At 41.1% G+C, this 72,089-nt stretch overlaps 1 protein-coding gene and 1 long non-coding RNA gene across 3 annotated transcripts; one reads left to right on the top strand and one right to left on the bottom strand.

The window, feature by feature from the left end:
• Positions 1–23,274: 23,274 nt before the first annotated feature.
• pdgfd (platelet derived growth factor d) lies at positions 23,275–71,320 on the bottom strand. 2 transcript variants are annotated; one of them, XM_058079869.1, is made up of 7 exons: positions 70,735–71,320; positions 40,667–40,856; positions 39,160–39,337; positions 32,527–32,580; positions 30,900–31,110; positions 27,012–27,229; positions 23,275–24,094 (listed from the first exon to the last, which is right to left on the bottom strand). In XM_058079869.1, the coding sequence occupies exons 1-7, from the start codon at positions 70,850–70,852 to the stop codon at positions 23,960–23,962; spliced, it is 1,104 nt and encodes a 367-aa protein (XP_057935852.1). In that variant the 5' UTR covers positions 70,853–71,320; the 3' UTR covers positions 23,275–23,959. The 2 variants fall into 2 exon arrangements, with proteins under 2 accessions (XP_057935852.1, XP_057935853.1); XM_058079870.1 differs by lacking the exon at positions 70,735–71,320 and adding an exon at positions 52,856–53,132.
• On the top strand, positions 30,689–41,550 carry LOC131134502 (uncharacterized). Its single transcript, XR_009131407.1, has 5 exons — positions 30,689–31,122; positions 35,553–35,679; positions 35,834–35,885; positions 36,770–36,945; positions 40,636–41,550. It is a non-coding gene; the product is annotated as an uncharacterized LOC131134502 (long non-coding RNA).
• Positions 71,321–72,089: the final 769 nt, after the last annotated feature.

The following is a 72,089-nucleotide window of genomic DNA, read 5'->3' as shown; positions in this document are numbered from 1 at the left end:
GTTCTAATCCTGCAAAACGCCATGGCCAACTCTAGCATGGCATGGATTGCGATATTGTTTTCGGTGTTTTTTGTGTGTAAAGGGAGTTCATTGATTGGATTGAAATGCCAATCAAATTGTGGCACCTGAAAGTCAAAGCACACAGATGCGTTTGATTGCGTGTAGGTGTGTCTCTGCACTGCGGTGACACTTTCCTATCTGGGCTCACTGTTGAGCAGTAAACAATACACCTCAGGGCTCGCTTTGCTGCTTTCACTGGTGCTGAAACAGACTATCCTGGCATGAAACGCTTCACTGTTTTTTAAAGTAAAGGCTGATGCTCTCTCACTGACACACACACACACACACATCGAGTAGCGCTAAGTTTGTCCCTATAACCTTTGTGTGATTAGCTCTGAGCTGAGGTTGAGTGGAGTCATTGGTGTGATGGATGACCACAGAGCTACACTGCGGGGTGTGTTTTCTTGTCTGATTGTGTGTACACATGTATGAATGGATAACACAGTCATAAGCAGCACATTATGATAAAAGACTGAATTATATACAGTATTTTTTTTCATTTTTTTTTTCATTCATCTGTTTACAGTTGTGCAGATGAGTGTGACAAGATGTGTGCAGGCTTGTGCAATGGAGAAGGAGTGGGTATTGTGTGTGCACTGCAGCGTGGAATGAATGGGAATGTTACCGAAAGAAAAAAAGCGGGGATAGAATTGGATTTTGTGTGGTGGTGCATGACCCTTTGGGTCACAGAGCAAGTGTGATGGAGGCGGAGAGACAGGGAGGAAGACTATGTCAAACCTGTGTGAGTACAGAATGGTACAGAAGTGGAAAAATAGGGATGACACAGACAAGTGAGGATGGGAGGAGAGATCAGACGGATGGAGAAGGATAGGGCCACTCATGTAATGAGAGCATCTCGTGATCTATCTGTCTCAAAACTATCAATATGTACCCCATCTCTTAAAAAAGTAATTGCACTTTGTAATGTACAGTGATTTTTTTGTGCATCATTGCCTCAAACAGGAACAGCGTCTTCAGCCGCAGATTTGCATCACTTGTAGGCAGTGATGGCACCATCTGTGTGTGTGTGTGTGTGTGTGTGTGTATGTGCGGGTGTCTGAGATAGCGAAGCAGCAGTCACCCAATGCAGCCTGATGATTTAACTACACAGGTAATAAATGACACCAGTTACTTTGTTTTACTCTTTCTTAGGTTATGTGTTATTTCTGTGCAACCACCCACCTTTTTATGTTCCCTCCCTTCTTCCATGCATGACTTTGTTTGCTCATTACTCTGCAACTGTTTGGATGTTTACTTTTATTATATAATACTGCAATAGTTCCTCTCTATAGCCTTTCTTCCCGGTCATACAATTTTCTTATTATAAAACAGAATCAGTGTATTTTCTTGTAGTGCTGGACTCATCGAAGAGGAAAATCGTGTATATCAGTTGCCGCACCCGTCTAGAAACCTGAACCGCTGTGTGCACATACAATGCAGTCTCACGTCGACTAATCCATCACTTTTGGTAAGTACGTCTATACTCATCATTAAACTGTACCTCTGACAATTACTTCATGAGTTACTATCAATGTATACCATCATTAAGTCTGTTGAATATTGAACAAATGTATGGTAATTGATGCAAAATGGATGAGGGCTAGTTTTTAACCAGTGAAAACTAGCCGTTCCTGTCCGGATGCAGCTATTTACTAATTCGGCACAGTGTCATTCCGGGACTTTAAAATGGATTAGGAGCCAAAGGACAGAAAAGACAAGTGATATGGCCGTGTTTTGTAGCATTAGTGAGGAAACATTTTACACCAACTCCAGTATGGGTGCATTACAACAACCAAGTCTCCAATTGATGAATGCATGAATTTATTTTTCTTTTTTGCCGATAAAAAGGGCTTTGCCATTGATAATTGTAATAGTAATGGTTTTATTTCATTTGAACATGCATCAGATTACAATTGAGTGCATCCCATAATCAGTTCACAGTTCCACATGTCCAAAAGGAGTAGGAAGAAGCAAAGCTTATTAAATCCTACCCCTCCATCTGGTACTTTTACAATCAGTAACTGTTACATTTGTTCACTTCCTGCTTTCATAACATAGTTTAAGTTAAAAAAAAAAATAATTTTATTTTTGTCATTCCAATTGAGTGCATCCCATAATCAGTTCATCGTTCCACATGTCGAAAAGGAGTAGGAAGAAGCAAAGCTTATTAAATCCTACCCCTCCATCTGGTACTATTACAATCAGTAACTGTTACATTTGTTCACTTCCTGCTTTCCATAATACCGTTTAAGGGTTTTTTTTGTTTGTTTTTTTTAATGCCTGGAACCTGAGGTGGAAAAAACCCGCTCTTACTCCAGAACTAATTTCTTTATCCAACTTAAAGTTTGAAATGTCCACCAAAGCTCCAGCCCGTGAATTGAATGACCATTTTTCTATCTTAAGCCATTTCCAAAGGTTTTTCAGAGAATTTGGCACAATTAGGTACATCTCACCAAAGTGATCCAAGTCAATATCATGGATGTTCTATAGGACAACTCTACTTGACTTCATTCAAAAGTCAATCACAAAGCACGACACGGCGGTGCTGTATTTCCGACAACTAGGAAGTCAGCCAGTTTTACAGAATATCTTCTGCCTCGGTTTTGAAGTTAGATCCAGAACCGGGTGGTGACCTCTCGTAGGTAACCTGTCATGGCAGCTCTTGCGCTCTTCCCCTGCTGGTGATAATGTGTGATTGTGACCTTCCACTACGCCATTCCCCCAATTACCACCCAGGATTCCTAAAGAGGTCATGTTAGGTTATGAGAGGAAGAGGAGAGCGTAAAATACTGTACTAGTCTGACTACTGTCATTCATTCAGAACAATGTACTCAGGGTATATTTCTGAACATTTTGGGGTTTGATACCCTCAAAATGGTATGGTATTAAAGCAAAGGTTCCGGCCATTGCCCTGAGAGCGTAAAGAGCATAAACCAACAGGACAATATAATGGGCTTCACTAGTGGCAGCAGGGCTAGCTACTAACTTTCCATCGACCTGCTGTCCTGCTGGATTCATTGAAGGGAGTGACCACTGACCTCCGCCCATCGAGTAAATCTAGCGGAATAAATTCACACAAAGAATTTGTTCATGCACAGCACGCTCAGTTTCTGTAGTCTTTTGATTTAACTTACATTTCACGCCAAGAGCCAGGCCGTTTTTCAATTATGGTGGTCTTTCGGGAAAAAATACAGTTTGGTTTAATGTTGTCTTGTTGATTTATGTACATTTTCTGGTGAGTGTACAATATGGTACACATCATATTATGAATATACTGTGTCGTATTTTAATAGGATATAAAAGCACCCAACACAGACATTCCGAGCATCTTTTCCATCACTCCTATTCAGGATCACAGGTATGCTGGAGCCTATCCCAGCTCACTTTGGGCGAGAGGCGGTGTACACTGTGGACTCAATCAGTTTATAGTTTATAGTAATTTATTTATAATCATTGCCGTGTGGATATTGCCCTCTCACTCTATTACGTTTTTTCAAAAATAAATTAACAAACAATTGCTGTTTTGTGGTTGACTATATATAGTCTATTATTATACCAAAAATATTGAAAGTCATATGTAGTATTCTGGGCTGCACGGTGGTCATGTGGTTAGCGCATAGACCTCACAACTAGGAGACCCGGGTTCAATTCCACCCTCGTCCATCTCTCTGTGGCGTTTGCATGTTCTCCCCGTGCATGCGTGGGAGACACTTTTAAGACACTTTTCTTAGAATAATGAAGTACATTCATTAATTTTCTACCGCTTGTCCTCACGAGGGTCGCGGGGGTGCTGGAGCCTATCCCAGCTGTCTTCGGGCGAGAGGCGGGGTACACCCTGGACTGGTGGCCAGCCAATCACAGGGCACATATAGACAAACAACCATTCACACTCACATTCATACCTATGGACAATTTGGAGTCACCAATTAACCTAGCATGTCTTTGGAATGTGGGAGGAAACCGGAGTACCCGGAGAAAACCCATGCATGCACGGGGAGAACATGCAAACTCCACACAGAGATGGCCGAGGGTGGAATTCAACCCTGGTCTCCAAAGCTGATTATTCATTATTATTTAGGTGTACCTAATGCTGTGACCAGTCAATGTACAATCATACGTGTGTGTCTGTGTCTGCTCTCCGAAGGGACCCGATCCCTCCAGTAGATTCCGAGTGGCTGACAGATGATCACAAGGTCAGTGGCCACTTTGTACTGAGATCCTCTCTAGAGGCTCATGATACTTGAGGGGGTGTTCGTTTCACTTCTTTGGGCTTTTGTGGTACTTGCTAACAGTAAGGGGTCCTCTCTCATCGGTGCCTTTGTGTTCAGTGCACATTTCCCTTTTCCTCTTCTTGTGATCTTTCTCGCTCCTTCTGTTTCTGTTCTCCATCACTTTGTGAAGCAGCTTCTCTGTCTCTGCTTCAGTGTTTGATGTCTAACAGGTAAAAAAAAAGAGTGATTATGATGTGTTTTACAGTCACATATTAATTTGCTGTGACATGGAAAATGACCAACTCCCAATTCATGCAATTATAGCTAAAACCATTCCTTTCCACGTGCTTTGTCCGACTGACAGGAAAAGTCAGATTCCCAAATAGTTCTCAGAGCACATTCATTGCAATCCTTCAGGGATAACAACATTTACTGTCTCGTGCAGCAGATTGAAATCATTTGCTCTGTGATTCCTGCACTTTTGTCAGAATCCTTCCAAGAGTTGACATGAGCAGGTTTGATCGTTGTCACTACCGCTGCAATTGCTCTCGTTTCCACTCGGCACAGATGCTCAACAGATGGACCCATACACTGCAGAGATCACTCAGAATTAATGTCGCACACAACTAACACAGAAGGATGTATCAACTACACTTTGCTCTGTTTAACGACTAGAAATTGGCTCATTTGTTTGTTTTTTAATGAAACAAGTGTTCCATTCCATGTGTTTTTTTTTTTATTAATAATGTGTTTCAATCATAATTTTGTTATCTGTTGAGCCAAGAACGGAGCACACTGTTTGTATTTTCAACAGAGAGGTGAGTACAAATTCTTATATACAACTGCTTTATTGATATTCATTCATTCATTTTCTACCGCTTATCCTCACGAGGGTCGCAGGGGTGCTGGAGCCTATCCCAGCTGTCTTCGGGCCACCCTGCAATGGTCTGGTCGCCAGCCAATCACAGGGCACATATAGACAAACAACCATTCACACTCACATTCATACCTATGGACAATTTGGAGTCGCCAATTAACCTAGCATGTTTTTAGAATGTGGGAGGAAACCGGAGTACCCGGAGAAAACCCACGCATGCACGGGGAGAACATACAAACTCCACACAGAGATGGCCGAGGTTGGAATTGAACCCAAGTCTCCTAGCTGTGAGGTCTGCGCGCTAACCACTCGACCACCGTGCAGCCTAGGGAAGGGCAAAGAAGCCAAAAAAAAAACAACTTACCACTTCCACACAGAATGAGAGGAGAACCTTTTTTCCATTTGATCTCAGCCATGGCACGTCGGCTCTGCTGGCTCAGTAGCCAATCTCCACGCAGTGTGAAATGTAATCTAACATCATGTCTTAGAATATTATATTGTTACAATAAGCCACCTATGTTAGTTTGTTTCTTCTATGTTTCTGTGAGGTCAGCCCGCTTTATTGATATTTGCATTGATAAATGAAAAAAAAGACTGCAGTATTATATTTCAAATCAGTGATTGATACCGCTAAACAGACGCCTGCCATAGAAAGACGTGCAGTATACCTCAAGACTTAAAGAATGAAACCAAATCTCTCTTGTCTATTTGTTTCCAATCGTGCCCTCCTTGCCCTTGCAGGTCTTTGATGCTTAGGATTCCATCTAAATTCTATTTGAAGTACTTTTCTCATACAGGATCGATGTCCCAACCCTGGCCCACACACACACCATCTGACAGCAGCTTTCTGGATTGATTTTACATGAAGACTGAATCAATCAGACTCCAACTTGTGGTCACAAATGATGTCTTTCCACTGACATATGTCATGCTGTTGCACTGGGGAGGCTAAAGGCTTTTTTCATTTACTTTGATGCCATCTATAACATGCTTTCTTAACTCCCTTCCTGTTACAGCACATGCACTTGAGTTATGTTTAGGAAATAGTTAGTACCCATCATTAGTGCCCTATAGATATGAAACAATACCCTTTAAATTTGTATTAACCAATTTAGTAGATACTGTATAATCTGAGGATGTTGGATTTGGAGTTGAGATTAAGCGGTGCTTTCTGCCCACACCAACCACCCCAAATTATTGTGCTTGTCTGTGATCGGTTTTCCACTTCAACAAAGTCATACCTGCAGAGGATGAAAACATTACACATGTAAATGGAACTACAGTTAGAGCAAAAAACATACAGTAAATATTCATGCATTCATTCATTTTCTACCGCTTATCCTCACGAGGGTCGCGGGGGTGCTGGAGCCTATCCCAGCTGCCTTCAGGCAAGAGGCAGGGTACACCCTGGACTGGTGGCCAGCCAATCACAGGCCACATATAGACAAACAACCATTCACACTCACATTCATACCTATGGACAATTTGGAGTCGCCAATTAACCTAGCATGTTTTTGGAATGTGGGAGGAAACCGGAGTACCCGGAGAAAACCCACACATGCACAGAAAGAACATGCAAACTCCACACAGAGCTGCCCAAGTGGGGAATCGAACATGGGTCTCCTAGCTGTGTGGCCAGGGAGCTAACCACTCCCCACCGTGCAGACGGAAAATAAGACATATTAGATATAAATACTCACATGTTAGTACTTCCCACGGTGGCTATTGTCTTATCATTTATCACATTCATTTTTACCGCTTATCCTCACGAGGGTCGCAGGGGGTGCTGGAGCCTATCCCAACTGTACACCCTGGATTGGTCGGCAGCCAATCCCGGAGAAAACCCACGCATGCACGGGGAGAACATGCAAACTTCACACAGAGATGGCCGAGGGTGGAATTGAACCCGGGTCTCTTAGCTGTGAGGTCTGCGCACTAACCACTCATCCGCCGTGCAGCCCCTATTGTCTTACACAATATTACACAATATAGTAGCCATATTAAGAGTATATAAGCCATTAAAGACATAAATAAAACTGTTGGTGTCACAGTAAAAATTGTTCCCCAGCAGACCTTAATGGCAGGCGGACAGATATGTAGAGGACAGGAAGTTCAGAATTGTCAGAATATAGTACTACATTAACAATTGCTTAATAGGACCTCCGCCCATTAAGTATAAGTACTATAACTTGGTTAAATATGCACGTTTGTACTAATACTAGGCCGATTTCAACAACAAAACAGCCCTCATTTATTCAATAAAAACCCACGATGGAGTTAGGATGAAATGTTCCAACCACGATGTAGTGAGGGATGACTGTAAAGACAGAAAGTATCAATGACATTGACGTATGTTGCAGATGGGAAAGGTGACAGCGTCTAACTGGACAAGCCCCTCATTGAATTTCCCTCAGAAATCCGTCCAATGAATTGACAGAAATGAATCCACTGAAGTCGGCTCTCATGCGAAGGTTTGTCCTTGAACAAACCCACACAAATACTGACTGCAAAATGCATGCGGCTACACACTCGCCGCTTAATTCAGCCTCGTGTGTGAGGGCAGCCGGCATGTTTTCATGTTTATGGTTCCTGTGAAGCTGCAAATCACTGCAGTTATGGCCGGCTGGATTTATGAGCATAGTCTCTCATCCAGCAGCCCTTAGACAAACTATGGATCACCCTCTCACTGGCACACACATACTGTATGCAATATGCAGAATGTACTGAAGATGATGCACGTGCTCAGATGGTGTAAAGCTTCTTTGTTGGGCTTGGTAGCTCATTCATTGTGTCAGGTTAAATACCGCAATGGCCCTAACTGATACATTTGATCACTTACAGATACACTCGAGGACTAGACTTCAAACTGGAGTTCCCACCAAGGATTCTACAATTCTGTAAGTGGGATTTATTTTGCGATTATTTAAATTGACTTAACCTCCTATCAACCATGCACAAACTAAAATTCCCTCCTCGCCTGTCATGTCTGGTACAATGGAACCTCGATTAGCATCCACCCCAGTTGGTGTGTTTTTCATTAACGTAAAAAAAAATTACGCCGGTTTTACGTCAGCTTGCTTACATTTTAGTCTTCTTGTCCTGTTATTAATATACCACATGTGTCCAACTGTGTTGTCACCAAACATCCTTCCTTGTTAGCATCCTATTAGCTAGCTAACAAAATGGCAACCAGACAGCGGTTAACTGTCAAATGTTAAAAAAAATGGAAAACAAACAGGTTTTCTACTAAAATATTCAATTTATTCATATTTAACCAATTAAGCTCAATCAATGAGGGATAATTAAATGGATTTACGTTATTTCTTCTGTATAAAATGTATTTAGTTAGAGTCGGACCTTCTGGAATGAGTTAATAATGCAATGATGTTGCCTTTTATATCTGCTCCATGTTTGGGCAGAGAGAACATCTGAAGATTTGTTTTATGTTTTAGTTACAAGGTTTTTCTTTTTTTTCTGTGTACCTCTTTGACTGAAATGAAAATGAAAGGAAAGGTATACAAAACTGTGGTGAGATCAGCCATGTTGTTTGATCAAGAGACGGTGCCGCTGAGGAAAAGACAGGAAACAGAACTGGAGGTAGAAGAGATGAGGATGCTGAGGTTCTCATTGGGAGTGACCAGGATGGATAGGATCAGGAAGTAGTACATCGGAGGGACATTACATGTTAGAGGTCTTGGAGATAAAGTCAGAGAGGCCTGACTGAGATAGTGAATATGTTGGTAGAAGGATGCTGCGTTTAGAGCTGGCGTAGAGGAAGACCAAAGAGGAGGTTTATGGATGTAGTGAAGGAGGACATGAGGGTAGTTGGTGTGAGAGAGACAGATGCAGAAGACAGGGCCTGGATGGAGGAGATTGATTGGAGATTGATTTGCTTTTCCCTGAAGGGAAAAGCCGAAAGTGAAAGAAGAGGACCTTTTTGGCATCGGCGTTGTGTTGACCTTCGGGGCTTCCTCTTAAGGTCAAGATCACTCCACTTTAAGGGCAACCCGATTAAAAAAAAAAGCACAATAAAAATAGCGTTTGCCTTTTTTTTGGTGAGATTTACAGTAGATCGACCTGCTGTGACCTTGATCTTGTGCTATGGTGTGGTTAGGTGTATGTTATTGACAACAAATACAGGCGCCTTTTATTGATGATTGATTGATTTTATTAATGAGACGAGATCCAGAGGCCCGTTGGTGTCTCGTTTATCACACTGCTTGTTTTTAACAATATATTCTCATATAAGCCAAATTCGACCCAACTCTGGGTTTTTGAGGAGGCTTCAATGATTGACTGCTTATGATTGATTGACGATGCTCCCACACCTACTGACTTTTAACCCCTTGGTGATTCCACCCATGCCTCATCTTGACGATGAGAAAGCCGCATTGGTTGCAGCATGATGTATGGAAACAGTGCCAAGTATGCTGCAAACACTCAGAAATGGCTCTCACTTAGATAGCCTCTAAACTATTTAAAAAGCCACAAACGAAGCCAAATGATTTTATTACGAGCATTCCACTTGTGTGTGTGTGTACATGCAAAAATACGTGTGCTTGGGTGTGAGAAAAACTACCAGCTTTGGCTTTCGGCTGTATCGTCAGTGTTGCATCAGCACAGCATCTAAGTGATGGAGAGCCGCTACTTGAGGAAGAAAAAAATGCAATAACTTCCATGTGCACTGAAATAGAAATTCATCAACATCATTTCAAAAGACGTAAATGCATCCTCATTGAAAGCTCGAAGCTTCTGTTGGATCTTTTCCAGCTGTCTTATGGGAAACACCATCATGAAGAGCCGATGTTCTCTGGTATCTCATACAACACATTACCCCAAATGTATTTTTCATCACAAATGCAATATGAATTTCTGCCCTTTGCTATTTTGATATTTGCTCTGCTTGCTAACATCCAGCTGGGGGTGTGGCCATTTACTACAGGGCTACATAGACAAGTAAAATGTCAAACAAATAGTATCACCTCGTACTTCGGTACATGACAAAAAAAAAAAAAAATTAACTTAAACTATATTATGAAAGCAGGAAGTGAACAAATGTAACAGTTACTGATTGTAAAAGTACCAGATGGATGGGTAGGATTTAATAAGATTTGCTTCTTCCTACTCCTTTTGGACATGTAGAACTGTGAACTGATTATGGGATGCACTCAATTGTAATCTGATGCATGTTCAAATGAAATAAAACCATTACCATTACCTTTACCAAAAGTAAAGTCCTTAGCCTTGGTGAACTCCACAATAGTGGATACGGGTAACCATGGGGGTCTTTTTCAGACAAAATTACAGATCAGATAAATCCTCTGGGGCGGCACGGTGGAGGAGTGGTTAGCACGCAGGCCTCACAGCTAGGAAACCCGAGTTCAATTCCACCCTCGGCCATCTCTGTGTGGAGTTTGCATGTTCTCCCCGTGCATGCGTTTCCTCCCACATTCCAAAAACATGCTAGGTTAATTGGCGACTCCAAATTGTCCATAGGTATGAATGTGAGTGTGAATGGTTGTTTGTCTATATGTGCCCTGTGATTGGCTGGCCACCAGTCTAGGGTGTACCCCGCCTTTCGCCCAAAGACAGCTGGGATAGGCTCCAGCACACAAAGCGGTAGAAAATGAATGAATGAATAAATCCTCTGCTCCTACATAACAACTTACACCGAGTTCCCTGTCTAGTGAGCATGAGCGGCAGGAAGGAAGGATGTCCATGTGCTTGGGGGAAGGAAGACAAGAGGTGGGAGGCCGGAAAAAGGGTGACAGCACACTGACCGAGAAAAGGTGACATATTCAAAAGAGGAGAAACAGGCGTGGTGTCACACTGTATTGCTTCTAAAGGCAGTGACTAGAGAGAAAGTGCATTTAACACTCGGCCCACACAAGCCAGACTCTTACCATGTGTGCCATTTCCTTCCTGCTACAATTTAGAGACGCTTTAGGATGATGCAAAAACCAAAACCAATCATCTCCCCGTGAACACACAATCATTATATATCACATATATTCCATATATAGATATATATTTGTTTTTATTTCTACATACCTAATTAATCACTAAGTAAATTCAAGCAACCTGTAGCATATGGGACTGTAATTGTGTGTCTCATTCACTGGTAGTGTGGGATTAATACAAAATTATTCATTCATTCATTCATTCAGGAAAAAAAACATAACTGGAGTAAAAGGAAAACTGACACAGGGCACTTAAATGCAAATAAGGTGAAGGTGGCTAAAAAGCACTTAAGCGTTTAGTGTTTATGACCTAAATTGCCGAGACACCATTCAGTGTGTTAAAGGCGAGTGAAAAAACATAATTTAAAAATCCAGGCTACTTAAATACATAACCAAAATAAGTAGTATTGTAGTATTTAATACGACGAAAACAAAGTGGTTAGATTTTTGGTCTTTGCAGGTTATATTCCTTTTAAACATGATGTTGTAGGACTTGATTATGCCGTTTGTTTAATATGCGAGCCGTTTTGATTGTGACGCATACAACTCACTGCTGCCGCCTGCAGGGCGGAAGAAGTACTTTGTGAACAAATACTCAATAGTTTGCATTATCTGGATTATGTTTGGCGGGCCAAATGAAAAGCTTTGGCGGCTCGGATGTAGCTCGTCGGCGGCTTATGAGGATATAGACTCTCTGAAAATAATGCAGGTGAGTCCAAGAAGGGTTTAGAGGATTATGGATTACTTGTGGCTACTGTCAAGTTCATTGTGACCTGTCCTCAGAGGAAGACGTCCTTCCCACAGTAAAGTGCTGTCAACACAAAACCGAGAGGCTATGAAAGTACGTATTTTGGTGTTTATGGCAGCAATGTCCAGCTGACCGTATCAATATCCTGACTGTGCATTGATGACAAGCTGCCATGGCACACATTGTAAAGCCCCTGGATTTTGGGTGGACAATGGACATTGTCACTTATCTTCCCAGGGGGTGCTTGCTTGTCCTGGAGAGGAGAGCGGCTACACAAACCGAGCTTGTTTCACCACATCTACTGGCAGACTGGAACAAATAAACATTTCCAAGTGAATTCAGGTATTTATCTTTTTTTCTTTGAGTGATGACAGAATGTCTCAAGAGTCAGAGAGCAGGTAAGCTTTGCTTCTTCCTACTCCTTTTGGACATGTGGAACTGTGAACTGATTATGGGATGCACTCAATTGTAATCTGATGCATGTTCAAATGAAATAAAACCATTACCATTACCTTTACCAAAAGTAAAGTCCTTAGCACTGAGCCTTGATGAACTCCACAATAGTGGATACGGGTGACCATGGGGGTCATTGAACGTGAAGTGATGAAGACTGTTCAGATGAGAGAGACTACACTGACCTGGATGAATAAAAATATTCCTTGACAACTGATGTGTTCAAGTCCTGCAGAAAAAACATGAACTATTGTTGTCATTTTGCAGAGATTTTGAGACAAAATTACAGATCAGATAAATCCTCTGGGGCGGCACGGCGGTTGAGTGGTTAGTGCGGACAGACCTCACAGCTAGGAGACCAGGGTTCAATTCCACCCTTGGCCATCTCTGTCATGCGTTGTGTGAATGGTTGTTTGTCTATATGTGCCCTGTGATTGGCTGGCCACCAGTCCAGGGTGTACCCCGCCTTTCGCTCTATGACAGCCGCGACCCTCGTGAGGAAAAGTGGTAGAAAATCCTCATAACAACTTACACCGAGTACAGTGTGACACCACTTTCACCGGTATTGGATCTGTTGGGTCACTGCCCCGTTGGTCACAAGGCAAGCAGACTGGAACAAATAAACATTTCCAAGTGAATTCAGTTATTTATCTTTTTTTCTTTGAGTGATGACAGTATGTCTCAAGAGTCAGAGAGCAGGTTTCCTCTCCCACAGAAGACCACACACATACTTATTATAAAAAAGACGCACCCTGAGGTCAGATTTTCCAGTAACAGTTATGATTACAAACATGTTTTTCCAGACTAATCTGAGAAAGATTACTTAATGGGAGGTTATCAAAGTTTTTTTTTTTTGTAGCTCTTAGACACACATTTCTCTCCTTAACACATCTGGGAAGACAATTTGAGAACTTGGCCATCCTCTCCGAAGGGATTTTGTCTGACTGGAAACAGTAACTAACACAGTCGTTATAACAATGAAGTGCTAATTCAAAATGACTGTGCAGTAATTATTTGGAGTCTCCTCCCTTGTTTATCACTTCATGGACACTGAAATGGATTTTACCGGCAGTTGATGAGACTATGATGGAGTTCTTTTTGTCTTGTAACCTTCAAACACGCACACACTCAATATGGATGGTTGGATGGGATAAAGGAAACACAAACACATTTCCAGGTGGCCTAGTGGTTTGCATGTTGGCTACACAGTTGGGAGAACTGGAATATATGGGTTCGGATGTTTGTTTGGGGACCTCTGTGTGGAGTTTGCATGTCCTCCCCGTGCATGCGTGGGTTTTCTCCGGGTACTCCGGTTTCCTCCCACATTCCAAAAACATGCTAGGTTAATTGGCGACTCCAAATTGTCCATAGGTATGAATGTGAGTGTGAATGGTTGTTTGTCTATATGTGCCCTGTGATTGGCTGGCCACCAGTCCAGGGTGTACCCCGCCCGAAGACAGCTGGGATAGGCTCCAGCACCCCCTGCGCCCCTCGTGAGGATAAGCGGTAGAAAATGAATGAATGAATGAATGAATGGAGACTCTAAACTGTCCATGCGTATGGAATGTGTGTGTGAAGGGTGGTTTGTTTGTAGGTCTCGGGTCTAGGGCAGGGGTGGGCAAATATTTTGACTCGTGGGCCGCATTGAGTTAACAAAATTGTCCGGGGGGCCAGAACATATATTTAACACACACACACACACACTAGTATTTTATGCTTAGAATTTTCCTTGAATTATTTGTCTAATTTTATCTGTAAAAGTGTTATACTATGTTCTCATGTCCCTTTTTTCAGGAGCACTTTAAACATCACACCACATCAAATTTTCTTTCTTTTCTTTCATTTTCTACCGCTTATCCTCACGAGGGTCGCGAGGGGTGCTGGAGCTTCGGGCGAGAGGCGGGGTACACCCTGGACTGGTGGCCAGCCAATCACAGGGCACATATAGACAAACAACCATTCACACTCACATTCATACCTATGGACAATTTGGAGTCGCTAATTAACCTAGCAAGTTTTTGGAATGTGGGAGGAAACCGGAAAAAAACCCACGCATGCAAAGATAGAACATGCAAACTCCACACAGAGATGGCCGAGGGTGGGATTGAACCCGGGTCTCCTAGCTGTGAGGTCTACACGCTAACCACTCGACCGCCGTGCAACAAAGCCAGCAACAAACTAATTAACCCTTAATCTTTGACTACATTGTATCGAAGCAACATGGTCATACAGCACAGAACAATAATTGTCTCGTTTCTTCATGTTCAGGATCATGAAGTGCTGCGGTTCAAGTGATGATGCATTCAAGCACACCGGTAACTCTTAGTGATTAACACAGGCTTTTAGACATTATTTTAGACATATTAACCTAACATGTTTTTTTTTTGAATGTGGGGGGAAACCGGAGTACCCGGAGAAAACCCACGCATGCACGGGGAGAACATGCAAACTCTACACAGAGATGGCCGAGGGTGGGATTGAACTCGAGTCTCCTAGCTAACCACTCGACCACCGTGCAGCCCCCCACATCAAACTATGTCATTTAATTTTACAGTTTTGGCAGGCCGGATTCAAATGCTCGGTGGGCCGCATGTGGCCCCCAGGCCGTAGTTTGCCCACCCCTGGTCTAGGGTGTACCCTGCCCTCGCCCAAAGTCAGCTGGGATAGGCCTCAGCATAGGGGATAGTGAGGAAGTGTTAGGGGCAGAGAAGGGATCAAGTTCATAGCCTACAGATGGTTCTGTAGTGCTGGATGGGCCAGCGGGAATAGTAGTGCTGTAGTTGTGAAAAGTGACTGAAGAACCTTGGGACTGAATATAGACGAGTGGAAGAACCTGGGAATGGACAGGGAGGGAGAAAAGAGGGCGATACATCCCGGTAATAACTATGGGAATTATGGAGTGGTGTGCTGCCCCCACACTCCACAGGGCACTGAGGTCTCGCTACAGAGGAGTTTCTTAGGTTTCCATACATACATTTTCTATACTGCTTATCCTCATGAGGGTCGCAAGCATGCTGGAGCCTATCCCAGTGGGGTACACCCTGGACTGGTTGCCAGCCAATCACAGGGCACATGTAAACAAACAACCATTCACACTCACATTCATACCTATGGACAATAATCTTCTCAGTTATCTCAAAAGTGTGTGTGTTGTGCATCCTAATCATTGAGGGAATTGAATAATCTGTTGAATAAAATCTTTGATTCATAACAGGCACAAACGGAGCAAATCCCTTCCATCAAATTCCAGTGACTAGTGTGCCTGAGGACTCTTCCTGTAACTTTACCTGTTCTTGTCTCCATTCCGTGTGATCACTTTGCCCTGATCACCTCCAATATGTCTTCCCCAAAAAAGCAATTGACCAAACTCGACTTTTTAGGAACTTGTCGGTAAAAAATCCTACTTTTATTTCTGTCCAATCTTTTGGAAGTCATATGCCAAACTTTCATCAGCTTGACGGAGTGTTTCACACAATTGCAGCATCCGTTTCAGCTCGTCTGCGCCGATTCGCCAAATATTATAGTTGTTTCTCTGAGGAGCACAGTGTGGAAAAACTCTTTTTTACTGAGCGCACGGAAAGATAATTCCACTTCCACTCAAAATGTCTCTCCACTTGATGCTAATCATTTATTTAATGGAACAGTTTGAATTTGAGAATGTCAGTTTTATTGGACTCTTTTAAATGCACACTTCAAAACCCACAATTGTGCTTTTGCTCCCCTATGACGATTTCACACATATGGTGGTTTTCCATAATTCAAGAGGAATATCTAATATTCATACCTAAATGAAAGCTGTTCTATAATGTAGTGTGAAAGATGAGGTGGCATGGGTGGGCCTGGAGGTGAAGCGGTGAGGATGGAGGAAGGATGGAGCGTGTATGTGTGGGAATGCTTTTGAAAATGGACATCGCAAGAAAATAAATCTTCCTCTTCAAGGAATGCATGTTCTTCCTCTGTGAATCTTGAAGAGGATGAAGCTTTAAAAAAATGCTTCTTTTGTTAATCTTTGTTGTTCTTCTGCATGTCATCTTAATGGTTGTGTAATAGAGAGAAGAGCTTCTGTTATGCGTCATTCTCTCACTATGCTTGCCTGTGCAGATCATCTTATCTCAATTTCCTTGCGTTAAAACTTCATGCATTTAACTTTGTAAAAAAAAAAAAAAAGTATAGCCATGGTTGAATTTCATATTCTGCAAACTTGAGGGTGATTGAATTTGGAAGTTGTACTGTATATCCATCTTCTGGTACGTTTGGTACCTGGTGCATCAGTAGGATTGGGGATGAATGCCATTGTTACTAAAGCAACAAACTATTCATTCATTCATTTTCTACCGCTTATACTCATGACGGTCGCGGGGGTGCTGGAACCTATCCCAGTTGTCAGGCGAGAGGCGGGGTACACTCTGGACTGGTCGCCAGCCAATCACAGGGCACATATAGACAAACAACCATTCACACTCACATTCATACCTATGGACAATTTGGAGTTGCCAATTAACCTAGCATGTTTTTGGAATGTGGGAGGAAACCGGAGAAAATCCACGCATGCAAGGGAAGAACATGCAAACTCCACACAGAGATGGCCCAGGGTGAGATTGAACCCGGGTCTCCTAGCTGTGAGGTCTACACGCTAACCACTCGACCGCCGTGCAACAAAGCCAGCAACAAAGCCAGCAACAAACTAATTAACCCTTAATCTTTGACTACATTGTATCCAAGCAACATGGTCATACAGCACGGAACAATAATTGTTTCTTCATGTTCCAACAGGATCATGAAGTGCTGCGGTTCAAGTGATGATGCATTCAAGCACACCGGTAACTCTTAGTGATTGACATAAGCTTTTAGACATTAGTGGACCGAAAAATGCTGATGTTAATGCACGGCTGCTAGCTGGCCCTGTTAGTAGAAATCTGATTGGTTTAGCCCCTTTGTTAATAGTTTTTAAGTGACTCCTGAGTCAGAAGGCCCTGGGCAGATTACATTGACATGGCAACACGTAACAGCAGAAATCTGATTGGACAAAAAAAAAAAAATCCAACATACACAACTGGAAGCAGTGCAGCCGAGATACACGCTACAAAATGAACATAATTGACTGTCAATAGGACGAGTCGTTAGCGCACAGGCCACACAGCTAAGAGACCCAAGTTCGATTCCACCCTCAGAAGTCCACATTCCACACAGAATGGGGCATACATTTTTCAGAATTGGAAGTCTGATTTAACATTTTTTATTTTTGCAAACAGGTGCACGATGTCAGAGTGGTTAGCACTCATGCCTCGCAGCTAGGAAACCCAAGTTCAATTCCACACTTGGCCATCTTTGGGTTTTCTCCAGGTACTCCGGTTTCCTCCCACATTCCAAAAACATGCTAGGTTAATTGGCCACTCCAAATTGTCCATAGGTATGAATGTGAGTGTGAATGGTTGTTTGTCTATATGTGCCCTGTGATTGGCTGGCCACCAGTCCAAGGTGTACACAGTCATATAGGAAGAATACCTGGGAAATATTGCCATATAGTTAGCACCTCCAAGCAGTTCCCCGCCAAAGATGGTGATAAAAGTCTGATTGCTGCCATGAATCGGATCTACTCGTAGATCACATCTAAAATCTTTAAATGGCGGTTATTTATGTGCACAAGACAAATGGTCAAAATCATAAAAGCGATTTTTACAATGCTTTTGGGGGGCATTTTACATTGCTGAATGGTTTTCGGGGGCCTGTGGTTGCTGCGGCAACACTTCCTGTTCTTTATGACATGATGGAGTCATCCTGTAGAAGACGGCATCATCTGTTTTGAACTTAACTGAACCAGTCATTTTCACATCACGGTGAACAAGAGTGGCTGGAATTCGGATGACAGTTAAATAAAGTAGATCCCTTCCACACTTATTCATTTTAAAGGCTTGCTTTTCTTTCATGCATACTTCTCTTTACTTTTGTGTATTGTCAACCCCATTCTATGATTTAACACTTCTTCATTCTTATATCACTCCATTCTTGATGTGGGTATTACACCTTCACTTCTTATTTCCATCATTTTTCTTCCTGTCATTTATTCTTCTTGCGTGATGCTTTTATATCATGCTGAATCTCACTGTTGTTACCGTGGGAACCAGGAAAGGAACGCCTAGAAGAATGAAATACTGTACTTTCATTCCAACCTTTGTCTCAATAGTCCCTTCTGCCTCCTCCTTACCGTAATCTTACAACTGTTATGAGATATTAAAGTTTAACTCTGTGTTGTGATTGGCCATCCCTGCTGTCACTCCATGTGTTGCCATCTTGCCGATTATGTTGCAAGATCCGGTGACAACCGAACCCCACTTGATGATTTTCGAAGAAGCGACCACTGACAAACCTAGTGACTTTTTCTAGCATCCGTTAGGGAGCTGTTTGGTATTTGGGGTCCTTAAAAGTCAAAGCACGTATTGCTCAACAACAGAGGTCGCTATCGACAGGTCATAAACAATTCTTATTGTGTGGAAATATCGGTTAATAACTACAAAAGCAATCTTCACTCGCTAAATGTACTGCAAAGAAAGGTCAGTAAGGATAATTCATAATGCCGCCTACAGAGAACATACTAACTCCTTATTTCTAAAATCACAAATACTTCAACTTGCTGATATAGTTCATCTTCAAACAGCTAAAATAAAACATAAGGCTGAAAATAACCAATTAGCTAAAAATGTCATCCAATACTTCTCTACAAGAGAAGAGAAATATGATCTCAGGGAAGAAGTACATTTGAAACACTTATATGCTAGGACTACGTTAAAAAGCCATAGCATTTCAGTATGTGGAATCAAACTATGGAATGGATTGAGTAAGGAACTCAAACAATGCACAACGATGAGCCAATTCAAGAAACAATACAAGCAGTTGATGTTTGCTAAATACAAGGATGAAGAGTCTTGAACCAGTCATGATGTGCTATATATATCACTATATTGACACTTACTATGGTACCCATTATGTCATTGGATGGTCATATCACCTCGTACTTTGGTACGTGACTAAAATTAAAATTAAAATTAAAATTAAAATTAAAATTAAAATTAAAATTAAAATTAAAATTAAAATTAAAATTAAAATTAAAATTAAAATTAAAATTAAAATTAAAATTAAAATTAAAATTAAAATTAAAATTAAAATTAAAATTAAAATTAAAATTAAAAAACTTAAATGCTGGGATAAAAATTAAAATTAAGAAATTAAAAAATAAAAAATAACTAATTTAAATTATATTAGGAAAGCAGGAAGTGAACAAATGTAACAGTTACTGATTGTAAAAGTACCAGATGGAGGGGTAGGATTTAATAAGCTTTGCTTCTTCCTACTCCTTTTGGACATGTGGAACTGTGAACTGATTATGGGATGCACTCAATTGTATGCATGTTCTAATGAAATTAATTAATTAATTACCATTACCATTCTTACAATTATTTGGTCATTGATTAGCCTACTCTATTGCCGATATATTAACCGGAAGAGCGTGCTGTCCTGTTCATGTGAGCCATAGAATTAACAGCATAATCTACCATTCACTGATCAATTGTGCTAATTTATCAATAGACAACATTTGATGGGGCATAAAATATTTAAAAAAATTTGTCTGTCCTATATGACGTTATTGTTTTTTTCCGACAGCATATTATAACACCATTTGTAAATTAGACAATAACGTCATCTGGCGACTTCTAGTAGTGTGTGTGTGTGTGTGATGGATTTAAGCCAGTTGTATCACCCCCCCCAACCTTGGAAGAGAAAATGTGATCCATACATATTAATAATGTAGTGTTGGCGGTGTGTTATGGTGGACAGTGGCTTCCGTCGTTCATTGCGTCATGTGTGGAACCATCCACATAGAAGCCGGTAGCTCAGCAAGTGTTGTAATTTTGAACGGTGAAAATTGTTACATGACGGAGGCAACACTTGATGACTTTTTGTGTGAGGCCATTACCTCATTACCACTTGATTGTGAGCTTGGAACCACAAGCTGAGATAATTCATCTTTTTGAAATTAGTACGTCATTTTGTGTCATTTGCTGTGATTTACTTGACTTTTGGTTTGGGAACTGCTACAAAAAAAAATATATTTTCAAGTCATGATGTTGTGGAAGATGAGAGCATATTTTAATATCTGGAATTAAACAAAAAAATATTTTGAATGTTTGATATAGAAATATGAATAATTAGCAGTAGTACAGAAACTATTCTGTGATACTTAGTCTGCTGACCTTTCTATAGAAATACATTGGCCTAAGAAGCACATCTGTGGTTTCCATGGAAACAATGTATCCTATAACATTGATGCACCTTTCTTTCTACCATTACTACTGTTCAGATGGTCTCACATCCACACATAATTGGAACACGGAACACAACGCACGCTGATGCTTGAATTGCTTTATTTATCAAAAAGAAAGACAAAATAAATTAAAGCCTACATTTTTGTCAAGCATATTTCGTCACAAACATAACTACATTCCATATGGGAGCCACAAAAGAAAACAGTAGCTTTGATGCAAGATTGGGATCTAAGAGGAAACATTCACATATACATAATATGGACATATGGATTTAGACACAATTTTAATGTATGGAAATAATCTGGGTATTCGGTATTTCAATACAGTTTAACAGCCTTTTATTGTAACCAGCCTGAGGCACACCTGTACAATAACCATGCTGTATAATCAGCATCTTGATATGGAACACCTGTGAGGTGGATAGAGAAGTGCTAACTAAATATGTTGGAGTTCGGCTCATGATAAATGGGAGCAAAAAAACGTTGTTGCGATAGATCATAAAAATAACACATAAAGTGATAGAGAGTTATGTTTTACATTAAATGTGTGATGCCCAGCTATGTTTTCCCACATAAAATGCTGATCATCATGCCTACAAGACTATTCCCATGACTATGTTGGTCTGGTCAGGTATGTCTAAAAGGTCAGCTCTGTGTCCCTTTCTTGGTAATGGTAATGGTTTAATTTCATTTGAACATGCATCAGATTACAATTGAGTGCATCCCATAATCAGTTCACAGTTCACACATGTCCAAAAGGAGTAGGAAGAAGCAAAGCTTATTAAATCCTACCCCTCCATCTGGTACTTTTACAATCAGTAACTGTTACATTTGTTCACTTCCTGCTTTCCTAATATTGTTTAAGTTTTTTTGGTTTGTTTTTTTTGTCACGTACTACAGTACGAGGTGATATGAATATACAATGACACCTTGTTTGTTGCCAAAACACTACAAGGGTGTGAAAATACTATTTATTTGTTAACTGACAATTGGGCACACAGCTAGGAGACCCACGTTCGATTCCACCCTCTGCCATTTTTTTATGGAGTTTGCATGTTCTCCCCGTGCATGCGTGGGTTTTCTCCGGGTACTCAGGTTTCCTCCCACATTCCAAAAACATGCTAGGTTATTTGGCGACTCCAAATTGTCCATAGGTATGAATGTGAGTGTGAATGGTTGTTTGTCTATATGTGATTGGCTGGCGACCAATCCGAGGACAGCTGGGATAGGCTCCAGCATGCCCGCGAGGAAAAGTAAATGGATGGATGGAAATTTTGTATAAAGGCTAAAAAATGTAATGTATTTAAAGCCAAAGTTTGTACTTATTTTGAGTTATTATTATCAACATTTCAGCTCCCGTCTTTACATTTTGCTATTTTGCCCTATTGTTCTGATTTCTTTTAGGATTTTTTTTAGTTTTATTTTATTTTATGGACATAAGATAAGATATACCTTTATATCTTACAAAGGTAAACATGAATGGTTGTTTGTCTATATGTGCCCTGTGATTGGCTGGCGACCAGTCCAGGGTGTACCCCTCCTCTTGCCCGAAGACAACTGGGATAGGCTCTAGCACCCCTGCGACACTCGTGAGCATAAGCGATAGAAAATGAATGAATGAATGAATCCCTGGCATGAATGTGTTACCACACACACAGTGACGTTACATATTTGTTTAGGCTGAAATCTGTTGCAATTCTGTAGAGGGTTCGTCTCACAAGAAAACTACATCCTGTATCCATGAAGCTGCCTTGGCAATATTTGGTCCCGCCTTGTCTGGTGTGACGCCATGTTATCGCAGACATCACCCCAGCTTCATTAATTTGTGTATTTGCAAGGGATCTACAATATATTGAAGAGAATATCTCATTGCAGAAAAATGTCTATATTATGTTACAGTACATGCTGCAGTACTATTACTACTTGCCCATAAAGCCAGAAAAAGGAAAGTGCAGACAGTGTGGGTGAGCGAATGGCTGACAGGAATACATCACTTTTGGGAGTCGAATTAGTTATTAACACAACTACACAAGGAAGCTAACCCATTCATGAGAATGAGACACACATAATTTGTGTTGCATTCATGACTATTTTGTGCAGGTGGAAATAAGACATTTTAAAATGTTCTTTGTCGTTCTTTGTACTCAAAATTGCGTACCACCGCGGGGACAAAATGTTTGTAGTGTGTCGGGAGGAAGTATTGTGTATTGTGATGTCACTCATCACTGATGGTGGACAAGGAAGTCTGGCATCTGGGTTCTCCTTCATTCTCCTTCTTGAGTTTAGGACAGGGCTTCCAAACATGCATTTATGAACCTTGCTGGAAAAAAATGGTTCCCTGAACTGTTCCCATAAAACATATTCAACATATATATATATATATATATATATATATATATATATATATATATATATATATATATATATATATATATATATATATATATATATATATATATATATATATATATATATATATATATATATATATATATATATATATATATATATATATATATATATATATATATATATATATATATATATATATATATATATATATATATATATATATATATATATATATATATATATATATATATATATATATATATATATATATATATGATATATATGATGAATAATAAGGATTAAGGGGCAACCAGCACATTTAAATCAAATTTATTGGGGTGGACTATTTCCTGAACATGCTATTCAGATCTGAGGAGCTTGGTTTTATCCGTGGAGCAGAATTCCCAGATAGCGGACTGAATGACCAGAATTGTACAAAAAACGGTCAGAGTGCAGCGGCCTGTGCTGACATCTCCTCTGATGTGTTTGGGATGAGAGTGTGTGTGTGTGTGTGATCTCTGTGTGCATGTTAGAGGGGACAGTGAGAAGCAAAAACAAAAGGGAGGCAAACGTATGGGGAGAAAGAAAGACAAAGGGATGCTGACATTTTTGCAGACAGGAATGTGTGCAAAACAAAGAAGGGCTGTGTGGAAAAAAAAAAACGGAAGGGTGAGGAATTCAGTTTTATAAATAACTGCTGGGTTAGTCTTTAGGCAGGAATGAGGGTCAGTTTGCTTCACGAGGTCCTCCTCCGCCCTTCCTTCTGCCAAAAATCCACCACTAGAAATTGAAACTGTAATTGAAAGTATCTGTATTTCATTACAGTCGAGGTTCAGATGTACTGTGTCCCTCAGAAGAAGTGACTTTTCATGTTACATTTTGGGTTGAGATCATCATTTCTGTGGAACTGCTGGTATGAAAAGTCCAAGGCAAAACAGACTAAGTCAAAAACGTGTCCACATATTTCATGTCGGTGTCTTAGCGAGGGGCCTGGGAGGGACAGGAACATTCACATTTGTCGTGGTGGGAGAGGAAGATCTCATCAATGACCCATCGTACTCTCGGCCTGCGATGGCGCTGGTACAGAGTAGTCTCTGGGGCGTACTTGAGCACCTGGGAGAGACGCAGGGAAAGAACTGAGATAGAGGTGGACTTGATTCTTGTCTGCATGGCTATGTGATCCCTGAGGTTTTCCATCTTCCAATCCAATCCACTTTATTTCTATAGCACATTTTATAAACAGAGTTTCCAAAGTCCTGCACAGACTAGTGAAATAAAAAGTAAAAATAAAATAAAGGTAAAAATTGAATTTAATCCAAAACTAATAGATCAAATAAGAAATAAAATAGTAAAATAGATATTAAAATATTAAAAACAAGAAGCAAAGCAATAAAAGTTTAAAAAATAAAACCAATTAAAATAAAAATCTTCAACCTGTATTTTCAGTCTTCTTTCTCTATACCGAGCTTCCAAACCTGCCTTTCTGTCTCTATGAACTATTAATAAATGTTTTATTATTTGGGCTCAAATCTGATCATAAAGTAGAACAGAACAGTGCATGTCTATTTCATGTAGAGGTAGTAATTCATTGCTTTTATGCACAAAACAGACCTTGAACACAAATTGAAGGCACTGAAAATAGAAGAATAACACATTGATATGCATGTTAGTATTCGCCTTCTCACACACACACACACACACAATATTATACTGCAGCTTGCAGAAAACCCACTAATTCAATTAATCAAGTGGTCCAGAAAATGAGTTTATGGTAACTTTATAATCACATTCTGTATCCATAGAACAGAGGCTGGATGAAAAACTAGCAATCTGAGTGACAGCCAGGCCAAGCTTATAAACAAAGATGGCAGTAGTGGTCCAAAAGCAGTGACAATGAAAGGTTTAGCGAACACACACGTTGGCATCGATAGGCTTCGTCAATTGACTCCACATTTTACAGACTATTTGACTTGAGACCAGTACTTACATACTATCAACGTATTACCCCCCGTAATACGTTGATACCTGGAATGGACAGGGGGGTGGCTGGAGAGTAACCAGGGGTGGCCACGGCCACTTTAAGGGACGTGTGCTAGGGATGTGTGGATCAATCCCGAAATATCAATACTTTCGATACCAGCTTTTTATGCTCGAATTTCAGTAAAAGTTTCAGTAGATTTCAGTAAAAGTCCTCACAGCGAGGAGACCCAAGTTCAATTCCACCCTCTCCATCTCTGTGTGGAGTTTGCATGTTCTCTCCGGGTTTTCTCCGGGTACTCCAGTTTCCTCCTCCAAATTGTCCATAGGTATGAATGTGAGTGTGAATGGTTGTTTGTCTATATGTGCCCTGTGATTGGCTGGCCACCAGTCCAGGGTCTACCCCGCCTTTCTCCTCAAGACAGCTGGGATAGGCTCCAGCATACCCCGCGATTCACACGAGGAAAAGCGGTAGAAAATGAATTAATGGATTATTTTCTTTCCAAATGCTGCAGTGCTGCAATGTAAAGATGAATATCAGGACTTTCCAAAGCTGAAACAATGGGGGTGTGTAATAATGTAATAAAAATAATAAAAGACGTTGACACACACAATTCTAACCTAAATCCTCCTTTTGTCTGTAAGACATTACTGAAAAAGAGGGGTCTTAAAATTAAACTGAAGAAGAACAAAGATATGAAGGAGAAAGAGAGCGCAGTCGGAATGACTTGCTTGAAAAGGAGAAATTGAAAGTGGGAATTGGGAGGAATGGATAGATGATGGGAACTAGGGAGGAAAAGTTTTTTAACAATGCTCTGGAAGCAATTTGAGGAAATGAGAGGTGTGTCTTCCTGCTGATTGTGTACAATCAGACACTCTTGGCTGGTATTAAAAGACAATTTCTCCTTCCAAATCTTTGGATACTGTATTTACATTTATTGAACGTATGGAACAACTTAGATGCATGTATGCATGCAAAGCAACAACTCCATGCAACAACTCTAACAGAGGTGACAACAAGAGTATCAAAGCCATGGCACATTCTTCTTCTTTCTCTTTGGACTTTTCCCTTCAGGGGTCGCCACAGCAAATCAATCTCCTCCATCCAACCCTGTCTCTCTCACACCAACTACCCTCATGTCCTCCTTCACTACATCCATAAACCTCCTCTTTGGTCTTCCTCTACGCCTCCTACCTGGCAGCATCCTTCTACCAATATATTCACTATCTCTCCTCTGAACATGTCCCAACCATCTCAGTCTGGCCTCTCTCACTTTATCTCCAAGGCCTCTAACATGTAATGTCACTCTGATGTACTCCTTCCTGATCCGATCCATCCCGGTCACTCCCACTGTGAGCCTCAGCAAAATAAACATGAAAAAATGTGCTGTAATTTTACAAGAATAAAGTTTTTAAAGATTTTTCAAATCTAATTAGACAATTTGAAGAAAATAATGTAATTTATGAAAAAAACAATCATCTTCATTCATCTTAGTAGCATAAAGTTTAAATATTAAAGAAAAAATATGTGATTTTTAAAAGTCGTAATGTTATGAGAAACAAACAAAACAACAAATAAAGTTTTTGTAAAATCAGGTTGAATAAAGTCATAACTATAAGAAGAAGATTTACAAAAACAAAGTTGAAAAACTGCTATAATTTTTTGAGAGTAAAGTATAGATATAAATAAATAAAAATTGAATTTTTGGAAAATTGTGCTGGGGAAAAAGTTTATGTATGGGAACAAAGTCGAGAAGAAAATTTTCAAAGATTATTTCAGAAAAACAGCGAAATATTTGGGACAGAAACTGCAAAATTGGCAAAAAAAACCCAAAATCAATTATTTTTTGCCGATATCACAAAGCTGAGATGCATTTGTTTTTCTTGAAATATATATAATTTCTTAGCATATACATATAAAAAATATCAAAGTGGCCTTTTTTCATTATGTGGGCCATGCTGGAAAAAAGTTTGATCCCCCCCCGTAATAAACAAACACGACATAGCATTTAATCCTCCTGTTCTCAAGTGCGTGTGAGCCAATGTGACCCACCTCGTGTAGTTTCAGTGTGGTCTTAGCGGCCTGACAGGTGCATCCTTGGTTCCAGTTGTCGGTGCCGCAGCCACAGTTGCCGCCACAGCGCTTGACCAGCAAGCAACGCGGGAAGAAGACGGCGTTGGTCGCCCTCAGCTCCTCGCGAAGGTTTATGGAATAGTTGCGAGGGGTGCAGCTGTAGCGCTTGACGTCATCATAGAGGCGATTCAGGTCAACTGGACAGAAAAGAGTATTTATTTTATTATTATTATTCATTCACTGTTGGTTATTCATATTCCAGGAATGAATATGACTAAATATTATAACTAAAAGGATGTGGTTGCAATCACAACTTGAGTTGGCATCAGGAATGGAGATGTGTGTTAAGAAAGTGCCAGAGTGGGGGGGAGCAGGTATAGATTTTTGTATTGAATGCCGACATTCATTATGTCATCACTGATTTATTCACTGGCCTGAACAACTCCCAGTCAAATAATGGCTAAGCCTCACAGGAAATAATTGATGGAAGCCAGATGACCATAACTAGCGGAACGTCATGCTCACAGTCAGTGCAGCATGGGGGAGCTTTTAGGGGTGTTCATGCAAAGACAAATGTCCGATATATACGTACCGTCTAAATCACTCATGTGGTTTTTCACCGTCTCACATGGAAGCATGACATATATAGTACGTGTTTCCAGTGATGGACATACCGTACAAGTACACTGTGGCGTTGAACAGAAGTGACAGAAAGAGAAGAAGTGCTGCAATCAGTGCCAGATAGTCCACTCGACAGAGGTCAGAGTAATCAAGGTAATGATTACCGCACTGGGACTTCTTAGAGTGGTGATTACTAACAACTTTTTTTAGGTTGGCTGATATAACCATCGGTTATAACTGCCCGTGAAATTAAGGCTTAAGCATAGTTTTCTATGGCCTTTTGGTCTGTCATCTTTAAAGTGGAGATCAGCGACATCAACAAACTGTATAGCACCAATGCCACTTGATGATTTTTCGGCTTAAAACTGCACTGAACATGATCACTTCTATTGTGCAGTTCCATCATCACCTCTTTGTGATTGATTGATGTGTGAACGCTTGTTTTTTAAGACCCAAAGTTGTGAAGTGCCCTTGAACGCCTCACCACATCTTAATTGCTGTTGTTCCGATACAAAGAAAAGACACAGACACTGAGTTGTTCATCGAACCGTGTTTGTACCCGCCATTGTTCTAAAACAGGGGTCAGAAACTTTTAGCGTTCTCTGCCAGTAAAGAAAACTAGTCTGAAGCAGCAAAACACTAAACATCTTAAATGACTTATTTACTCTTATTTTGTCTACCAAAGCTATTTAAAGCTGCTATTACAATCCATCAATGTCTTATTATGGTACGCTGAAGTACAAAAAAAACAAGTAACTGCAGTCTTTTATCTTATTTACATCTATCTACATGTATTTATATCTATTATATTGGCTAGTACACCTGTAAAGGTGACTATAGGGGTGCTATTTCATGTATTGAGGGCTCTAATGGTGTTAAAAATTGTATTTAGAAGATCGTAAACAGGTTTTCTATGCCATAACTACTAAAAAAATGCAGTTTTTAGTTGACTTTGAAGTCATTAGGGTATGGGCAACCCAAAATGTTGAATTTACTAAAAAGCCATGATGTGCTAGTGTTATGAATACATACATTAACTAATATAAAATACACAACAAAACCGTGAAGATGAGGAAAAAAAACATATTTTTAGTTTTTTCAGAGCCCCGGGTTGTATATTTTTTTATGATTAGAAGATATATATCTCCATTGATTCCAATGATGATCTGACCTGGTATCATCAAGGGAGAATGCAAGTGAGCGAGCATGTGAGCGTCTTAATGAAAACAAAGCTAAGCTGCTGACTGCGGCACGTTTCTGCTCCACTGAACAAGCTGAATTTCCAATTAGAGTGAGGTGTGCTGGTGGGTTCTATCAATGACCTGCAGCTTCTACTATTACCTCTCTGAGGGATTGCAACATACAATGTCGACATATGGGTTTGTCTGTACGTAGTAGAGCGTACGCATGCTAAATAAATTGACGTTTGTTGTCCAAATCAAATATTTACCTAAGAACACCTATGAGGAAATGTAAGGTATTGTTGTTAAGACTGGTAGATGACAAAACGTGTGATAGGAAACAGGAAATGGAAACACACTGACAACTGTTTCCATGTTGGTCAGAACAATATGGCTTCATCAAAATACAAATATAAGGCATTCAAAACACGCATCCAATGACACCGAAGATATAGATGTTTCTACAATGGTCACCGGGTGTCAGTAATGTTACTCTAATGTTCAGTGACACACACACACACATACCAGACTTATCGCCGGAACAGGATTTTAGTGTAGGTTTGAATGATCTCACAACAGACACAACAATCCCTAATAAAAACACGGGCGACTCTTGCAACTGTTACCCATGCCGAGCTCAAAAATTCAACTCAGAAGTCACATTTATAGCAACACACACAAGCACAAGTCTTATTTATGGATTTAATTGATTATTCACTGTTATTATGTTTACTATACTGGGTAATACGAGTGTAAAGGTAACTATAGGGTTGTTAGTTCATGTATAGAGGGCTCTAGACCAGCGGTCTCAAACTCAATTTACTTGGGGGCCACTGGAGCTCGGGTCTGGGTGAGACTGGCCCGCATCAGGTTTTCCAAAAAAAAAAAAAAAATGCATTTATTAAATACAAAAAAATGTAAAAAACGTCGCTTTGGTTCTAATTTTCTACAAAAAAAGCTCTGATAAAACATTCCACTGTTCTAAAAATATCTTACTTTTTATTTTTCTACTCAAAATAAGATGAAAAATAAATAAACAAATTAAGAATAAAGAAAATCAATCAATCAGTAATTAATAAATATAATAATAATAATAAAAAAACGGCAAATAATAAAAACTTAAGAAACCACATATAGTTGGTGGGTAGACAAATTATTTTTTTCAGATTAAAATGAACAAAGCATTATTAGAGCCCTGTAGACATGACAAAACACGACTATAGTCACATTTATACTCTTTTTATTTACAACATATTGCGCAACTGCAGGGTCTTGAGACACATGCTAACTCGCAATCTAGAGAGCTAGCGACCTAAACGGTAGCCTTCAAGTTATTTCCTTTAAACTTAAATAGCCAAAAACTTACCACTTCCACACGGATAGGGAGGATAACTATTAACAGTTATTTAACCTTTAACATGAACATTAATCACACGTAATAATTTTTTCTGGGTACATGATACCATACAGCATCCATATCAAACTTGCACGGGCACTAACATTAAACTTTCATATCAAGGCGGGGGCCTCAAACTAGTGTCGTGCGGGCCACATTTGGCCCGCGGGCCACGTGTTTGAGACCCTTTCTCTAGACATTCCCATGCATCATCAAAAAAGTCAAAGACACATTTCGTATTAACATCTGATTGGTTGACCTTTATTAAACCTGTAAAACTGTTAAAATGCCTTCAAGTTAAATTAGTATTTTATGATAGACTGAAAACATGCTAGGTTAATTGGCGACTCCAAATTGTCCATAGGTATGAATGTGAGTGTGAATGGTTGTTTGTCTATATGTGCCCTGTGATTGGCTGGCCACCAGTCCAGGGTGTACCCCGCCTCTCGCCCGAAGACGGCTGGGATAGGCTCCAGCATCCCACGCGACCCTCATGAGGATAATAGGTAGAAAATGAATGAATGAATGATTTATTCTATTTCTATGATATTGTTAAGGAAAATTTGTTGGTCAGACTGTGGTGACCTCAAAGATTCCACTGTACAAATGATGCATTTTCATTATTCACGTAAATCCCAATTGTGAGTCGGAATGAAATGCAGCACCTACCTTTGTTGTGCCTGCTCGCCAGGTGGTAGGCTCTTGATCTATAATGAATGTGTGTTTGGGTGTAGATGCTGTCCAGGTCTTGTTTCCAGGTATCTGGGTTTAGGGATCTGAGAAGCTCTTCCACGGTGTCAAAGGCAGCTATGGTTCGATCCAGGTCTTCCAAAGAGAGAGGAACCTCGGTGACTGCCACTGGTCCAACAGGACTGTCATCCTGGGAATCAAGGTCAAAACTAGAACCTTATCTTTTGTAAAAAATGTCATTATTTCATAAAGTCAGTAGGGTTATTTTGATACTGCCTATTTCATGTAACCGCAGTGATAAAGGCAGATATTACACATCAGTACTTTACTGTTTTCAATTGGTGAGTGACTTTATGTGATGTGATGTACAGTGACGACAATAAGTCCCTCGGATTGGCTTGAATAGAAACTGGGACAAAGTCACTATGCGTCCCCAATGTAGTAGTAGCACAAACATACATAAGCACACATACAGACATGTGCAGACCCCCTCGCGTACACACACACACACACACACACACACACACACACACACACACACACACATACATATATACTGTTGATAATCCATGCAGAAAAAGTGCCATACGCAACAACGCACACTAATTATTATGATTTCATATGTCACTGACCATATAGCTCTTACAAATTACTTGGATTACATGCAGTTATAAAAACATTAGTCTAAGAAAGCATGACATTTTACATCTCAAGCCTCATGTATAATACATACAGTACATTCTATGTATGTACTGAGTGTGTATGTGTGTGTGTACTATGCGGCTGTGCCTTGGTCCATGCAAATGAGCCTTATCATTAGTGCAATGATTAAAACTCCTTTGTCATAGAACGATGTGAGGGTTGCATGTGTGACAGGCTGTATGTTTAAACGGTATGCTCTTTACTCAAACATAAAAGGGACCGGATGCAACTCTCTTCAAATTTAAAACCGAAAAATGCAAGAAAAACATCACCGGTTAGTTTCTGTTACCAATAGTGGTTAAAAAAAAAAAAAAAAAAAACTGTAAAAAAAAAAATTCCGTTAGGCCTGACAAAAAATAACTGGAGTTCATGGAAGGTCTCCAACCAGTGGCTCATTGGCTGATTTTGACTGGTTTACCAAAGGGTCAAAGAATATTTCCTTAAAACTGAGGATGCGCCGATCAATATTGTACAAATTCATAAAAAAAAAAACATAAAAGCCGATCACAAAATCACAAAACACTGTTGGACACGTTGGACTATTCTTGTATCTTTGTTTACATGCTATGCTGAGGTGTCACTGTCTGCGCTAACATTAGCTAGCTAGCTTATATGAGTTATCCACCTAGCTTCTGGTCTTTGGAGTCCAAATGTGACATTTTACCACAATGACATTGTTTTTTTTATAAAACAAACAAGCAATGCGGTTAGTTCTGAGCTGATTTTTGTCCCACGGGGAAGCCACAGGAGGATATCACATTCACTTTTTCACTTTACTCTCTTGTTGTCATTATACTAATTATGTCTTGTCCTTAAAACGCAGTTTGTGTGGGGTTGATACTAATATGATTAAACTCCATTTCAAACTTGTCTATTCAATTCATACAGCCTGTGAAGAACTCACCAACATGGTAACAGCTTCCCAGTTGGTTTGGGACGCAGTCAGAGGAGTTTCATTCTGGGGGAATGAACAGACAGCAATTAGTTAATTTCATACTTTTTCAAGTATGCATATTATATAGTATCTCTTGGAGAGTAATCATTGGCATGCATTACACATTTTCTTAACCCTTAGATGCACGAGTGACTGGACCCTACACTTCCATAAGTGGGTCAAAAATGACCCATACTAGAATCAATGCGTTTTTATGCCAATTTTGCCATTTTGGTTAGGAATAATCACTTATATGATATTTAGTATTATATTTAGGACCACACAAGAATGATTTCATGTTAGAAACATCTTATTTTTTCACTTTTTTCCATCTTTGAAAAAGAAAATGACCCCGTACAATAGAAAATGTGAGGATCCATTGTGTGTTGCATAAAGGTCAGTTAAAAATATGATTTTTGAGGAATACCTGGAATATGAAATGATAACAAATTTTCATTACAAAGATATTTCAAGAAAACAACCTGACCGGGTCATTTTTGACCCACTTATGGAAGGTTGGGGTAGTAACACAAAAACAAAAATTTCTTAAAATGTATAAAAGATAAGTTAAAAATGTGAATGGCATGATATCAAAAATATGATTTTTGAGGAATACCTGGAATATGAAATGATAACAAATTTTCATTACAAAGATGTTTCAAGAAAACAACCAGACCGGGTCATTTTTGACCCACTTATGCATCTAAGGGTTAAAATCCACACAAATGCACAGATACGTGTTGACCCTCAGGCGCCTCAATCCAAGCCCCACCAAGTGAGCCCCTTTGAGGTACCAATTGGTGTCCGGGAGCAGTGAAACATTATCACAGAGAGGAGATAGTGCCACATGTATCTGCTTAATACTATCGTTGCGTGTAAGGACATAAGACCTAAGACAGTTTATGTCTTTGCTTTTCAAGAGTTGTGTCAAAAGACCGGCTTTGGAAAGCTCAGATGTTCCTCTTCCCAACCACACCCTCGGGCGCTCAAGTGGCCATATGTACTATATAATCCCTCCAACATGATCTGGATCTATTGCAAGGCTTTTTCACTTTGACATGCTCTGTCACTTTAAACAAGTAGCACCCAGGAGGCATCTTAATCAGATGACCCAACCACATCCATTCTGTGCTCCCTATGGATATCTATGCTCCCCCACCCTAAAGGCGTCATTATGCTACAGCGTCACAGTGTCGGTGTAAGCCAAACCCTCTGGCGGAGCTTGACGTGCATCTTCAAAAAAAACTCTCACATCAACGTTCAGCTGTGATTTTCAGTACATAAATTCCTCCAAAAAGTAAACAAAAAAAAAAAAGAAAAAAAGTATCAAATTGAGGAGTGTGTCAAGATGAGCGAATATGATATAAATAAATAAACACTTTTCGGAGTAACATGTGCAGTAAGAGTCGAAGCCAAATTCAATTGATGACACTGTACCTGCAAATTGACATAAAAGTATTTTTTGTAGTATTTTAATGACTTTGCTCACACACATGGACGCATGCATTCCGACCAGCTGTTTGAATGAGGTCAGAGGTTTTCCTGTGAGTGTGTGTGTGTGTGTGTGTGTGCGTGCATGCAAGTTTACACAACATGTCTCCTGTCTTGCCTTTTAAGGTTAAACGTTTCGTGTAATGCACATCTGGGCCACTTTAACTGCTAGAAAAAAATCAAGACAGATCAAACAGAGGGGGCTGAATACCTTGGCACATACAATAGATTCCCCATCGCTTTTGTTTTCTGCTTCCATCTAATGCCAAGAGATGCCGGAATAAAAAAAAACAAAAAACGTAACCTCTCTTTTCAATGTAACTTCATTTTTATGACATGAAAAACTGTATTTGCCGCTGACTGATCAGATTTGATGCAGCATAAGTCCAGGATGCGAGCACATGGCAGTGGGTTGAATAGACTTTAATAAATGCTAATCTGTTTATACAGAACGGTACAAAGTACAAGTATAAAATCGACGGAGAAATGAGAGAAAGACTCAACTGACATTAGGCGACCATGGAGGGAAACCGAAAGCTTTAAGTCTCGTCTTAAAACCCACTTTTATTCTTTGGCTTTTAACTTGGAGTGAGTTGTATGGTCCTGTGTCTTTTAGTTATTTCCTTTTATTTTAATTGGTTTTATTTTTTTTATACTTTTATTGCTTTACTTCTTGTTTTTTATATTTTAATATCTATTTTACAATTTTATTTCTTATTTGATCTTTTAGTTTTGGATTAAATTTATTTAATTTTTAATAATAATAATGTAATAATGGTAATAGTAATAATGGCAATAATATTTGTTTATTGTATTTTATTGTATTTATTATATTGTATTTTATTTTTACTTTTTATTTTACTAGTCGGTGGAGCACTTTGGATAAAAAATATATGAAATATAAAATGTGCTATATAAATAAAGTGGATTGGATTGGAAACAGCTCAGACTACACTACCGGAATAGAGTTAAAAGGTAATACAAAGACTTAACCTGACGCTAGGAATCCCAAAAACAGCATTGAAGCTTGGTCACAGGAACACCAACGGGAGGTGTGCTCGGAATTCTTGGTAAGCTGAGGAATTCCGAACTCACAGCTTGCTGTAGGCCCAACTTAAATAGCAGCATTACTCAAAGGACGCAGGTGTACCATGCTGCTATGTTTAAATGGAATCAAGGGATGGAACTTATGGAAAATAATAGAGTAACTATACCGGAAGAAAATAAATTGACAAAAAAGGCATGTTTTGCAAAATAATATTATTATTTTGGTGTTAACTGACGCTTTGTGGAGATCTGCACTCCAATCCAGCTCGGTCCATATTCTCCTACCAACCTTCTCTGCAGTCTCCTTCTGTTGGCCTCTCTTAGTTCATTCTATTTAAGTCATTAGCTGACTTGCTGATAACATCTTAAACACCTGTTCTCTCCTTCCATAGACGAGTTTTCATCCTCTCTCCTCTTCCTTCCCACTCGCTGCCTCCTCATCTCCTCCCTCTTATCAGTTTGACAGCTCTGAACAGAACAAATTAGACCTGCTAGATGAAGCCACAGCTTCGGTCTAATTGAAGAGATGGTGTACACATGTGCAGGAGAACGTTGAGGAGAGAGAGATCCTCACTCGGGTTGTAGGTATGCTGGAGCCAATCACAGGGCTCATATAGTCAAACAACCATTCACACTCACATTCATACAATTTGGAGTGGCCAATTAACCTCAACATTGTGATGATTTTAGATTTTGTATTGTTGCCATAATTGAAATAATTTCTCTATCCATTTCACAGAATATTGAAGGACGTTGACGCTCAAGAATTTGGTCTCAAAAGCTTAGACAAGGTAAGATCACAGTATGACACCAACGTGGTTTAGTTAGTTATTCATTCATTCATTCATTCATTTTCTATGTCGCTTATCCTCACTAGGGGGTGGGGGGGTATGCTGGAGCCTATCCCAGCTGACTTCAGGCGACAGGCAGTGTACACCCTGGACTGGTGGCCAGCCAATCACAGGGCACATATAGACAAACAACCATTCACACTCACATTCATACTTATGGACAATTTGGAGTCGCCAATTAACCTAGCATGTTTTTGGAATGTGGGAGGAAACCGGAGTACCCGGAGAAAAAAACCCAACTCCACACAGAGATTTGAACCCAGGTCAGAGAATAAGTTTGCTGTGTGCCAGGCAGCATAGTGAATGACGGCTACAATTCCCAAAAAGTGCAGTTCCCCTTTAAGGCTGCACTTCATACTGGATCACGGTCGGCAATTTTGGAATGTGGGTGGAAACCGCAGAAAACCCACCCATGTACCCACATTCCAAAAACATGCTAGGTTAATTAGCGACTCCAAATTGTCCATAGGTATGAATGTGAGTGTGAATGGTTGTTTGAATATATGTGCCCTGTGATTGGCTGGCCACAAGTCCAGGGCGTACCCCGCCTCTCGCCATGTACCCATGGTACATGGGTGCCCAAGCGGAGGAACGAACCGAGTCTCCTGACTGTGTGGCCAACATGCTACCATTATGTGCTATACATATTTGCATATGAACATGTTATAGTAAGGCATGCATGTGTTCAGCACTAATGCCAGCCAGGTGCTATCATAGGAGCTTCCACATCAAGAAGACTGCATGAAAGCAAAGGATGTTCTACAAATGCACTATTCCTCGCCCTTCCTGCATCTTACAATTTTTCTTTCTTTTTTTTTTGCCAGATAATGAGCAATGTTCAGCCCCATCTGTGACATGAAAGAGGAAGCCAGACAACATCTATAAATGGCTTTCTGCCTCTTTGCTGGCATTTCTCTCCCCCCTTTCCCTCCTGATTACAATGTGGTGAACATCAAAGGTCCTTTCTTTCTTCTTTCCTCATCCTGACAAAATGACAAAGGTAATTTCCTCATGTGTTCATTTAAAAGCCTGTAAGAGAAAACATCCCAACACTGACAGCACATTATCTCCTCCAGAGTAAAGGACATGTACTTATGTTGACCTGCTGGCTCAGCGTTTACATGAGAAGTCTACTAAAGAAATATGAGTAGCGGTATTTCTTTCAGCAGTCTCACACTACATAGATGAAAAATATTTGTATTTTTTGTAGGATTTGTATCAAAATTTAAAAGACAAATATAATAATATATAATATATTTCCCACATCTGCACTTAATAGCATGCATCTATGTGTAAAAGTGGTTAAAAGTGGTATGAACAAGCACTACAGAGACAAGGGATAACTCCCTCTAAGGACAAACCTCTCACAGAACTGACCTCTATGAAGGGAATTTACTGCTTTTAGCCTCACGGCTCCGTAAATCCCACTCAGTGCTGCCATGATGGAGACCCCAAGCATGCTGTACGGCTCCACTAATGACCAACAAATCATCTCCTCAAGGAAGCATCCTGAACCCGCGACTGTTCACCCCGATGACACATGACTGTTAGGCCAGAGATCCAGTATGAAGTGAAGCCGTAAAGGGGAACTGCACTTTTTGGGGAATTGTAGCCATCATTCACGATGCTGCCTGGCACACAGAAAACTTATTCTCTGACCTGGGTTCAAATCTCTGTGTGGAGTTTGCATGTTCTCCCTGTGTGTGTGGTTTTCTCGGGTACTCTGGTTTCCTCCCACATTCCAAAAACATGCTAGGTTAATTAGCGACTCCAAATTGTCCGTATGAATGTGAGTGTGAATGGTTGTTTGTCTATATGTGCCCTGTGATTGGCTGGCCACCAGTCCAGGGTGTACCCCGCCTCTCGCCCGAAGACAGCTGGGATAGGCTCCAGCACCCCTGCGACCCTCGTGAGGATAAGCGGTAGAAAATGAATGAATGTCCTGAATAGGGCTGCACGTCGGACGAATGGTTAGCGCGGAGGCCACACAGCGAGGAGACTCGAGTTCGATTCCACCCTCTGCCATCTCTGTGTGGAGTTTGCATGTTCTCCCCGTGCATGCGTGGGTTTTCGCCGGGTACTCCGGTTTCCTCCCACATTCCAAAAACATGCTAGGTTAATTGGCGACTCCAAATTGTCCATAGGTATGAATGTGAGTGTGAATGGTTGTTTGTCTATATGTGCCCTGTGATTGGCTGGCCACCAGTCCAGGGTGTACCCCGCCTCTCGCCCGACGACAGCTGGGATAGGTTCCAGCATACCTCTGATCCTAGTGAGGATAAGCGGCATAGAAAATGGATGGATGCTATTATAGAAAGTTTTGGGGGCTTCGGAGTCAAAATCGATGTGTCCCAATGACGTGCATTGTTAGCTTGCTCATATTAACTCATTTTTGGGAGTTGCACAGAAAAGGGAAAGACATATGCGTTCATTGTTTCACATAAGGATTGTGAATGATGGGCAAAATTCCCCAAAAGTACGCAAACGAGACAGCAGGCAACAATGAAGAAGCCTACAGACTGGAGGTGGAGCTTGTGGAGTGGTAGTGCTCTAGCAACCTGGTCCTCAACATCAACAAGACAAAGAAAATGATGATTGTCTTCAGAAGGACCAGAACCCCCCCAACACACACACACCACTCCACTTCTGCAGAGAAAAAGCAAAAAGTTCCTGGGGCTGCAAATCACGAATGATCTCACCTGAGAAAACCAAAGATCTTGTTCAGAAAGGGCAACAATGACTACAATTTCTGCTTCGGCTGAGAGGGGCACACCCCCCCCCCCCCCCCCCCCCCCCGCACACCACTTTCTGTAGAGGAGCCATCAAGAGCATGCTGACCAGCTGTAGCTCCGTTTGGTCTGCTGGCTGCAAAGCAATGGACTGGAAAGCTGTGCAGAGAGTGGTCAGAACCGCAGAGAAACTAATGGGACTTCTGACATATGCTGTGTGACCACCGATGATCACCAGGAATTAAACACACCCACACGGTGGACTGTTCAGCCTGCTGGCCCCTGGCAAGAGGTTCGGCAGTGTCTGTTGCAGAACCAACAGGTTTCATTGAATGCGGACAGTATAATAATGTAATATTGTAATACAGTGTATTCAGACTTTGTGGCTCGCTGGATAAGCGGCATAGAAAATGGATTGAATGGATGGATGGAAGACTTTGTATGACCGATATGGGTGTTCTAGTGTGTGTTGGTGTTTCTCTCACCAGCAAAGAGTAGTAGACTTTAAATCCAGGCTTTGCTACAAAGTAATCATCAGATTTGAAGGTGATTCTGAGGATGTTGGATTTGGAGTTGAGACTAGGCGGGGCTTTCTGCCCGCACCAACGACCCCAAATTATAGTGCTTGTCTCTGATCGGTCTTCCACTTCAACAAAGTCATACCTGCAGAGGATGAAAACATTACACATGTAAATGGAACTACAGTCAGATTTCATTCATTTTCTGGGGGTGCTGGAGCCTATCCTAGCTATCTTCGGGCAAAAGGCGGGGTATCACAGGGCACATATAGACAAACAACCCTTACCCATACCTGGAGAAAACTCATGCATGCATGAGAAGAACATGGTAATGGTAATGGTAATGGTTTTATTTCATTTGAACATGCATCAGATTACAATTGAGTGCATCCCATAATCAGTTCACAGTTCCACATGTCCAAAAGGAGTAGGAAGAAGCAAAGCTTATTAAATCCTACACCTCCATCTGGTACTTTTACAATCAGTAACTGTTACATTTGTTCACTTCCTGCTTTCCTAATATAGTTTAAGATTTAAAAATGTTAAAATGTTAAAATGTTAAAATGTTAAAATGTTAAAATGTTAAAATTTTTAAATTTTTAAATTTTTAAATTTAGAAATTTAGAAATTTTTAAATTTTTAAATTTAGAAATTTAGAAATTTAGAAATTTAAAAAAAAATAATTTTTTAATTTTTTTGATATGAGCATCCAATGACATAATGGGTACCATAGTAAGTGTCAATATAGTGATATATATAGCACATCATGACTGGTTCAAGACTCTTCATCCTTGTATTTAGCAAACATCAACTGCTTGTATTGTTTCTTGAATTGGCTCATCGTTGTGCATTGTTTGAGGGTCTTACTCAATCCATTCCATAGTTTGATTCCACATACTGAAATGCTATGGCTTTTTAACGTAACATGCAAACTCCACACGGAGATGGCCGAGGGTGGAATTGAACTCGGGTCTCCTAACTGTGAGACCTGCACGCTAACCACTCCTCGCCGTGCAGCCCGAAATGACAGCCTATATTGTGTTAATATAGCACCAGTTGTTGGGTGACTGTATAAGAAATAAGTTCTTTACCCTTTCAAATTTTTCCTCCCTTTCCTCCCCCCCGCTGTTCCCCTTGGTTTTTGTGCTTACAAAGGCGAGCGTGCTGCATATCGTTATTAAAAAGTCGATTTTGTCAAGCCTCAAGGACAAACTTGTTTGCAAAAAAAAACAACTCCCCTCTCTCTCTCCCTGCTGTGAAACCCATCCCATCTCTTCACCTCCATTCCATTAATTGAGTATTACTGTATTTCCATATATTCATACAGCTTCTATATCACTGCACTTCCGTCTTTTACTCAGTGGACTTCTCATAATTGATAACATTGAATTATGCATACTCTGCCAAGGTCATCTATTTTCCTTTGTCTTTTTTTTTTTACAGTGAGTAATAAAATCCTGCATGCGTGTTCTACCTGCACACGTTGTTCTCCGCCTCCTCCAGACCGAAGTGACTGTCGAATTCCAGGTGGATTGTACTTCCTGGCGGCGACACCAGTTTCCATAACAGCTGCAGGTTCCGTGGGTACGAGTTGGGGTACCGTGGGCTGTGGATGACTCCGCCCGCCGACGTGACTGTGATGTTGTCGTATTTCCGGTACAAGTCTGCAGTGAGTGAAACAGTGGTTGTTTGTTAGTAGTTCTACATGTGTTTACAGTATATACAAATATTGTTTAGAATATTAAAGAGTGTATTGCTCTTGGTGCAGAGAGCACTTTACTTTTTTTCCCCAAAAGAGCTGAGCCTGCATAATGTGGTTGCATAAGCAGATTAATACCTTGAACAAATGAGGAGTACCTGGTACACACACAGTTTGATGGTCAAGCAGCATCCTGAAGATGGCTGACAGAGCTGTTTTTTTCAGATGTGTGAATTTGTAAAGAGAGAGTTGAATGTGCTGTATAATCAAGGCAGCACAGTTGCAACCCCAGGAGGATGATGATGATGATGATGATGAAGCTTTGGCCTTCTACTTTACCTTTTCATAGCACAGCCCAATCACTCTGACCATTTTCCCATTTCTCTGCCCCTTCCAGTTGTCTTCTTTCATTTGGTCAGTGTAGTGAACATGCTACTCATCAATCATTTATTCAGCACCGCACCTACAGTAGATGAGCTTGTGGCTCCTTGATTCAGGAGAGATGTCTATTTTCTCTTCTGCTGTCTCACTCGGCTGATCAAAAGTCTGACTGGGTGTATAGGCCCCTTTCCCCAATAAAAATGATTTCACGCTGTAAGGTTAGCCAGGGACAAATCCCTGTATGTGTGAGTGTGTGTGTGTGTAGGCAGATAGGTGTAGCACAGTGGTACATTTTTTGCAGCACTAACCTTTTGGAGATGAAATTAGATAAGTGAATTAACGTCGGGCTCCCCCAAGGGTCAATATTCATTCATTCATTTTGTACCGCTTATCCTCACGAGGGTTGCAGGGGGTGCTGGAGCCTATCCCAGCTGTCTTCAGGTGAGAGGCGACGGGGTACACCCTGGACTGGTCGCCAGCCAATCACAAGGCACATATAGACAAACAACCATTCACACTCACATTCATACCTATGGACAATTTGGAGTCGCTAATTAACCTAGCATGTTTTTGGAACGTGGGAGGAAACCGGAGTACCCGGAGAAAACCCACGCATGCACAGGGAGAACATGCAAACTCCACACAGAGATGGCCGAGGGTGGAATTGAACTCGGGTTTCCTAGCTGTGAGGCCTGCGTGCTAACCACTTGTTCACCGTGCAGCCGGGCTTAAATATAATGTGTTATTTCAAAAAATCCAACTAAGACAATTTTGACGTGTTCATTTGCTGGTTTATTACAAGCAAAAATTAATAAATTTCTTTTTTAAACTTTTTTTAGATGGGTAATTTTTCCAGTGTGGTGACATGAGTCATGGCCAATTATGCAAATATGTGTTAAAGTCAGAAAATCTAGGAAAAATAGTTTAAAAAATATTCCAAATAGTGAAACTTCCCATGCTTGCCTTAATTAGTGTAGTCAACATATACAATTAAAATGGATCATCTCACATATTTGCAACCACCCCCTGCATGCTGGTATCACATATATATTATTCAGGTGAATTTGACCCAGCAGCCAAACTGGAGTTAAAAGCATGTCAGATATGTCAAATTATTTCTTTCTTTGCAACTGTAAGACATATATACAGTATTTCACCCCAATCACACACATACACATAATAACATGATGGATTTATCGGCCTATAATACGTTTGTCATCTGGACTGAGATCTTTCCTGACTGGAATGTGTCAAACCTGTACAATCTTTCACGTCATTGGATGTCATTTAAAAGGGAAATAAACAGGCTTTATAACGGTATATCATTTAATAGTAACAAGAGTCATTCTAACTTTTTGTTTATTTCTAATCAAACCACATTTGTAGTCAATGTAAGTGAAATGAAAGACATTTGCAATTATCATAATATTTGAGAAAATGAGGTGACCGCCAGAAAATTACGTTTCAATTAAATTTTATTGGATGGAATCTAATTAAAATGCAGCAGTGCCCTTTCTATTGTTGTTTATTATTATTTGGAGAAAGAGAATAGTTTGCATGATTACCCTAACGTTTAGTGACTTGACAAAATCCTGATTGGTGAATTGTCTGATCCACTTTTGACTGTTTTGTTAAATCACTTTGATGATTCCGTTTGATGGAAAGTAAAGGAAAGACGACATTTTCATTTCATGAATGCAACATGCTATCTGTGTGTCACGGTTGGATTTTGTTAACCAACTAACTTCTCTGAAGCCACTACTTGTGGACCCTTCCTAGCCAGTTGTGCTGTTCTTATAGTTTTTGTAAAAAAACTATAAGTGAAAAAGTATTACATGGAGACAAGGAGGAATGTGTATTTTAGCCCAAAACACGTTCTTAACGAAGAGTAAGTGAGACACTGAATTAGGAATGTGTGTAAATGCAGTGCTATTGCTCAGTCACAGCACTGACCTTACTATAAATCATGCATTAGAATCAATGACATCCTTGCAAATGAATGCAAATGATACCATGATGAGCATGAAGATTTATGTTAAAGATTCAGTCAAGAGACGTGAAGAGAATGTGCAAATTGATGGGGAGTGGGGTTGGGGGGGTGGGGGGGGGTGGGGGGGTAGGTATTCTCACTGTGTCAACTTTGGCAAAAAGAAAGCATAATCAAATCAAATTAATAGCCTTATGTGAACACTAAATATACTCTATGGACTGTTTGTTTAAATTTTGGGTGGTTTAAAGACTGGTCCAGGTCCCTCTACTTGAATTTTGGTTTTTGGTCTGTGAAAAACTTTCAAATCCAATGCTAATTTTGTAAATTACTACATCAAATTCTATGCAAATGCATAACAATGGAAGCAATGGCTATAGTTATATACAATTACAGCCCACAGTTTTTGAATGTTTATGTTTTGTCTCTGAAAAGCAAACATTAGGTACATAGTGACGGGGAGTCTGTATACATTTTGTGTTTTCTGTCATAGTACACTGGAAATAGTAATAATAATTCATGGTTATGATCTAGACATGCAATCCAATCCTGACATTCATTCATTCATTTCCTATCACTTATTCTCACGAGGGTTGCGGAGGGTGCCGTAGCGTGCCGGAGCCTATCCCAGCTGTCTTTGGGCGAGAGGCGGGGTACACCCTGGACTGACTGTGCCTGCTGCCTCGTTGGCGTACTTTTTGGGAACTTTGCCTATCGTTCACAATCCTTATGTGAAACATGAACACATATTTATTTCCCTTTTCTGTGCATTATAACTCCCAAAAATGAGTTAATATGAACAAGCTAACAATGCACATGTCATTGGAACACAGGTAATTCATTAATTTTTTTCTACCGTTTATCCTCACAAGCATCACGGAGGGTGCTGGAGCCTATCCCAGCTGTCTTCGGGCGAGAAACGGGGTACACCCTGGACTGGTGGCCAGCCAATCACAGGGCACATTGTCACGTCTTGGCTTCGGCATTGCGACACGACCCCAAGATGCAGAGAGCAGGAGATCCAAGTGCCGATCAAAAGTCTATTTTAATAAATACAGAAATGATATACAGCAGCAGGATACAAGCAAAGACGGTTGTAGTAGCGTGGGGAGCTACAACAAACAATGCAGCAACAAACTAGGGAGCACGCACCTGAACTAAATAGGAGGGGAACACAATTAGCAACAGGTGCGAGTGATAAGGGAAAAGCAAAGCAGGCAGACAAAACAGGAAACACTACCAAAACAAGAGCACGAAACAGGAACCAAGGCATAGAAGTATAAACCAACTAAACTGTCACACAGGCGAGCTTGCGGATCGTGACAGTACACCCCCCTCAAGGACGGATCCTAGACGTCCAGAAAGTCCAAAGTCACAAAAAGGCAGGGATGGGTGGAGGGAGGTTCGGTGGTGGGTTGCCGGCACAACCCTCGGGGGGTCGTCCTGGACGGTGGACTAGACGAACAAGGCCAGACCTCTCAGGAGGACGGCCAGAAGGGTGAGCGGCCCGGAGGGCACAGGGCTCCTCTGGAGGGCGCCCAGGACAACAGGCCCTGTGAGAGCCATGGATGGACCCCTCAGGGGGGCGGCCAGGGCGGTGGGCCTGGCCGGGGAGGCCGGCCCAACATGGGCGAGGAGGAGGCGCGGCATCCCGCCACGGAAGAGGAGGCGCGGCATCCCGCCGCCGAAGAGGAGGAGCGGCATCCCGCCGCCGAAGAGGAGGAGCGGCATCCCGCCGCCGAAGAGGAGGAGCGGCATCCCGCCGCCGAAGAGGACAAGCGGCATAGGATTGGCATGTGGCCGGCACCAGGACGGGAACGAGAGCTGGGGCACACTGGTGTGTTGGAGACACCAGGACAGAAACTCCAGGCGATGCCGACTGGCATGTGGGAAAGGGCAGGACAGGACCTGAACAGGGACCGCCAGCAGGAGGTGTCTCAGCCTCTTGACTTGGGGGAGCAGGAGAAGGGTGCTCTTCAGGGCTTGCAGGAGGAGCTGCAGTGAGCCCAGCATCTTGACTTGCAAGTAGGCGACTGTGTTGTCCGATTTGGCTGGCTGGAGGAGGAACCGACTGTGCTTGGCTAGCAGAAAGAAGAATAGGCTGAGAGTCTTGACTCGATTCAGTGAGCCCTGTATCTTGACTTGCAGGTACAGGGCTGGGCTTTGTCTTCAAGCGTGACTGAGGTGTGGGCCCTGTGTCCAGTCTTGCGGGAACAGGAATAAGCTGTGCGTCTTGGCAAACAGAAGAAGCAGCAGATCCTGTGTCTTGACAAGCAGGAGTGGGAACGGAAGTTGCTTCTTCTGATGCAGAACAAAAGGCGCCATCCACCTCTTCCACGAGGGGGATGGTGTGCGCCTCCGAAGCACAGCTTGAAGCACTAGCCCCCCCTTCCGAAGGCGGATCCCAGACGCCGTTCACCACCATCGCTGGAACCAAGGAAGGTAGGACAGGGGCTTGCAGGAAGGTCAGGGGTTCCACCCGCTCTGACCTATCGATCGGAATTCCAGGGGGTCTCAGGCGTGGTGTGGGAACAGGCCTGAAATGCCGTAGGGCGGGCACTGGGGGGGTAAGAAGCATGAGGCAGCAAGGTGGGGGCTCCAGGGAGGTCTGTGGCTTCGAGCACCGCGGAGCGGGGACCGGGAGGGGCGGACCCTTGAAGCTGTGTGGTGTAGGTTCTGGGGGGGTCTGTGGCTTCAAGCCACTGGGCACGGGAGCCAGGGGTTGCAGGGGCTTGAAGCTGCGAGGTCTTGGCATTGGAGGAATTTGTGGTGTCACACAGCTTGGCATGGGAGCCAGGGTTTGCGGAACCTTGGAGCTGCGTGGCCTGGGCACAGGGAGAATCTGTGCCATCACGCAGCTTGGCATGGGAGCCGGGGCTTGGGAAACCTTGGGACTGCGTGGTTTGGGCACAGGGGGAATCCGTGGCGTCACACAGCTTGGCATGGGAGCCGGGGTTTGGGAACCCTTGGGACTGCGTGGTTTGGGCACAGGGGGAATCCGTGGCGCCACACAGCTTGGCGTGGGAGCCGGGTCTTGAGAAACCCTGGAGTTGCGGGGTTTGGCCACTGGAGGAATCAGTGGCGTCACACAGCTTGGCGTGGGAGCCGGGTCTTGAGAAACCCTGGAGCTACGGTGTTTGGCCACTGGAGGGGAACGTGTACCGTGCCCCTCTTCGTATTGCGTGAGAGGCAACAGGGATGTGGAAGAGGTGGTCGGCTGGAGTTTGGCGTGCTGACGTGCTGCGGGGGCCATCAATAGTGGCGTGATGGGCCGGCACTCAGCGACGGCGTGGGGGGTTAATGCCGCCTCGGCGTTGTGTTGCGAGGAGGAATTGATTGGCCTCACCCTTTGACGCCGTGAAGCCTTCACTGGAACAGGTTGCCGAGACGTGCGTCGGCGTCGCGGACGCTCCGGTGTGTCATTGCCGGGTCCCTGGTACACCCACGCCATAGGGATTAGCGTACCTTCAGGCCCCCACACCATGTCCTCAAGTTCCTCCGGAGAGAACAGCAAGCACTCCTCCTCCATCACCTTAAATATCTGCCAGGTCCAAAAATCACTCTCTGCGAGGTCGCCTTCATCTGGTTGCTGCATTCTGTCGCGTCTTGGCTTCGGCATTGCGACACGACCCCAAGATGCAGAGAGCAGGAGATCCAAGTGCCGATCAAAAGTCTATTTTAATAAATACAGAAATGATATACAGCAGCAGGATACAAGCAAAGACGGTTGTAGTAGCGTGGGGAGCTACAACAAACAATGCAGCAACAAACTAGGGAGCACGCACCTGAACTAAATAGGAGGGGAACACAATTAGCAACAGGTGCGAGTGATAAGGGAAAAGCAAAGCAGGCAGACAAAACAGGAAACACTACCAAAACAAGAGCACGAAACAGGAACCAAGGCATAGAAGTATAAACCAACTAAACTGTCACACAGGCGAGCTTGCGGATCGTGACACACATATAGACAAACAACCATTCACACTCACATTCATACCTATGGACAATTTGGAGTCGCCAATTAACCTAGCATGTTTTTGGAATGGGGGAGGAAACCGGAATACCCGGAGAAAAACCACGCATGCACGGGGAGAACATGCAAACTCCACATAGAGATGGCCGAGGGTAGAATTGAACTCGGTTTCCTATCTGTGAGGCCAGCATGCTAACCACTCGACTACCGTGCAGCCTCCAATTTCCCATACATTCATTTATTTGTGGCTGCCCGCTGCAATTAAACGTTTTTGGCGCTACTTGTCTGGTAAGCCAATAACGAGCATCTCTCCAAATAACATGATGCAAGTGATATTGATAGACACACACATACACGTACACGCATGTATAAAAGTATAAAAGTCGCCAAAACAACTTTTGAAAGTGTGTGTCAGTGTGTCAGGATGTGTGTGGGTAAATTCTCACTAATGAAACTTGGCTTTCCCACCTCCACTGCTGGGGTGTGATGTTCTTCATAACACGAAGATCTATTTTTGATCCAAGTGCCATTCACCCGCGAACAAACATGCAGCAGCAATTTGAAGAAAATGCTGAGAAAATGACAGATTCTTTCTTCTTTAAAGTTTATGGAAGTTGATGTGCAAATATGAACGTATGAAGGCTTTCCTTATATTAAACAAGTGCTAAGTCTCTCTTCATCACAAATCAAACCGTGTTTTTCCGTAAGGTTGGATCACCTCCCCCCCAGACACACACTCCCACAGGACACGATCATTCACCAACTGCGTGTCCCACATCTGGCATCCTGTCACACTGCCATCTTCTCCGAGGGAACTCTCCAAAGTGCCGACTGTACCTAAAGTGACACACACTTACATTCCCTTTCAGCTGTATTACTGCCCCCAGAGATATGTAACCCTGCTGGCTTTACGGATTCTATCTTTAAAGTAGCTGATTTTAACTGTTGTGATTGCTTTCAGGATGACAACATTGGTTCAGCAGTGCGGTAGCTGATTGGTTGGCACTCACGCTTCTCGGTGAGCAGAATCTGGCTCAACTCTAAGTGGATTTTTACATGTTTTTATTGGTCATGTGTGGGTTTTATTCGGGCACTCCGGTCCGAGTATGTCCTCTTCAATAGTTCAGAACATTACATGTTACTTATGACATACATACAACATATAGGGATGGATCACCGTGGTCACTGGCATGCTGGAGCCTATCCCAGCTGTCTTCGGGCATACTTTTGGGAATTTTTGCCCATCATTCACAATTCACTGATTCACTTATGTGAAACAATGAACGCATATGTCTTTTCTGTGCATTATAATAACTCCCAAAAATGTGTTAATATGAGTAAACTAACAATGCACGTCATTGGGACACATCTATAATACTTTCTATAATAGTATCCATCCATTTTCTATGCCGCTTATCCTCACTAGGATCAGGGGTATGCTGGAGCCTATCCCAGCTGTCTTCAGGCGAGAGGCGGCCAATCACAGGGTACATATAGACAAACAACCATTCACACTCACATTCATACCTACGGACAATTTGGAGTCGCCAATTAACCTAGCATGTTTTTGGAATGTGGGAGGAAACCGGAGTACCCGGAGAAAACCCTGAAATGACAACCCACACACGGGTAGAACATGCAAACTCCACAAGGGAATCAATCTCGCTGTGTGCGCTAACCGCTCGTCCACCGTGCGGCCCCTTTCATGTGTTCATTCATTTTCTACTGCTTATCCTCACGAGGGTCGCGGGGGGTGCTAGAGCCTATGCCAGCTGTCTTCGGGCGAGAGGCGGGGTCCACCCTGGACTGGTGGCCAGCCAATCACAGGGCACATATAGACAAACAACCATTCACACTCACATTCATACCTATGGACAATTTGGAGTCGCCAATTAACCTAGCATGTTTTTAGAATGTAGGAGGAAACCGGAGTACCCGGAGAAAACCCTGAAACGACAACCCACACACGGGTAGAACATGCAAACTCCACACGGGAATCGATCTAGCTATGTGCGCTATCCGCTCGACCACAGTGCGGCCCCTTTCATGTGTTTTATTTGCCAGTTGTTTACTCATCTGTGTCAACTATTAGCCGCATGACTGATAATGTCCACTATGTGCTACTATAGGGGGTTGTATACAGTAGCTTTGTGCACATCTGTTAACATATACTATATACTTTATATGTGTACTTTATATAGATATGTGTGTGCTCATGCTTGCACCCGCAGTTTCCAATCGTGAGAAATAAACAAGTAAAGCCTTTCCCCCCCTGGGTAAATGAGCTAAATGATAGCTCAAGGCCTATATATACCGTATGTGTACATGTTTGCATATCGCTTATCAAAGCCTGTATGGCTCCACTGTCTTGTGCGTCTCTCATGACAAATCAGCTTTAAAAATTCTCTCTTGCTTCTCAGTCACGCTCACACAAGCACAGAGGCATGAAGATGAAACACACACACACACACCCTGGGGGTAAACACTGCATGCTAAGGGTGTCATCTTTGGTCACCATCGGTATCTCACCCAACATCACTTCTGTTTCCTCTGATTTCTTCTTCACATCTGCTTTGCATTTCTATCATACATTCTGTTATTATTTTTATTTTTTCTTTGTTTCTTTATTTTGCTTCTTTTTTTTTTCTCTTTTTGTTCTTTCGCCATGGAGGACATTAGAGTTGGGGCTACCCTAAAACTATGAAACCATGTCAATGGAGGATGGCCTCTTCGTACACGATGATGACATATTGAAAAATGGCCATTTTCTTTTTTATATATATGTCACTAATTAATATGTACAAATAAATGAAACCAAATATTTTAATAGTTTATATATTATATTAGAAAGTAAATATATTTAGCAAGATTGTAATTTTGATTATTTTATTAAAGATCAATATTAAAAAGTAAATACAAACAAAATTATTTTTATTTATTTTTAAATGATTAATTATATTTAAAGAAAAAATAAATACATTTAGTAAGAAAGATTGTTTTTTATAATTTTATTAAATATTCAAAAGTTAATATGTTCATAATTTTTTTTACATACATTCTGTTATTCAATAACTGAGCACAAAAAATACTCCTACATTTGAAATATTTCATGAATGTGAGAGAGACACAATATCGATAATTACATCAGAGACAGTTTCATCATGTCTCACAGGCTTCTTCTACCTGATCTAGTATTTCAATCCTTAGTAGTTTATAGCAATTCCAAATCAGGAATGCTCTATATGGACGCAGTACAGCATGATGAAGATGCCAGAATAAGAAAGAAAGATACTGCGGGTGGGTCCAGTGCGTTTGACAGTCTAATAAACTATTCAACCGTGAATCACTTCACTTGTGTGTGTGTGTGTGTGTGGCCAGCAGTGGTGTGGGTATTTCTGAATAATAGAGACAGCATGACTATATACAGTACATACAGTATGATTATGAAAAGAGCACATTAAGTTCCATCACATTCTGCATACGCTCACTCCTCCATTATAAAAAAAAGGATATTTAATCTTGCTTAGATTTCACTTTTTGCAGTGTGAAAGTGGGTGCGTTGGTACATCTTCATGTGTTTTTGTGTATTTTAGTCCTATATTTGTGTGTGTGTGCATGTGTTTCCTCTTGAAGGCAGACACAAAGGGACGTCCTGTGACACAGACACAGGAGGCTGGACAAATAGTCACGGATGAAAACATTGTTTACTCAGGACACTCACAGACAGATTTAATGACCAACCCCCCCTCTGCTTGGGCACATGCTCAGTTTTTCCACAGCTTTAAATACTTTCAAGAAATTACCATTGTCAATTTAGTCCAAATAACATTCCCTATAGTTTTCTCCAGGTACTCCGGTTTCCTCCCGCATTCCAAAAACATGCTAGGTTAATTGGCGACTCCAAATTGTCCATAGGTATGAATGTGAGTGTGAATGGTTGTTTGTCTATATGTGCCCTGTGATTGGCTGGCCACCAGTCCAGGGTGTTCCCCGCCTCTCGCCCGAAGACAGCTGGGATAGGCTTCAGCACCCTCTGTGACGCTCGTGAGGATAAGCGGTAGAAAATGAATTAATGAATTACCTGTGTTCCAATGACGTGTGCATTGTTAGCTTGCTCATATTAACTGATTTTTGGGCGTTATAATGCACAGAAAAGGGAAATAAATATGTGTCCATGTTTCACATAAGGATTGTGAACGATGGGCAAAATTCCCAAAAAGTATGCGAACGAGGCAGCAGTGTTGGGCGACCAGTCCAGGGTGTACCCTGCCTCTCGCCCAAAGACAGCTGGGATAGGCTCTAGCATGCCCGCAACCCTCGTGAGGATAAGCGGTACAGAAAATGGATGGATTAATATTTTTTTTTGCCTAAATGTAGAATTTTCAAGCATCAAATCGGTTAGGAATCGGATAGTTGGTGAATAGGGATGAGTCGGATACTAAACAAGTAATGCATTTCTGCCGGATACGAGTATGAAACAAGTACATCTGGTCATTACCTGCAAAAAGACCATGCTCATTATGTATTCACATTTCACGCTCTGTGATTGGCCAGTCTCCTTAGACAGGAATGAGAAAAATACTTTTGATTGTATTTGGCTATTATACAAATAGAATTTGTCCTGTGGCATAATACTGTGGATTCCTGCAGTGAAACCAACTTCCAAAAACGTTTGTCATAAAAAAAAAGTACAATCCAAATGAACCAGCCCCTGATGGTCTGTGAAGTATACCTGCTGGTAATGAATTGTGTAACAGCCTAAGAGGTTATCTGCGGTAAACTTGAACAGCAGCTAAAGGACATATTTTGCAACCAAGATCAATGCAATCCCATAAACTGCTGAACTATGCCGAGCTCACTGGCAAAATGCCTCTCAAGTCTTCCCCTGGCACCGTCTTGGAGCAGCATGACAAACGAGCCGCCGTCTTTGCAATCAGATGACGAACAAACACACAAATAGCAGCCTCACGCTGACAGACAAGCACACTTTAGACAAGACTAGACTGGTCCAACAGGCAGACGTCACAAGATGAAGAATACAAAAAAAGTGAGAAAAGGATGAGGAATCAGACATGGCTGAAGTGACGGACATTCAGATGTCTAACTGGAGGAGAGTGGGATGATGAGGGACAAAGGTGTGGAAAGAAAGCAACGACGTGTCAAGTGAGGCAAAAAAAAGTTGAAAAACTCAGTCGGTGCGGTAGACGCTCGTGCAGTGCTGAGCAAAATAAAGTCCGCAAACACCCACAAGAGCTCAAACCATTAGATAGGCCACACCACAGAACATGTCTGAGACTCATAAATAAGCAATGATACAATCTACTCCGTGTGCATGTGTGCGTGTCTGTGAAGCAGTGTCACTCCTTGTCGGTTGTTTTCATTCATTTCAATGTCAAAACGGAGAGGAGAGACGTTACTGGAAAAAAAAAACTGTGACTCACAATGCATTTAAATGATTCAGGAGCATTTTATCTGCTCCTCATATCTTCACAAGTAAGTCTCGGTAGTCCTTCCTTTGAATGGCATTTGCATCCACTTTGCTCCTACAAGAGCCTCTTATGCAACTGTGTGACCCTACATAGTTGGATATTTGCAAAAAACAGCTAGATATTTCTTACCTTACCTTTTGTCATTGAAGTACTTGCTATTCAATCACAGTGTGCATGTATCCACTATGGACAATTTAGTCTCCAGTTAAACCAGCATGCATGTGACTGTCCGAGCCGAGATTTGAACCCACAACAACTCTACTCATCAAAGCTCCAATGTTTCCATCCTAACCCCATTGGATAGTACAGGTGTACTTAGCATTCTCCTATCCTGTGCTGTGACGTGCTCCCGTTTAACACCCTGACTAAGCTAAGTGAATAATGCAGATGACTAAGTTGCTGAGTCCGCACAGATCGGTCAGTGGAGACATTGCGGCTAAACAAGACTAGAAGAACACAAAATTATATACCGTACGCACGGCTGCCTGAACATCTGTACTGACACTAAAATCTGTATGTTTCTGCATACACATGATAATGAACCTAATTAGCACAGCATGCATATTTTAACGGGTGCAGAGCAGAAATGCATAGGTAATTTTAATGAAGCTGCTGCATGGCAAAGGATCTCATAGGAACTAAAATACATTTTAGGTCCAAATGTTTGCTGACTAATAAAAAAAAAAATTGCAACAGGGGTTTGTATGTTCTCCGTGTGAGTGTGGGTTTTCTCCGGGTACCTCCCGCATCCCCAAAACATGCATGTTTGGTTTATTGGAGATGTTAAAAAGTGTTTATAAGCCTCAGCAGGGCTGTAGAGTGAGACTAATTCACTTGCATATGTGCCTAGAAATTAAACTGCGGAGAAAATAAAAAGGGAGCACTCGTGCAAGTACATTTTTCTACCTTTCATTCGCATTTTGCTCTTGAAATAAGGCCATACAAAGTGATCAAAGTGATCAGAATTTTCGCGCATTTGTATATAAAGCTCACATCGGGAACTCTCAAGTTGACGTTCGATGATGTCTGAAGCTAACCTCATAGACTCGCTGACATAGAGATAACCAGACGCGAAGTACTGTCCCATTCATGCGCTAAAATATTGTTTTATTTGTTTGTATGCATTTTCATTAACAAAAAGCAAGAGAGTGTTTCTTTCATCATGCATTTACATCATTCATTCATTCATTCCTTTTCTACCGCTTTTCCTCACGAGGGTCGCGGGGATGCTGGAGCCTATCCCAACTGTATTTGGGCGAGAGGCGGGGTACACTTTTGGGGAATTTTGCTCATCATTCACAATCCTTATGTGAAACAATGAACGCATATTTCTGTGCATTATAGTAACTCCCAAAAATGAGTTAATATGAGCAAGCTAACAATACACGTCATTGGAACACATCTATTTTGACTACGAAGCCCCCAAAAGAAAGCGAGGAACAGGTAATACTTTCTATAATAGTATCCATCCATTCATTTTCTATGCCGCTTATACTCACTAGGATCAGGGGTATGCTGGAACCTATCCCAGCTGTCTTTAGGCCAGAGGCGTGGTACACCCTGGACTGGTGGCCAGCCAATCACAGGGCACATATAGACAAACAACCATTCACACTCACATTCATACCTACTATGGACAATTTGGAGTCTCCAATTAACCTAGCATGTTTTTGGAATGTGGGAGGAAACCGGAGTACCCGGAGAAAACCCACGCATGCACGGGGAGAACATGCAAACTCCACACAGAGATGGCCGAGGGTGGAATTGAACCCTGGTCTCCTAGCTGTGATGTCTGCGCGCTAAGAGACAGACAGACAGACAGACTTTCTTTATTGTCATTGCACAAAAACACAGCAGTGAAATTGCCAACGAAATCCCGTATGATAATAAATAATAAATAATAATGTGGAGAATAAATAGATGACAATACAGCATAGACTCAATGTACGAAAGACACTTTGGGACTGTACTGACAATGCTCCATTAGTAATGTAATTGCATGTAACTGTAATGTGCAGCTTAGTACATGTGTGTACAGGATGTAGTATGCCAGGCTATGTATGATACATTCATATTTGTGGACCGCAGTTCCAGGGAAATGTAGGCCTTATGATGGCACTGTGTTTATACTGTATGTACAATTGCACATATACATTATTGTGTACATTGTTGGAGTTTAATTTTACCTGTACCTGTACGAGTAGTCCGGTTTCGTCCCACATTCCAAAAACATGCTAGGTTAATTGGCAACTCCAAATTGTCCATAGGTATGGATGTGAGTGTGAATGGTTGTTTGTCTATATGTGCCCTGTGATTGGCTGGCCACCAGTCCAGGGTGTACCCCGCCTCTCACCGAAAGACAGCTGGGATAGGCTCCAGCACCCCCCCCCCCCGACCCTCGTGAGGAAAAGCGGAAGAAAATGAATGAATGAAGTGTGTTTAAGGGTTTTTCAGTACACAGGTGAGAAATTCAATAACATCACCTCGACTTGGACCTGAATAAGAGGTCAAATATCTTCAAGAAAATCAAGTTGTCCAAGATATACAAATGTAACTTTTGGGATTATCTTAGTAATAATAGGAGGTCCATTTCTTCTCTAGACCACCCCCTACCTAGGTCAATAGATGTAACTGGGCATGAATAGATAGATAGAAGTGGTAATGAAACCTGCAAGTCTTCATTATGGCCAGACTTCCCCATGAAACACAATGTGAGCTGGAGAGGTGAGATGCTCGTCTCTTTATAGCAGGGGTGGGCAAACTATAGCCCGGGGGCCATATCCAGCCCGTCCGTTCTTACCACAGTATTTCAGGGAAGAACGAAATTTGAAACACTTATATGCTAGGACTATGTTAAAAAGCCATAGCATTTCAGTATGTGGAATCAAACTATGGAATGGATTGAGTAAGACCCTCAAACAATGCACAACGATGAGCCAATTCAAGAAACAATACAAGCAGTTGATGTTTGCTAAATACAAGGATGAAGAGTCTTGAACCAGTCATGATGTGCTATATATATCACTATATTGACACTTACTATGGTACCCATTATGGCATTGGATGCTCATATCACCTCGTAATTTGGTAAGTGACAAAAAAATAGCTTAAAAAAAAACTTGGATTGTTTGAGTAGCATTTTTATCAATTTGGTTATTTGATGTGGTTTGATCATGAAAGAATGGACACAAGCACATATAGCAGATCGCATGTCACTTTTACAGATACAATAAATCCAGATGGACAGTTACGTGTAAAATATATAGTCTGCCCCCCACCCCCTACAATTTTATTAAATCAATGCGGCCCGCGAATCAAAAAGTTTGCCCACCCCTGCTTTATAGTGTACTCTTCTCCAGCAGAAAGGTGGACTGCATGTTAAGTTCACATTCCATGTACTTACCCTCCCGCTCAAGCTTGGCCAAGTCATCCATAAACATGGCACATACCTCGCGGTGCAAATAGCACAGACGCAAGGTGCATTCAGGGACATCGGGTCATTGCACTTTTTTTTTTTTTTTTTGCAAAACTCACCACGGAAAAAACGAGATGATAGACAACTGGGTCTAGATTTTGACATTATGGTAATGGTTTTATTTCATTTGAACATGCATCAGATTACAATTGAGTGCATCCCATAATCAGTTCACAGTTCCACATGTCCAAAAGGAGTAGGAAGAAGCAAAGCTTATTAAATCCTACCCCTCCATCTGGTACTTTTACAATCAGTAACTGTTACATTTGTTCACTTCCTGCTTTCCTAATATGGTTTAAGTTTTTTTAATTGAAAAAATATATAAATTTATTTTATTTTTGTCACGTACCGAAATACGAGGTGATATGAGCATCCAATGTCATAATGGGTACCATAGTAACTGTTACATTTGTTCACTTCCTGCTTTCCTAATATGGTTTAAGTTTTTTTAATTGAAAAAAAATATAAATTTATTTTATTTTTGTCACGTACCGAAATACGAGGTGATATGACCATCCAATGCCATAATGGGTACCATAGTAAGTGTCAATATAGTGATATATATAGCACATCATGACTGGTTCAAGACTCTTCATCCTTGTATTTAGCAAACATCAACTGCTTGTATTGTTTCTTGAATTGGCTCATCGAAATGCTATGGCTTTTTAACGTAGTCCTAGCATATAAGTGTTTCAAATGTACTTCTTCCCTGAGATCATATTTCTCCTCTCTTGTAGAGAAGTATTGGATGACATTTTTAGCCAATTGGTTATTTAGCCTTATGCATTATTTTAGCTGTTTGAAGATGAACTATATCAGCAAGTTGAAGTATTTGTGATTTTAGAAATAAGGACTTAGTATGTTCTCTGTAGGCGGTATTATGAATTATCCTTACTGACCTTTTTTGCAGTACATTTAGCAAGTGAAGATTGCCTTTATAGTCATTACCCCATTTTTCCACACATTACTGATAAGAAAAGTACAATGAAGTGCACTGGTGGGGATGCTGCGCTGCTGACCCCCACCTGAGAAGTTGTGGACCGGTGGAAAGAATACTTGCTTGATTTTCACCCCACTCTGAATAAGTGGAATAAGATGGATGCAACTTTTTGTCATTAAAAAGGCATCTCTCTCTTCCACTTAGTGGTGTGTGTGTGTGTGTGAGTGTGGGCCCCAGCTGGGGTAGCACACATTTTTAGCAACCCTGGTCTCTCGCAGGACTTGAATGATGTTTGCTCTGATACTGAGCAGATGCTTATGTTTTGACAGAAGTCCTGCTCTCTGACTTAGCAATGTGTGTGTGTGTGTGTGTGTGTGTGTGTGCAGTGCTTGCAGTGGTCTGACAGCCAGGATGCATCTGACCCATCATCCACCTGCTCCTCCTCATCTCCCTTTCATCATCCGTCATCCCCCCGACCCTCACCATGTCGTTGTCCTTCCAGGTCTGTCTGTTCACTTGATTCTCATCATCCTTGACTTCACACCAACCACATTTTTTGTCTGTCTTCCCGTGTCTCACTTCTTCCAACATCGTCCATATTATATTCTCTTCTCGTCTCTCTCTCTTGCACTTCCAGCGCTCCCATCCTCCCTCTGCTGCTCAGCAACTTCAGAGAGAGTTAATGATGAGATGAAACCAGGAAAAGGAGGCTAATGAAGACCAGAGGAGATGGAGAGAGAGAGGAGGCAAGAGACAGATGGAGAAATACTAGGATGCACAAGTGGGGAATGTGGAAGTGGGGAAAGTATATGGAGAAACGCTGACATTCAGCATGCGGAAGATAGTGTTTGACGAAAGGGGAAAGAAAGAATCTTTTACATTTGTGCCAAAGCACCATTGTCAAAATAACAAAGATATAGCTCTCACAGTGCACTAGAGGATTTGTCGAAGCCCCCTTTCTCTCACACTCACACACATAAAACACACAACATAAATACAGAGAGTGTTTATCTTCAGCATGGTCCAATCTCCTGGGGTGCGAGCGGCTTCTGCTCTCGTTTTTCTGCAGTGTCACTTCTGGTGTTTGTTATCCGTCTCACCCTCACTTCATCGTGCTAGCAGAAACATGAAGCCGCCATTTAATTCACTCTTCTCCGTTTTTGGCTTCCAATAAACAATTTGATTCCTTTGTGTTTCTTGAGATACCGCTTGTCCTGTACACATGTACACTCCGTACTGTCCCGTTGTGGTTCTTACAACTCGAGTTACACAGAATGGGGTGTACATTTGTCAGAATTGTAAGTCTGATTTAATATTTTTAAATTTTGCAATCAGGGTGAAGGTTCTATTTGGATCTACCATGGGGTGCACTCACTCACTGTCACGTACCGAAATACGAGGTGATATGAGCATCCAATGTCATAATGGGTACCATAGTAACTGTTACATTTGTTCACTTCCTGCTTTCCTAATATGGTTTAAGTTTTTTTAATTGAAAAAAAATATAAATTTATTTTATTTTTGTCACGTACCGAAATACGAGGTGATATGACCATCCAATGCCATAATGGGTATTCATTAAAAACTAAAAAATTTAAAAAACTTTGTTTTGGCTCCAATTTTCTACAAGAAAAGCTCTGATAAAACATTCCACTGTTCTCAAATATCTTACTTTTTATTTTTCTACACAAAAAAAGTTGAAAAATAAATAAACAAATCAAGAATAAAGAAAATCAATCAGTAATAAATAAATAAATATAATAATAATAATAAAACGTCAAATAATAAAAATTTAAGAAACCACATATAGTTATAAAAAAATAATTGGTTTTTTCAGATTAAAATGAACAAAGCATTATTAGAGCCCCGTAGACATGACAAAACACGACTATAGTCACATTTATACTCTTTTTATTTACAACATATTGCGCAACTGCAGGGTCTTGAGACACATGCTAACTCGCAAACTAGAGAGCTATGTGCAGCTGAGTGCAATGATTGGCACTCGGGTACAGCACAATCACCCTCCTCTGGTATAATTGGAAAAGTTAGGCCCATACACTGTATGATTGCATGCACATGTGCAACATACCTAACCCGTGCAATGACTGTGATGAGACTCACTGCTTTTAAATTCTTAATGATAACAACACATTCAATAATAAAAATAAAAGACAAAGCCACAGCACGCCTGTTCACAAACTACAAAATGTGTGTGCACAGTACGCATCATTCTAATTAATGACAGCTGCGACCTTGTACAAAAGAAATAGTCACAATGACTGTAAAAAATCCCCAAAGTCAGGGAAATTGCATTGATAGGACAAGCACAAACAGTCGGAACCACGAAAAATGAGGGGGGAAAAGTCCAACACGGTACAAATAGCCGAGTGTGAGGGGGCAGAAGTCCACATATTTTTGTGAATTTCTGTTTTATCTCCGGGCTGCACGGCAGCCAACTGGTTCGCACGCATGGCCACACAGCTAGGAGACCCGAGTTCGATTCCATCTGTGTGGAGTTGGGTGTTCTCCCTGTGCATGTGTGGGTTTTCTCCGGGTACCATTCCAAAAACATGCTAGGTTAATTGGCGACTCCAAATTGTCCATAGGTATGAATGTGAGTGTGAATGGTTGTTTGTCTATATGTGCCCTGTGATTGGCTGGCGACCAGTCCAGAGTGTACCCCTGTACCAGGGTGATTTTTAGAGAATGTAATATGATGAATGGAGCCCACCCGGTATATTGGTGGGCCGATTATGACATATGATAGATTAATCAATATCGGTGAAAATATACCCAATATTATCTCCCTATGTCTGTGCTGCCCACTCCCTGCTTGTTTGCATGGAATGGTATTTTGGGTATTACATAAATGTATCTTCATGTACAGTATATATCATGTGTATATCAATGCTGTTTTCATATACATATATTGGTCAATGTATCAATTATCGGCCGATATATGTACAGGTCATCGGCTTTCTTCCAGCCCTGAAAATCAGTATCGGCATCAGCCCCAAAAATACCGTACCATACTGGCCCAGCTCTAATGAAAACTATTACAGGATTGTCTTGCCGAAGAAATGAATCTGATATAAGTGATTGTTCTCTGTTTTCTAAACCTTGTCTACAGTTTAATAGCCATCGCCCGGCTCTCTGCTTAGCCTTCGATGCTGCCAAATGGCTTCACCAGGGATTCTCTTAATTTCGCCCCGCATTCCCCTTGGAGAGGCCTGTTTCAATGTAACACCTTGCCAGAGGCTATCAATGTAATTAACACACCAGCTGCAACTACAGTGACATTGTAATGAACCAGTTACTTCTATAAACCAAAGCCATTTCAAGCTGTTCTCCCAGTTCCTTGTAGTTGGGTTGGACATCTTGCTAAAACATATTGTATCATCTACCTTTTACTTTGGTCATTTGACAATAAAAAACAGCTTCAAAGGTAAAATTTAAACAGAAACACAAGTTGCAGGGTAACAAAATACCATGCCGAGTGAAGTAGTGAAGTCTGATCATTACTATACTCCACTATACTATTGTACTATACTCCAGCTTGGTCCCATCGCCCACATGCAGGTTAGGTTCATTGGAGACTAAATGACCCACTTTAGTGAATGCGAGTGTATGACTTCTATGTCATACACCCGCTATAATAAATGAAATCCGCAAAGTTGTCAACGTTATTTATTTATTTTAAGTATCATATATGTTTTAAGGCATAATCTAGCATTTTAATCTAGGAGATTGGACACAAGAAGTTATTAAGTGGCTCACCATATTCACTCCTCTGATTGTGCTTCACTCTGGCACCGTTCAGCTGTAACGTTTTTGTATCCTTGTTAAAACATATTCCTCTTGCAGTCCGCCCTCGTCCTACTCCTTGAGCCAAAGATTAATTTAGTCGGTTTAGCTTTGTCTTCTTTTGTGCAACAGCACAAAGGAGATTGATTGACTATGGTCTACAGCCAATCAGGACGCAGAACACAATGGGCGCGTTCTTCCATAGCTAATGAGGACTGTTGTGGCTCTATATTCGACTGGCTGTTGTCTGCTGAGGGTTCCTAATCCCCCCAGATGATATGAAGCTGCACATGTCTTCAATATGAGTACTGATAGATCGCTGTAATACACCACAAGGACGCAGAACATAATGCATATTTATATGCAATAAAAAAAAATACTTAAAACAGCGACTCCGTGAGAGGTGAACAAGGGAACAGTGTACTGTCGATCCCCGTTTTTCGCGGGGGTTAGGTTTCAAGCCAAATTGATATTCCTGTCAATTACATGCTGTTCCCTATGCTCATCCACGGTGGTTGTGCTGAATACCAGGAGTGAAAAATACCGTTATTTCTAGCCATGTTTACTTTCATTTCAGCAATTGACGTCTAGCAATTGATATCTACCTATGTATGTGAACAGTGTCAATTTTCATCCCACTATTATTTTCTTTCCTTTGCTCTGCGTTCCACAGGTGTCCACTTTACCTTTTACAGCGTTTTTGGTACACTCTGTCCCTCCTTTGTAACCCTTAGCCACATTTTCCCAAGCTTGAGATTTTATCAAGTCACTTAAATCATCTCCTCACCTTTAACCAGGGCCCTTTGCAATCCACCCACCAACCTTTTAGCCTTATTTTTTCTTCACTTCATTTTTTTTTTTTTTGCTTTCATACCAAACCTGTCTTTCATCATTTGTCCTAATCACCTTCTCCATGGCTTCTTCCAAGTTTGCCACTCTGTCACTCTATCCTTGCACCTTTCATCTTCTTTTTCTACATCCAATTTTGTCGCTCCACTCTGTTTTCTGCATCCAATGTCAGTCAGACGTTTCAGCCAAAATACGCCACTCTCCCTGCAGTCATTTTCTCTTTCCTTTTTACTGATTCTCTTTGACACTGGTTTCTTGATTCAACTCTGGATTCTCAATAAGAATATGTGTTTCATTGCTAATAAACCACGAGGAAACCAATTTATGTAGCAGGCATTACATCTGTAATTCCTTAGGAAGGAAATAGAAAGGGAAAACCACACAATAGGAATTCAATAGTTTTAGCAACAATGCTAAATACATATAAATTATGGGTAAAAGGAATAAATTCACATTTCATTTACTTTTGCCTTCACTGAAGACTTCTATTCTCAAACATATAATTTGGCAGCGAAACACCATCTTCCCATTTTATCACGCGTTATTTCTTGAATTAAATAGTGTTTCTCACCTTCTTTATCGAAATTCTGGCATATTGAAGTTTTGGGCTGTCTCGCAAAATTAATAGTAATAGCATGCTTCCACAACTGTATCCTTTAATTTCCATCATCAGCATTTGAATCCATAAAATGATGTCAATTTAAGAGCATGACTTCCTGTTTGTGACGTATGGCAGCTGTCCATGACCAAATTTGGGGTCCTAGTAAGTCATGGCAAAACTATCTCGGAAAAATTATTTCATTATCGCAAATTTTTGCAAAATCTTTGTCTGTTTTCTTCGTTTACCAATAAAAATTATGTTTTCCCCCATGTTTACCTTTATAAGATATAAAAGTATATCTTATCTTATCTTATGTCCATAATATGGTAATGGTAATGGTTTTATTTCGTTTGAACATGCATCAGATTACAATTGAGTGCATCCCATAATCAGTTCACAGTTCCACATGTCCAAAAGGAGTAGGAAGAAGCAAAGCTTATTAAATCCTACCCCTCCATCTGGTACTTTTACAATCAGTAACCGTTACATTTGTTCACTTCCTGCTTTCCGTAATACAGTTTAAGGGTTTTTTTGTTGTTGTTTTTTTTTTTTAATTTTGTAATTTTTTGTCTTGTACCAAAGTACAAGGTGATATGACCATATAATGACATAATGGGTACCATAGTAACTGTCAATATAGTGATATAAATAGCACATCATGACTGGTTCAAGACTCTAAAATAAAATAAAAAAAATCCTAAAAGAAATCAGAAAAATAGGGCAAAAATAGCAAAATGTAAAGACAAGAAGCTGAAATGTTGATAATAATAACTCGAAATAAGTGCAAACTTTAAAGCTTTAAAAACATTACATTTTTTTAGCCTTTATACAAAATGTCCATCCATCCATTTTCTTATCCTCACAAGCTGGAGCCTATCCCAGCTGTCTTCGGATTGGTCGCCAGTCAATCACAGGGTACATATAGACAAACAACCATTCACACTCACATTCATACCTATGGACAATTTGGAGTCGCCAATTAACCTAACATGGTTTTGGAATGCGGGAGGAAACCGGAGTACCCGAAGAAAACCCACGCATGCACGGGGAGAACATGCAAACTCCACACAGAGATGCCACCTTGCATCTTTGCAGCTAGGTCTTTGGGATCCATTCAACTGGTTTCTTGCCTAATAAAGAGCCAAACATTCCATCTGGATTATTTAATTGCCCTTGAAATAACTTTATTGGCGTCAAGTCGTACGGGCAGTCAGTCACCTTTGGAGCAAACCAGCTGGAGACTACCATACTTGCCACCGCTATGACTCATCATTTACTCTTCATCACATTCTCAGATCAGAAACTGGTAGGTCAGGTATGGGGTACATCACCTTTTATACTTTGTCCACTTAGCTCGCTGTGAGTCGACTTTTTTTTATGCTGACAGGGCAAAAAAATATTGAGGGGACAAATCCTTTAACTTGGCATATCTCTTCTTAAACACCTTTCCTCCCCAACTCTTCTAATCCACTTTTACTGCTCCACTTCCACACTCCAACTGCACACAAGCAGCAGTATTAAGCACCGCCTTCTACCAATGCCCTTTCAAGACCTCATCACACTATTTGCTTCTCTCTTGTTGCACACAAACACACACACACACACACACTCCTGTCAGGCGCTCCAAAAGGTTACCGCCCTATTTCCTTTGTGCAAGGAAGGAAAAGATGGTCTGCCAGACATGTTTAGGTGGGGCTGCTTTGGCTTGTGTTATTTGTGCTGGAAAGGTGTGTGTGTGTGTGTGTGTGTTTGAAATGTGTTTATTCGGGGATTCCTTGGAAAGGGAGATCCTGTAATTGTGTTTGTGTGTGTGTGTGTGTCTGCTTGGGTGGGAGGGTGTGGAAGTAGTTCAATGTCGGGTGTCTTGTGAGTGACTCACTGATTCCAATAACCTCTAATGAGTGTCCTCTTTACTCCCAGCCTTGAGTTGAGTTTAATACGGTGACACAAAGGCATGTGGAATCACTTTGCATACGGTGTTAAATCAATGATAGCTTGATGATGTATACGCTGGACTCGTCACCAGTTAGTCACAAGACATAAACAATGTCTTCAATTAAGCTACCATGCATGTCGGGAGAAACCAGAATATCTGGATTTTGTGCAATAAATGCAAAAAGTGTCAAATTGAAAGCAGGAGAATCACCCTTTGGCCAATACAAATGATAGATACTTTATTCATACCTGTGCTCTACTGTATATCCAATACTGTATATCAAATGTGTTTTTATATATGGATGTGTCTTGCCAAGAAAATGTGACCACATACTTGTTTCAACTGCATGTTTCCATGTGTGCATGTACACATAGCTGTGCTATATGTAAATGTGTGACAATGGATAGGCCCAGTAGATGTGAATCAGGATCAGAATCATTATTTTGCGATGTTGCGATGGCACCGATTCACACAAATTCAACCAAATCCTCACAAATTATGTATGGCCTTGCAACTTTGTTCAATCCCTGCAGATTCCCTTCACATTTTGGCCAATCATTGTCAATCATTTGCACCAATCCAATTTGTCTTTGGGTGACACTCAAACTCAATTGTCTAACCCACGGGTGTCCATACATCTTCCACTGAGGGCCACATACTGAAAGGATGCAACGGCTTTTTAATATTTTGTGGAGTAACACACTATTTTTGGTTTTGTGATAGAGTGTTAAAAAAACGTAAAAAAAAAAACGTTTTATTTTTATGGTCATTTTTTTCCTTTTTTTTAAATTTTCAAAATATTTTCTTCTTACTTCTTCAATAATATTTCTACATTCCCATAATGTTACAGTTTTTTGCCCAACCTAATTAAAACAACTAAATTGCCACTTGATTAGTTGTTTTCTTTGTTTCTCATAATATTACGACTTTCAAAAAATAACATATTTTTTGTCTTTAATATTGCAGCTTCATTTTACTAAAATGAAGTTATTTTTCCTCACAATATTACAAATGTACCACTATTGGATCGTCACAGCGAGCTGCTGGACAAGGCGTTTTTCCAAGCTGCGTCAACATAATTGAAGGATCGTATATAATCTTGTGTTCATGTTGTTGCAATTTTTGAGGCCAAGTTTTTATAGTTTGACTTTTGCGTCTCCACAACAACGGTGGGATTCTTTAGGACCACCAAATTAAGTGCGAAATCTCAACGCTTGATGAAAAACATTATCTGTGAAGCATAAAGTGTAAAAATGTAAACATTTTTTTAAGCAGGACATGTAAAACTGTACATTTGACCTATTTCATCACATATTTATGAATTCTTACCGCCTTTGGTTGAAAAAAAACAATTATTGTATGTAATATGTGTTCTTTCATTATTTATTTTCAACAAATGTATTTATGATAAACACACAAAAGGAAAATCACAACTATTTAGTAACTTTACACTGCAATGTTGGGGAAAATCTTTTACAAAATCAGGCATCTTAAAAAAAACATGCATGTTATGCTAATTGGAAACTCTAAAGCGTCCTTAGGTGTGAATGTTAGTGTGTTTAATGAGACTCTGACAGTATGACAACTCATCCATCCATTTTCTATGCCGCTTGACCTCGCAACCTTCACAGGGGTATGCTGGAGCCAGTTGACTTTGGGTACTGTAATTACACCTGGAAAATGTGTTATTTTGAAACATTTGTATTGAAAAGAGGAGCTAAGAGTCATATTTAAAGAATGTAACGGACCATAATGTGAGTCTGTTGTGTGTCCTGTTCCCCTCTAAAGTTCCTTCCTGCTTGTGTGGGCTGGTAATCATAAGTGGGCAACTGCATGGCATTTATTTATGCGTACTGCAATCAGATGGCACACGTACTCAGTTTATGAGAACATTAATTCCCAACCAAAGGGACAGCCAATTGTACAGTTGTCACTAATCTGTTTTTTTAAAGAATCCAGTACCGTACACATTTGAAGAAACCAGACCAAGCGTCCTTGTGTGCATTCTATTGCTTTGTTCACAAGTGCCATGCATGCGCATCTCTGACATTGTTTGCCACCTTATATAAGCTCAAAGAGATGACAGGGTAAAAGCTGAGACAGATGGAAGACGATAGGAAGATAAAGAAAGAAATGAGAACAGGGAAGATTGAAGGAGGAGGATATGGAGAGATGGAGCGATATGAAATGAGGCGCAGACTGATAAGACGGCGCTGAGAGAGGAAAACTACTGATAAGGGGGAAGACAGAATGGGAGGAATCGGAGATATAAGAGATCCCTTTATGAGACATATATTGGAGAATACATTTAGCTTGAATTTGGTAAGCAATGTCAGATGTTGCTAGTGAGGGAAATTCCGACTCTTTTTAGAGAGCCGGTACCTTTTGGCTTGGATGTGGCTGCTCTGATTTTTTGGTCTGTGAAAGCTGTTATCATATCTAGCGAGGAGTGCTTGCATTACATTACATTCATCTGGATGCCCCTTCAAAACTGTAAACCGAGGAGACGAGTGGCCTAGTGCTCAAAATTGGCCAGTTAACCCCCCCTCCACCCACCCACAGTCCAACACAACGTCAATCCTCAACTTGAAGACAGCAAAGATGATGGGTAATTTCCTGCATGTTTATATATATGTATATGTGTGTGTGTGTGTGTGTGTGTATCTCAATTATTTTTCTGTCATACTCAGAATTTTTTTTTTAGAGAAACTGATAATACAGTTTTTAACTATTGTACAGCCTGAAACCAGGAAAAATTGCATGTTGGGTACTATAAATCTGTACATGTTGGTAGGTCTGCATTAAAACGAAAGCCTCTCCCTCCTAGGGTGCCCCGCCCCACTATTTGAGAAGCACTGATGTCATGATGTCATGTAGACCAGTGGTGAGACCAGCCATGTTGTTTGGTCTAAAGACAGGAAGCAGAACTGGAGGTAGCAGAGATGAGGATGCTGAGGTTCTCATTGGGAGTGACCGGGATGGATAGGATCAGGTAAGAGTACATCACAAGGACATTACATGTTAAAGTACCTTGTACTACAGGAATACATGCACTAGTACTAGTAGAGGGTTTGATAAACTTGACTATCAAAGAGCCACTTTGCCCACTTTCCCATTAAAGCAAAATTGCCTGGAGTCGCAAAACCATCTGTGTAATAGTTGCCACCTTGGGTTGTGATAGTATTTTGGTTAAAACTTACTACCTGACACCTCAAGGAATGTGCAACACACTGAATCACAGCCAGTTTCTTTTAGCTCACTGGCTTTGGCAAGTGACACTGGTGAGCAACAATCATCAATGGGTGTGGTCATTAGTACGAGTGTGCCAGGTTGGACTGCAGGGATGACCACTGTTACATATGTACGTCAACAACTTGTGGCTGCTCACAATATACCCTGAGTATCTAACAGTTCCTGGCCAAGAAGAACAGCAACCTCTCTATTCACCCAACCTGGCTGTGTGTGATTTTTTTTCCCTATTTCCCAAGGTCAAGGAGACCCATTTTCAAGATGTGGATGACATCAAGATGGTCCTTGATGACAAAGCTGCAAAGGATCCTGCAAGAATCCTTCCAGGAGTGCGTGAAGGCTTTGCAGAGAATGCTGGGTAAGTGCATCGGACTCCAGAATAAAAAGTATAAAAAGCATACATATAAAAACAAAAAAAAACACCCCTTTTAAGTAATAACTCCTCACTGTAATGGTAATGGTTTTATTTCATTTGAACATGCATCAGATTACAATTGAGTGCATCCCATAATCAGTTCACAGTTCCACATGTCCAAAAGGAGTAGGAAGAAGCAAAGCTTATTAAATCCTACCCCTCCATCTGGTACTTTTACAATCAGTAACTGTTACATTTGTTCACTTCCTGCTTTCCATAAGTTTTTTTTATTTTTTTTGTAATTCTTTTGAATTCTTTTTAATTTTTTGGGATTTAAAAAAAAAATTAATTTTTTGGAAATTTTTTGGAAATTTTTTGGAATTTTTTGGAATTTTGAATTTTTGAATTTTTTGTCCCGTACCGAAGTACGAGGTGATATGAGCATCCAATGACATAATGGGTACCATAGTAAGTGTCAATTTAGTGATATATATAGCACATCATGACTGGTTCAAGACTTCCTGCGTTCACTTCCTGCTTTCCTAATATATAAGGGTTTTTTTGGTTTTTGTTTTTTTTTTACATTTTTACATTTTTTTATTTTTTGTCCCGTACCAAAGTATGAGGTGATATGACCATACAATGACATAATGGGTACTATAGTAGCTGTCAATATAGTGATATGTATAGCACATCATGACTGGTTCAAGACTGTTCATCCTTGTATTTAGCAAACATCAACTGCTTGTAAGGTTTCTTGAATTGTAGTATTATTATTTTTTTTTTTATTTTTTTTTTATTAAAAAAAAATTACATGCAATGTTGTGCATGTTGTGTTTTTTCACAAATGACAGTTGTTATGCTAATAGTTTTGATTGTTTCAATCCTAGTACTTGCAGTATTTAAAGAAAAAAAATGCAGCACACATTGTTTACATTTTTGGGGAGTATTAGCCTCCTGGCTGCCATTTACCCCCTATTCATGAGAAATGCCTTTATCCTCAAAAATAAATTAGAAAATGTGAAAATCCATAGCCCATGGGCTTTTCCTAATGCATGACTAAGCAGAGAGCACTGAGTGCAGAGGCCATGCAAATGCAAGCTTCCCTGTTTTTTCATAAACATACAGGAGTGTGAGGTGGAACAGGCCTCGGGGCCGGTGTCCAGGTTCAAATCTAAAACAGAGGTATTTTCATGTTTCCTTGCCAAAAGCATCCCTGCAGCTGTCTATGTGCCTCTGTGTGCTTAATAAAAGCTATTTCAGCGTGACTGTAGCCTAGGGGTGACACAAAACGTAAGCATAGCGCGCACCTGCAAGAGTCATGCTCAAGGAGAGATGACTTCAGTTGGAGTAGCTCAGTGGCTCGCTACTTTCTGTCATGCCCCCATTTGGGGGACGGGAATATCCACCCTCCCCAGACCACAATGTTAAATACTACTGAGAAACTGATCATATATATTTATTTGGACTGTACAGACCGAACTCACAAAATGCAACAAAATGGAACGCAGGGAAGCTTACAAGCGTCAAAGTGTATGCTGAGTACCACAAATTCATACATGTTGGCAGGTCTGCACTAATATTGACAGTCCTGACTGCTTACTGTAATTGAGAATACTCCTAAGTATGACCCAAAGTTTGTAATTGTAGTAAATTCACTCATCTAATTTCCATATTATGACGACACCAGAGGTGTCAAATAGTCGGATCCCTGTCTCCACCATACGCAACAAGCTCATAATAATAATGTCGGGATCCACTTGGCATAGTCTTCCTCGTCTCCCAAACACAGGCGTCATCATCATCATTCATCATGCTTTCTGTGTATTTCCTGCAGTGCATTTTTTTTTTACATTCCCGCTATCCCCCACTCACCATAGAGGTGTTTTCACCACCACTACTATATGCAACGTATACATCGCAAATCCTCTGGTATGTCCCTTCCTGCGACCGAGAACACGTGTCACAGTGTGTATATGAGCTGTAGCAGGCAGCAATGTGCTTTGTTGTGCAGCAGAAAAATTTTTTTTTAGGTTTTTGTTTATTATTTTTGGCTTGGTAAACTCGCCAGTGTCATGTAAAAGTGACCGCCGCAGTGATTGATATTGGAGTTATGAGTTATGTTTGTCATCCACTGCCTTAACTGCTGACAAAGTAATTTAACAGAGCCAACAGTGCCTCCGCTGGTTGCAGACTAATAGTGCATCCTATGTGCATCAATTACTTCAAGAGTAGTAAATAATTCGGCGCTCGAGTGGTTAGCGTGCAGACCTCACAGCTAGGAGACTAGGGTCAATTCCACCCACGGCCATCTCTGTGTGGAGTTTGCATGTTCTCCCCGTGCATGCGTGGGTTTTCTCCGGGTACTCCGGTTTCCTCCCACATTCCAAAAACATGCTAGGTTAATTAGCAATTCCAAATTGTCCATAGGTATGAATGTGAGTGTGAATGGTTGTTTGTCTATATGTGCCTTGTGATTGGCTGGCGACCAGTCCAGGGTGTACCCCGCCTCTCGCCCGAAAGACAGCTGGGATAGGTTCCAGCACCCCTGCAACCCTCGTGAGGAATAGCGGTAGAAAATGAATGAATGAATGAATTTTACAGACTCGAGAACCCTTATCAACTAGCTAAACGGGTATGATAAGTGATGAGATATATTGAATAGCTGGAGGAAATGCTAAATATTTTGTCAACTCACGTATCAGCATCCCATATTTGAATAAAGTGAGACATGTTAGCAAGTATTGCGTGTTTAGCCATGCAAGAGAAGAAGAAGATGAGATAAAAATAAGCCATCTTACCATCTCTCCTGGTGTTGCCCTTCATGACTTTGGCTGTGGAGACCTGAGCTCTCACCACGGCGGCTCCACTCACCAAAAATAAAAACACGCACACATGGGAAAGTACTGGTCCACTCATTCCGACTACAAAGTATGAAATACGTTTGAAATACGTTTAACCGGCTAAATCTCCACACTGTCCAGTCCCCGAGAAGAACCAATTGATTCAAACATATGAAGAAAAGTTTCCATCCACTTGTTGACGCGTGCGCACACACACACTAACGCACACTAACATACACACACACAAACACGTCCACGGAGATCAAAAAGTGATCACCGTCTTGGATGGCTGCAGCACACAATCACACGCTAAGCGTACGTGGGGGATATTATAGCCCCCGCCATGGTCATACTTTCGACTGGAGGCGCCGAACGTCTTATCAGGCTCAAACTAGTAAATTCAGTCCGGTCTGAAAGAAATATCCTGCATAGTTTAACAGCGCCTTTGCTTGTCTCTTCTGTCTGTTTGTCTGCACGCAACCGGCGCGTCAAACTTCAGCCGACTCAGTGGTGCTCGCCCACGCAGACACCATGCGTGTGTCATTGTGCCTGGTTGTTGTTGTTGTGAGTCTGTACTGGATGAGACGCGCTAAGAGGGAAGTCATTGACAGTTTTACACGGTTTTCTCTTCATTTTTTTATTTTTATTTTGGAGTTATATAGAAGTACTTAAGGCTGGGTAAGTACTCCGGGTACTCCGGTTTCCTCCCACATTCCAAAAACATGGTAGGTTAATTGGCGACTCCAAATTGTCCATAGGTATGAATGTGAGTGTGAATGGTTGTTTGTCTATATGTGCCCTGTGATTGGCTGGCCTCCAGTCCAGGGTGTACCCCGCCTCTTGCCTGAAGACAGTTGGGATAGGCTCCAGCACCCCCGCGACCTTCGGGATTAGAAGCGTTAGAAAATGAATGAGTTACATAGAAGTACTGAGGGCTGCACAGTGGCCGAGTGGTTAGCGCGCAGACCTCACAGCTAGGAGACCCGAGTTCAATGCCACAGCCATCTCTGTGTGGAGTTTGCATGTTCTCCTCGTGCATGCGTGGGTTTTCTCCGGGTACTCCGGTTTCCTCCCCACATTCCAAAAACATGCTAGGTTAATTGGCGACTCCGAATTGTCCATAGGTATGAATGTGAGTGTGAATGGTTGTTTGTCTATATGTGCCCTGTGATTGGCTGGCCACCATTCCAGGGTGTACCTTGCCCGAAGACAGCTGGGATAGGCTCCAACACCCTTGTGAATGAATGAATGAATGACTGAATAGAAGTACTGTAGAAGTACTATCTATTCTCCCCAGCAGCCTCTAATGCTCC

The sequence above is a fragment of the Doryrhamphus excisus genome, chromosome 8 (assembly GCF_030265055.1).
Source record: "Doryrhamphus excisus isolate RoL2022-K1 chromosome 8, RoL_Dexc_1.0, whole genome shotgun sequence".
Taxonomy (NCBI): domain Eukaryota; kingdom Metazoa; phylum Chordata; class Actinopteri; order Syngnathiformes; family Syngnathidae; genus Doryrhamphus; species Doryrhamphus excisus.
Note: the sequence above shows the minus strand (reverse complement) of the source record. Positions and strands in the feature narration are given on the sequence as shown.

What these genes read in the sequence shown, in the direction of transcription:
- pdgfd (XM_058079869.1), bottom strand. Translation starts at nt 70,852, where the DNA reads ATGAGTGGACCAGTACTTTCCCATGTGTGCGTGTTTTTATTTTTGGTG. An exon ending in GGGCAACACCAGGAGAGATG is followed by an intron (nt 40,857 to 70,734) that starts GTAAGATGGCTT and finishes CACTCACTGCAG; the next exon opens with ACTTGTACCGGAAATACGAC. An exon ending in GGGAAGCTGTTACCATGTTG is followed by an intron (nt 31,111 to 32,526) that starts GTGAGTTCTTCA and finishes CTTGATTCCCAG; the next exon opens with GATGACAGTCCTGTTGGACC.